The 68,199-nt window shown below is 41.0% G+C and overlaps 8 protein-coding genes, 1 long non-coding RNA gene and 1 pseudogene across 14 annotated transcripts; 5 read left to right on the plus strand and 5 right to left on the minus strand.

The window, feature by feature from the left end:
- The first annotated feature begins 1,825 nt into the window (after window positions 1-1,825).
- Window positions 1,826-6,303, plus strand: LOC115680808 (uncharacterized). 2 transcript variants are annotated; one of them, XM_030604682.2, is made up of 7 exons: window positions 1,826-2,013; window positions 2,168-2,221; window positions 3,122-3,196; window positions 3,339-3,392; window positions 3,934-4,050; window positions 5,179-5,310; window positions 6,009-6,303. In XM_030604682.2, the coding sequence occupies exons 1-6, from the start codon at window positions 1,906-1,908 to the stop codon at window positions 5,308-5,310; spliced, it is 540 nt and encodes a 179-aa protein (XP_030460542.1). In that variant the 5' UTR covers window positions 1,826-1,905; the 3' UTR covers window positions 6,009-6,303. The 2 variants fall into 2 exon arrangements, with proteins under 2 accessions (XP_030460542.1, XP_056168853.1); XM_056312878.1 differs by lacking the exons at window positions 2,168-2,221; window positions 6,009-6,303 and having other exon boundaries at window positions 5,179-5,687.
- Window positions 6,304-7,214: 911 nt separating this feature from the next.
- On the plus strand, window positions 7,215-10,768 carry LOC115667859 (uncharacterized). Its single transcript, XM_030589398.2, has 6 exons — window positions 7,215-7,752; window positions 7,899-7,994; window positions 8,745-8,922; window positions 9,163-9,260; window positions 9,632-9,693; window positions 10,224-10,768. Exons 1-6 carry the CDS (start codon window positions 7,234-7,236, stop codon window positions 10,354-10,356), a joined length of 1,086 nt encoding a protein of 361 aa, XP_030445258.2. The 5' UTR covers window positions 7,215-7,233; the 3' UTR covers window positions 10,357-10,768.
- A 923-nt stretch (window positions 10,769-11,691) lies between these two features.
- LOC115680558 (lipoyl synthase, chloroplastic) lies at window positions 11,692-15,898 on the plus strand. Its single transcript, XM_030604408.2, has 7 exons — window positions 11,692-11,942; window positions 12,115-12,278; window positions 13,060-13,150; window positions 13,260-13,417; window positions 14,635-14,806; window positions 15,036-15,146; window positions 15,431-15,898. The coding sequence occupies exons 1-7, from the start codon at window positions 11,727-11,729 to the stop codon at window positions 15,500-15,502; spliced, it is 984 nt and encodes a 327-aa protein (XP_030460268.1). The 5' UTR covers window positions 11,692-11,726; the 3' UTR covers window positions 15,503-15,898.
- Window positions 15,899-17,950: 2,052 nt separating this feature from the next.
- On the minus strand, window positions 17,951-19,065 carry LOC130138569 (uncharacterized). Its single transcript, XR_008816935.1, has 3 exons — window positions 18,954-19,065; window positions 18,377-18,751; window positions 17,951-18,151 (listed from the first exon to the last, which is right to left on the minus strand). It is a non-coding gene; the product is annotated as an uncharacterized LOC130138569 (long non-coding RNA).
- Window positions 18,408-22,271, plus strand: LOC115680053 (pyruvate kinase, cytosolic isozyme). The gene is made up of 3 exons (XM_030603893.2): window positions 18,408-18,665; window positions 20,672-21,133; window positions 21,215-22,271. The coding sequence occupies exons 1-3, from the start codon at window positions 18,408-18,410 to the stop codon at window positions 22,025-22,027; spliced, it is 1,533 nt and encodes a 510-aa protein (XP_030459753.1). The 3' UTR covers window positions 22,028-22,271.
- Window positions 22,272-26,167: 3,896 nt separating this feature from the next.
- On the plus strand, window positions 26,168-30,552 carry LOC115680472 (alpha-galactosidase 1-like). The gene is made up of 15 exons (XM_030604313.2): window positions 26,168-26,716; window positions 27,446-27,504; window positions 27,934-27,990; window positions 28,080-28,114; window positions 28,217-28,320; window positions 28,425-28,500; window positions 28,628-28,686; window positions 28,813-28,878; window positions 28,959-29,042; window positions 29,246-29,310; window positions 29,416-29,498; window positions 29,580-29,670; window positions 29,759-29,808; window positions 29,920-30,060; window positions 30,225-30,552. Exons 1-15 carry the CDS (start codon window positions 26,517-26,519, stop codon window positions 30,315-30,317), a joined length of 1,263 nt encoding a protein of 420 aa, XP_030460173.1. The 5' UTR covers window positions 26,168-26,516; the 3' UTR covers window positions 30,318-30,552.
- Window positions 30,553-30,777: 225 nt separating this feature from the next.
- LOC115680259 (protein FAF-like, chloroplastic) lies at window positions 30,778-34,021 on the minus strand. Of its 4 annotated transcripts, none has more exons than XM_030604215.2 (3): window positions 33,767-34,021; window positions 33,586-33,663; window positions 30,778-32,651 (listed from the first exon to the last, which is right to left on the minus strand). In XM_030604215.2, the coding sequence occupies exon 3, from the start codon at window positions 32,618-32,620 to the stop codon at window positions 31,091-31,093; it is 1,530 nt and encodes a 509-aa protein (XP_030460075.1). In that variant the 5' UTR covers window positions 32,621-32,651; window positions 33,586-33,663; window positions 33,767-34,021; the 3' UTR covers window positions 30,778-31,090. The 4 variants fall into 4 exon arrangements, with proteins under 4 accessions (XP_030460075.1, XP_056168899.1, XP_030460015.1 ...); XM_056312924.1 differs by having other exon boundaries at window positions 33,582-33,663; XM_030604155.2 differs by having other exon boundaries at window positions 33,586-33,666.
- A 15,965-nt stretch (window positions 34,022-49,986) lies between these two features.
- LOC115670802 (ferredoxin-thioredoxin reductase, variable chain-like) lies at window positions 49,987-50,892 on the minus strand. Its single transcript, XM_030592167.2, has one exon. It carries the CDS (start codon window positions 50,498-50,500, stop codon window positions 50,102-50,104), a length of 399 nt encoding a protein of 132 aa, XP_030448027.1. The 5' UTR covers window positions 50,501-50,892; the 3' UTR covers window positions 49,987-50,101.
- A 611-nt stretch (window positions 50,893-51,503) lies between these two features.
- On the minus strand, window positions 51,504-58,970 carry LOC115684644 (sphingoid long-chain bases kinase 1). Of its 2 annotated transcripts, XM_056312922.1 has the most exons (9): window positions 58,744-58,970; window positions 57,966-58,633; window positions 57,441-57,815; window positions 56,480-56,573; window positions 56,336-56,373; window positions 55,015-55,161; window positions 53,862-53,961; window positions 52,626-53,557; window positions 51,504-51,971 (listed from the first exon to the last, which is right to left on the minus strand). In XM_056312922.1, the coding sequence occupies exons 2-9, from the start codon at window positions 58,425-58,427 to the stop codon at window positions 51,822-51,824; spliced, it is 2,298 nt and encodes a 765-aa protein (XP_056168897.1). In that variant the 5' UTR covers window positions 58,428-58,633; window positions 58,744-58,970; the 3' UTR covers window positions 51,504-51,821. The 2 variants fall into 2 exon arrangements, with proteins under 2 accessions (XP_056168897.1, XP_030465371.1); XM_030609511.2 differs by having other exon boundaries at window positions 57,966-58,970.
- A 6,030-nt stretch (window positions 58,971-65,000) lies between these two features.
- LOC115672770 (uncharacterized) overlaps window positions 65,001-68,199 on the minus strand; it is a 3,804-nt pseudogene continuing 605 nt past the window's right edge.

Below are 68,199 nucleotides of genomic sequence, written 5' to 3' on the forward strand. Positions count from 1 at the left end.
TTTAGAAAAATGAGTCAATGAAAAACTTAATGCTTATTCTCAATGTCCAGGACTGGGCTCAAGCCCCATGTCCATCGAGGCCGTGCTCAGCTTCTTGATGCCCGAGACCGAGTCCATTGATGTAGAAGCCGGGCACTCAGCGCCCAAGTCCATTGAGGTGGGCTCGAGGCCTCGGTGCCGGTGCCCAAATGCCTTGACACCTAGGCCCTGGTCTACAAAGGTCAAGCCAGGACCTGACATCCGTGCCCATATCCATAAAGGTCGTGCTTGGTTCCCTAGCGCACAAGCCTGGGTCCCTAGTGGCTGTGCCAAGAACCCTCACGGCCTAACCCTAGGTCCATCGAGGCCGAAGCTAGGACTCCTGATGCTCATGCTCAAGTCCATCGAGGCAGGGCCCAGGACTCTAATATCGGTGGGTCCCCTGCGCCCAAGCTCGTGTCCATTGATGCTAGGCCCGGGTCCTGGCGACCAGGCTTGATCGTTGGCGTCCCAAGCTCTGGCGCTAGGGACCTAAGCTCAAGTGCGAGGATCCAAGCATGGGCGCTAGGGTCCCAAGCTCAGCCTACAAGGACCCAGAAGTGAGTACCATGGACTTAAGAATAGGTAAGTGGAGCCCGACACGAGGGGGCTTGGCCTCGATGGACCAAGGCTCGAGTGTGAGGGACCTGAGCCCTAGCAGCAGGGGCCTAGGTGGCTAGGGTTCCCAGCTCGGCCTGTGTGGACCCAAGTAGAGGCCTAGCCTCCGAGGTCTATGCTCGGCCTTTATGGACCCGGTGCCAAGGATTTGGGCAAGGGCATCGAACCCTTGTGCCTAGCTTATGTGGATCAAAGCCGAGGTGCTAGGAAACTGTCCACGAATACTGAGTCCTCAATTCCAACTTTCGTGGACCCACGACCGATGCCCGTGCTCTTGCTCAAGACACAAGTTATTATGTTTATGTCTAGTCTCCAACTATCTATGCCTAAGTCACTAGTGTCCAAATAGTATAAATGTATTTAGAAAAATCAAATCAGATTTTCTTTTCCAAATGATGGAAAATATATTTTGGTTCTTTTCTAGATTTAAGCCGAACAATGGAAATTTTTTTTCAGAAATGTAACATATTCCGTGAAAGCAATGAATCTTAAAAATAATTGTTTGTATTGCTTGAAATAAATAGTTAGTGGAAAATATTTTCATTATCAACAACGATTTATATCGAAACATTTTCGGGGGCTACGAAAATATTTTTCGTCTAGTTATTTTTGTTACAAGTGATCGTTTTTAAGAAAATATTTTCAAAACTATTAATTTTCCGTGGAACAAATGAAGGCTTAAAAAAATCTCTTAATTTGTTGAGATGGGAGGGTAAAAATTGGGAGAACAGAAGTTTGCAAGATGTAATTGATAAAATAAAACTTTTCAAACTTAAATCTAATGATCAAGAATAAATTCCGAAATTACAAGCGAGCGAAAAGAGCACACGGTACAAAAAAATCACGTGAAGCGTGTACGGCTCTACTCGCGACCTTATTTATTCGCATTGAAATGTCACGAACTCGATCAACTTTATTCAATTTCGGTAGTTAATTTCGACAAAAAGGAAGTTTAGGAAAAAAAAATCGGATTTTAGTTAATTGGCATAAGAACCCTATCGGATTGAATTTAATAAATGGAAGCTTGGATTTGATGAAAACCCTTTTGGATTCCCTCTCAATAGAAATAAATAATTTATTTAGGTTTATTCAATTAAGATAGAGTGGTGATCTGTATTTTATTTGATTAAAAGAGGAAAAATCGAATACCATTTTAAAAAAGGACAAAACTCCAATATTTCGTACCGAATAAACAAGGAGAAAAACTCTCTCTCATTCTTGGAAAGAAAATTACAGAGGAACGAAGAAACACGACGGAGGTCGGGAACGATGGACGAGGATTCGCTGATGGCGAGGCCTTCTTCTTCTTCTTCTTCTTCTTCTTCTAGAAGTGGGGCGATCAGTTCAGCCATGGGGTTGTCCAGCTTTGATTTTCAGGTGGGTTTCGTCTCTCTCTCTCTCTCTCTCTCTCTGTCTACTCTTCCCCCTTGAATTTCTCGGAATTGGGTCGTCGTCAATGGTCGTTACCGCAACGAACTGGTGCTGTTTATTTGCAATTCCGTGCGCTGAGCGAGCGGTGCTTACCCCGCAGCTTTTGAACGAGCGAGGTTGGAGGGACGGAGCCGGTCTCGGTGCTTCTGAGCAGGCAAGACTTAAATCTTCTTGATTCCTGCTTTTGTTATTGATGTGCTTTCATGGGATTTTGGGGTTAAATTGAAATTATGGGCTGTTATTGGTTTTCTGGGATTGGAAAGGTTGGATTGGATATCCGTCGGTTGTGTCGTGTTTCCGGCATTCTTCCGTTTGTTTGAGCTCTTTGGACAGGGGTTGGAGACTTGAGTTGCTTTGGTGAAGCAGTTTGACATCGATTGTAGCTTCTGGGTGGAAGCTTCCAGTGGTTGCCTTCATTGCTACAAGGAAGGACTATATGCAGTTAAAAGAGATTTGAATCTCGAACATTTGTAGGCGTTCGTGTTTTCAAGGAAAGAATTATGGCAGTGTGTGAATGGATAGGAAGTTCTGAAGTTAGAGTAAAGCAACTGAGGTTTTATTCATTGTGAATTTGTTCGTGTTAAGTTTTTCTTCCTCTGCTGCTGTGGTCTCTCCTTGTAGCAGCCATGCAGTGGGAATTGGGTCTTTGGTTGTTTCGAGCGTCAGTGATCGAAATGAGGTTATCTATCTCTCAGTTTCATGGGTGACTGTGGTGCATGAGACCGCTAGTGATGCTGCGCAATTTTGAGAAGCAAGTGTGAAATGATAAAAAGAAATGATCAATTAAAAGCATCATTACAAAACTTGCCTATCTTTTTTGCTTATAGTGTCAATGGCTGTGAGGTACTCAATATGCCATAGCGTCGCATATGGTGTAGTTATGGTTTTTTAGCACATTACATAGATGAGAAAAAAATAAAGCTTTTGAGTGGAACACATTGCCCACTAATGAGAAAATTAAACGAGAATAAGAACTTATTACTGTGAAATAGCTGCATTTTTTTTTGCTTTTGTCTTTATGATAATTTCTGTGTGGATTTTCCTTCTTAAGCAGGCATCCATAGGTAGGGAGTCAAACTCATTGGCCAGGTCTGCAGAAGCCATCGACTCGTCGAATAGAGGATTTCAGGTAGTCTCTATTCCTCTCTCCCTTTCCAGGCCCCTAGCTGCACCCAGCATCCCCAGACCTATATATTCTTTTCAACTTTTCTGCTTCTGACTATCATATTTACGTTTTGATCTTGTACTTAAGCGCTTCCCCTTTGTGGCAGCTTCTCAAGAAACATGGTTGGAAAGAAGGTACTGGTCTCGGTGTGTTTGAACAGGTTGGTATCCTTTATTTTCAAGATTGATAGTTTTCTTAATAGAATTTTTTTTTGTGTTGAGTGAGATCAATGCAGCACGGATCTGGTTGGCCTGTTCTTTGTTTTCCCTGCTGGGTTGGTATATTGAAAGGGTTCTGATTATGTTAATGTTGTCGATTTTTCAGTATATCACTTTATGGGCAATTGAGTCGAGCTTCTTTGGAATCTCTTCATTTTAATCTCGAAAGGTTGACTTGCTTTATCATGTGCATAATGAGTTTGTTGGTTGCCACATGATCTGACTTGAGGAGACCATGTTGTACGAAATAGGGCAATTTGGGTATTCGTGATTAAAAGTCCACAGTTTAGTTCAACAAATATCAGTGCTTAGTAAAAAACAACAGGTGGTTCCTCTATTGCGATCTCCTATTTTTCATCTCATTCTTGCAGTTGGGGATATTTTCATTCCTTAGCTGAGTCTTTTTTTGAGTCAATATCTGGTGCATTTTTTTATTTCAACTGATTTTAGTGGAAATAGACTAACTTTCCATGCTGCTATCAGGGTCGATTGGAACCTGTTGAGGCACATTTGAAGAATAATAAGCGTGGCCTTGGAGCAGATAGAGGGAAGAAGAAAGTCCACTCTCGTACTGGTCGCTCAGACCAAAACGATGAAAATGTAAGTAGTCAAATTCTGGTAGGTTTGTCACTTATTTGAAGAAAAAATCCATTAGAATGGAACTGTCAAGTACTTATTCTTTTGGTAAAAGTCAGGCCAGAAGAAAAAGGATTGCTCTCGACTGTTAGACAGGACATGATAGATAGTAAATTTTAGCAGGTTTCTTGGACAACACGCAAGTAGCCAGTAGATAAACAACATTGTTTTGACCCTAAACAAATAAACAACAATGTGAAAGTTGTTGAGCTGTAGACAGATGAGGTGGAAGCCATAATGGATACGTGTGCCAACATGAGTGTGTTCTGCCATTTTGCATTCTCCTATCTATATCTAGACTCTTCTTCTGTTAAAAAGGACAACCTATGTGCATGGTTTAGAGAGTTCCCAAAAGTTGATTGGGATCGCCGTGGAGCTCAGTTTTTGAAGTGTAAAACAAGCTTAAGCCAATCTGTTCCCAAGCACCTGGCCACACTGGGTCAGAAAGAACCAGAGGACCGTTAGTAGTGAGGAATTTTTACTGAAATAGGCAGATCATACTCCACAATTTGCATTACCAATCCCATGAGCCTAAGGATCTGCTAGTATTTTCTGTATGGAGATTATCAGAGCCAGCATATTCATCACTTACACCACCGTATCTTTCGAAGTTGCTAAATAGCTGTTTTTTTGTTCTAGAGGACCACTATAACCTACTTTGTATCTCTAATGATGTCATACCAGTAAGCACATCACTGTAGCCTCGAGTGACGGCCTCTTATCTACCTCAATAGTTAAAGCAGAGAATTACCTAATGCTTAAATCTCTTTTGGCTCCGATGATTTGTATCTATACTCAATTGTTATGGTCGAAGTAGTTTGTTTCTATACTTTCTTTGTTCAAATATAAGTCATATCAGTAACAGGCAGGCCTTACTTGATAAGCACGAGTTTGTCCTTGTCCAAGCCTACACAGACGAGTTTTATTAGAAAGGTTTACCGCGTCATATCATCACATGTAGTGGGTTTCCTGTGGCTTCCACATGCTGCACTTGTGAATAGAAAGATCACTCCCACTGAAGATTAGCCCTTGAATTATTCAATGGGTCTCATGCTTGCCAATTGCTTATCAGAACATTCAATTTGTGGTCAGGAACAAAAACCACCGAAGAAGACCAAGGCACTCTCAAAAAAGATGAGAAAATTGCAGGAGCAAGAGCAGAGGTTGCAAGAGAAGGAATTTGAGCGGGCTTTCTTCAGGGAGTTTTGGCCAGACAATGTGTGATAGTGAAATCGCAGGTCCTTATTTTTTTTTAATTCTGCCATCCCCAAAGGCGACGTACATAATTGTTCTCACTCTTTAGGCATTTGTCATAATTGCATAGCCTTTATTTAGCAGTTGCTAGCCATGAGCGACGAACCATCCTGAGAGAGGCATGTCATGATGAGTCCACATCTTCGGTTACCACATAATTTTTCACGTGATACAGCACTGGGATTTTCTTTTCTTTTTTTGGGTAACGGGTGGGTCAATCATCATCAAGGTTGTTTCTGTACCCTGCCATTGTTGTAATTTTATTGTTACCTTCACTTTACAGTTGCGATGACGAGTTACCCTCTTCTTGCGTTCGAGCTTGTAAAGCCTTGTCCTTTGAACTTGTATCTCTTCTTGGGTTTGTCATACAGTGTGGGAGTTTGAAGCCAAACATCCCGAGGGCTTGATCTTTGGGGTCGCATGAGAAATGTCTGTCTGTATCATTTATGCCTTAGCACGTTAGCCCGTTTATGCTTTTGGAGGTATGCAGCAGGTCGAGGGTTCGCACTTACCAGATTATTTATTAGTGGATCAAATCTTCTGGGGTTGGCTCAAGGGTCATCTTTCTTTTATCAGAGGCATTGCTGCATGTTAATATCGGCATATTTGAACGTGTGATAAGACATACTCTGCTTTCGACATTGATTTATGACTCTCTCTGCTTGCCTTGGTCGCATGATCTTTCGGCGAGGTGCGGCGACCCTCGTCGGATCTCTCTATGGAGATTATGAGGCGACAGACAAAGTCCCTCCTTACGGTAGCGAGTCTACTAACTATTCAACTCCCTTTCTCTTTCTCGCCTTTTTTGGGGGATCCGTGCATGGTCGATGAATATTTGCAATTGGAGTTATAAGGAATATGTTATTAGAAACATCGCGGAACGAGAGGCTATGGAAAGAGAGAAGAATTCACCACAAATGGAAGTGCTGCACCCGGTGGTTCTTTCTTGTTGTAAGTGAAAAAGATCCAGAACTAATGAATAGTGAAAACGATTCATATATCTACATTTCATGCCCACTCGTTCTAAAAGGAAGATCATTCAAATTTTAATGAAAGTTTAACTCCAATTAGATCCATTCGACTGATTTAGACTGCACTTAGGGCTACATTCGGACTCCCACTCAACAAATCCGTCCATATACTAATAAAAAAGGACCAACATATATAATAAAGCCCACACAACTCAATTGAATAAAAAAAAATTCCAAGGACTTTATCATACATATACATATATTTGACATTTAATTAATAATGGGTTTCGTAATCTTGAAATGTAGGAAATAACCTTTTCGTTTTCACTTTCTTGTTAAAGTTAACGCATTATGTAAATTGTTTAAAATTACATGCAAATTTACAAGTCGTGAAGCGTTTTGGACTCGAAAAAAATAAAATTCCTATAGTTGCAAAAAATAAAAAATAAAAATATGAAAAGATATATATTTTTTCACTTAATATGATTATACAAATGGTTCCTGGACTTTGGTAAGATGTGTAATATGCTTCCTCAACTTTTGGTAAATATTCAATATGGTCCTTATACCCAATGTTATTCTTTAATTAATTGAAGTTTAGGAACACATTGAATATTTTCATATAGTCCAAAGACTAAATTGAAAATAAATCAAAAGTTCAGGTACCACATTAGACAAATTAAAAGTTTATATTGCACATTAAATTAAAATTTTAAAAATATATTGAATAAATTAAAAATTCGCGAATCACATTTCACATTTTATCAAAGTTCGGGATCATGTGTGTCATTTTTCGAAAAACGACCGTACACTCCGGCGGAATTAAGTGTCAAAATCGCTCTTTAATAAAAGAACCCGTTAAACCCTCCTCACCTTGCACTTTTTTTTGCTAAACAGAGATAGGCTCTCCCGCTCACCTCCGATGGCGCTCTGCACATCTTCCATCTCTCCCTGTTCGACCCTCCGACGGCAACCCACCCAATTCCCCTTCCTCCACCCTCCGCCCTCCTCGCCGCCGCCGACCTCGCTCCCCCGAATCGCCCGCTCCAATCCCCTCCCGTTCGCGCCGCTGTCCGCGAGAGCCTCGGCCCGCCGATCGGCGGCGCCCGTGCCGGCCGCTTCCAAGGGCGGCGGCGGCCCGGCCCGAGGCGGCGACGGGAAGAGCCCCGCCGCGAAGGAGCAGGCCAAGGCGGGAGGAGATGAGGAGGAGGGAGAGATGGTGGAGGTGGAGGAGGACCTGCCGTGGATACAGGAGAAGGCGCTCGACCTCGTGGAGTTCACCGGCTCCGTCACGCAGGCGATTCCCGGCCCTAGGGTCGGCTCCAGCTCCCTGCCGTGGATGCTCGCCGTCCCTCTGGCGTACGTCGGGATCAGCTTCGTGATTGCCTTCGTCAAGACGGTGAGGAAGTTGGGCTCTCCCAGAGAGAAGCGCCGGAGATTGGTGAGTTTCCCTCGGCTTTTTACCTGCTCGAGCTCGTCCCGACTCGTTCCGGGACTCAACTTGGTCGGTGTTAGGATACTAGCAGGGAATTGTAATTTGAGGATGTGGCGATTTTTTGTTGATCTCGTGCCAGATTATTTCTTCAGGTGAACAAAAATGCTATGCTGTGTAAATCAATTGATGAGCTATTTCAGAAGGGGACTGAAGTGCAGCCCTCTGATCTCGAGGGAATTGTGAAGAAGGTGAGACCTGTAATTCATTATTGAACATTGTCTGGCATCCAGTGCTGATCTTTAGTTCGAGAGGATGAATAGCCAGTTTGTTGGTGGTTGGAGTTTTGCAGAAGCTGCATTCCAGAAAAAGAGGAAAAGGAAAACCACTTCACTTGCATCTTTTTTTACTGCAAATACCTGAGTTTTTGTTGGTGCTGGAAAGATTAAAAATTTTCAATGTGAAGTTGTATAAAAGGATAGAATGGATTGGAAACATACAAGCCACCTGCTGATACGCTGACAAAGGATGGTTGGCAGGTTATTTTGCACATCGCCTTCTCTTCTTGCCACTAGACATTTTTGTTATTGTATAGGGATGTGTCGCCATAATAGACAAATCACGATTTATGGCATGACGGTAAGTACTTAGATACTTGGATCTTCTCCACACTCTAATTGCAGGCCAATTAATCCTTCTTCCCGATTTCGTGTGAACTTGTCGTTCTGAATTGCCCTTTGAGGAAGGGTAATATCAATTTGTTATTGTCATTTTAAACGTTGAAGAATCTTTTCTAAGTGGATGTATTTTGCTTCATGCCATCAATATATGTCTTTTGCTTTATACCATCAATTTGTCGATCCTTTCTGGTAGATCTTTGCCCTTTTATACTTATATTTTCCACAAGCATACCGTCCTGAAGAACTGGACAGTCCCTCGTGCGTCCTTTCATGTGCTGCAGTCCTGGTTCGATATGATAACAACTTCCGTTCTATGTCCAGACAGGTTTTGGCATGGAGGACGTGTTGCGAAAGTATATCAGATATGCGCTGAATGAGAAGCAATTTAACCCAGAAGTAATTGCCAACTTGATACAGCTTAGAAAAGCTTCTATGTTGGAAGATTCTCAGGTTGCGGAGACTATCAATGACATCTCTCACCGCATTGTTCGTGACAAGGGTAAGATGATAGCATCATCCTGTCACACTTTTTGTTCAGCATAACTAAATCTTAGTTGCCCATATTTCTGCTCAAATCATATGCATCTTCACTTTATATTCTCTTCAGAATAGCACAACATAGGGACAAAACCACTATGTCGATTAAAATCAAGTTTTTCTTTCTAATCAGATATATTACACTGATTATATCTTGTTTTTGCTTTTCCAATAAGTTACACTGATGACATCTTGGTTTCAGGCCCAGTGGTCATGAACATGGCAGGGTATTCTGAGAAGGGTTTCAAGAGGAAACTTGCTGTGCAAGCTCTTTTTGGGAAGGTCTTCTATTTGTCTGAGGTAAGCTGCCAAGTAACAGTTCTTACATATATTCCTCCACATTGGTCAAACTTCTTTGATGCTACTAGGAGTCTTCGTATGGTTAATCTGTTAAGATTGTTTGGATGGATCTTTCATGAAAAGTTTGGATAGATTTATGACTTCACTGCTCTGAAATTTCATTGAGTAGAGGGGTTGCTTCTTTGGCATGAGATTGTGCTGGGTGAATGGAAGTTTACTTTGTGGGGCCCGAATAGAAGTTCATCAACTTTTTTATAGTAATGAGCATCTTTACCTACCTATATAAAATGTTATTTATAAAACAGCTGTGGTTGAGATCTTTTTGCGTTTAGTTTTTGAATTGATCCCAACTTTTTCACCTTTTTGAACAGTTGCCAGAGTTTTGTTCACAGGATAGCTCCTTGATAGTCAAGGAAATTTTTGGGGTCGCAGAGTAAGTTCTTTGTCTTATAATCTTCCTTTTTCAAGTTAAAATCTTTGAAGCAGCCATCATTATAATCATAACTTGTCTTATGGTAATCGAAACTTAGTGGAACTATGTGTTAATCTGGGATCACAAAAAAAAGGGAATATGGCACAAATGGTCACTAAACTTTGGTGCAATGTGCAGCGTTATTCCTGAACTTTTAATTTGTTCCATTTGGTCCTTGAACTTTGGTCCAATGTGCAATGGCATCCCTTAACTTTTAATTTGTTCGTTGTGGTCCTTGAACTTTTAAACATTTTCATATTGTCTAGGGACTACATTGAACATTGGACCAAAAATTAGGGACCACATTTAACAAATTAGAAGCCTAGGGACGACATTGCACATTTGATAAAAGTTCAGGGACTACGCTGCACGTAGTGAAAGCTCACGGATCACATTAAGGACTATTTATGTTATTATTTCCAAAAAAAAAAAAATCAGCGGTATGAGAATGAGGTTTGACTCGTTTCTTTTTTTTTTTTTCTATCAATCAGCGAAGATGCCGACAAGCTTCGATTGCACACCCTCTCTGAAGCTGGGGATTTGGATTCGCTGGAGAAGATGGTCGACGATTCTGATTCAGAAGATTCAGAGGAAAGTCCATCCGGTTCTCCTCAACCAACTTGATTTTATAGCAGCTGGACTTGATATGTAACTCTTGACTCAGTTTCGGGGTCGGTCCTTGCCTGTGGGAATCCTTGGTTCAGCACACCCTTCCACCTCCTGAATTGTCTGAAGAAAAAACACGGAAGGAGGATGAAGGGATTTTCTTCATGTGGCAGAAATTGCAAAGGTTTCATTCTAGATCTCCTTTTGGAGCTTTTCCTGTCCAGAAATTTTGGGGAGTTCAGAGTTGTTTGTTTTCCTTTTGTTTTTTCTCGTAGTGTTTTTTTAATGTGATACAGGTTCAGCGTTCGATTTTGGGTTGTGACTGCTTGTTGTACCAAGATAGTAACACATGGAATCTTTAACAAATAAAGAGATTTCATTTGACTGACAGCAGAAAATTTCGAAATTCTGCGGTTGTTCTCTTCTGTCCGTGAGCGAGTACTTGTTAATGGTCGCCCACCGGGCTGATGCCTCGGTCAAGACACATCGGTTCAGGCCATGGCGAAGTGCCATTGCTATGGCTCTAGTAAAGCTTCGTCCGGAATCGACATAATCTTTGTTGTTAACGAGACTTTCCATAGCAAAACAAGATCGATACGATACAAATTAGGTAAAAGTTAAGAGTTTTGCAGTACACCGTTTCTCGAGCGAGGTGTTGTGTACTTTTTAAATTGATTGTTTCCGAATTGAAACAATTCATCGTTATTTTCACCTTTTCCTTCGTTAGACTCGTCGTTTGATTTGTGTACCATTTTCCTGAAAACTACGTAAAATGAGGCATCCGGTGCGAGCCTCTATAATCTCGATAAGCGCTGAACTCGAGCTCGCCTCGACTCGCACGTTCCGTATTTGAAATTTGACCCGAGCTCGATCAAATAATAATTTAACCAATCAAATTCGAGTTATAGGAAACTTTTTTTTTTTGGGTTGCCCCTTTTTGGGGACAAGGCCGTGAGTTGGGGATGCAGCAAACAACAATAAAACGTGCATCGTCATGCCAGTGGATCACCAAAACCCATTTGAAAGTGGCCAACGACTTCCATCCTCCCGGCGGAGTCCTCCATGCAAATGCAACGTCCCTCTCTCTCTCTGCCGCTTAGCTAATCTCTCTCTCTCTCTCTCTCTCTCTCTCTAGCTCTGCGCATTTCATCCCGTACTCCGCCGATCCAATTCTTCTCCGATCGCCATTCCAATCCCAAATGCTCCGCCAATCTCTCTCAAAACCTCCCGCCTCCGTCGTCCCTCTCCCGCCATGCCCCCCCTCCCGTTCCCGCAACCGCCGCCTCCCCTTCGGAGCCCGGTGCGGCGCCGAGCCCGCGGCCCCCCGGCCTCGCCTCGGTGCCGGGCCGCCGCCCTTGGCTGATCCGCCGCCGCCGCTGTCGTCGGCGATGAAGCTGATGGAGCCGGCGGCGTCCGCGACGGCCGGGCCGTATCCGGGGGGCAAGATGGGGTCGTACACGGGGAGGGATCCCGGCGTGAAGAAGCCCGGGTGGCTGCGGCAGAGGGCTCCCCAGGGGGAGAGGTTCGACGAGGTGAAGGACTCGCTGTCCCGGCTCAATCTGAATACCGTTTGCGAGGAGGCTCAGTGCCCTAACATTGGGGAGGTATTGTTTCTTTCTTCCTGTTTTGTTCTCACGGTCATGTATAGTGTGTCATTAGCACGATTTCGCGGTTAGTGTAGACCGAAATTGATGAGTACATAGTGCAGTAACGGCTTCACGAATGCATCACAGTATCATAAGCTGGAAATGATGATGTGTGGAATGTATGTGGCAGTGTTGGAATGGCGGAGGAGATGGTATTGCCACTGCCACGATCATGCTTCTCGGGGATACCTGCACCCGTGGCTGTCGGTTTTGTGCCGTCAAGACTAGCCGGAACCCTGCGCCGCCTGATCCAATGGAACCGGAAAATACTGCGCAGGCTATAGCAAGTTGGGGGTAGGTGTCCAGCACTGCATTTGGACTTACCTGTTCTGTAGAAGTTGGTTATTTATGGCTAGATGTATGTTCTGCATTGAGCTCTATCATAGTGTACACTTCAGTAATAGTAGGAAAAAGTAGCATTCTAGGTCCTTGAGATCTTTTCTGTACTATCATGCTTCCTTGCAAGGCAGTCGCTCTGACTGCTAATTACAGAACTCTGTTGTTGTTTATGTTGTATTGCTCGAATTACTAATTGCCCAGGCTGGCAGTAGATCCTTTTGCACTACTACTGAATTTTGGCTTGGGGTGCGGTTCGGTTAGTGTCAAATGGCTTTGCCAATGACAACTATGAAATATCATCCTAAAAAATCTGTCACAGCCTGTATCAGTGATCCACAGAGGAGGCAGTACGAGAGAGAAGAAGCACAAGGAAAAGGAATGCAATGTTTTAGGGACTTTCATTGCTTCTATGGGAACAGAAAAGGAAGAAGAGGCACAAGGAAAAGGAACGCAATTTTTTTAGGGACTTTCATTGCTTTTCTGGGAACTAGTGTCTGGCACTGCATTTTCACGATCTGTGTTACCCCTTATCTTTTTATGTCTCTTAATATCTACACATTCTATGCTGCATATTTTTTTTAATTCAGTTGTTAACAAGCTGATGCCAATGTGTCTTTTTTTGCTTCTTTTGGAGAGTTTTAGCTGACTGGTTAGTTGACAAATTTTACCTTTTTTGGTTATGTGATTTTTTCCTCTTGCGTTTGTTTTAACTCATCTTGTGTTCCTATTCTTGCAGAGTGGATTACATAGTCCTAACAAGTGTTGATCGTGATGATATACCTGATGGTGGAAGTGGTCATTTTGCTCAGACTGTCAAGGCCATGAAGGTGCAATTGTCTTAAGAAGGCTCTTTTAGGTTTTTTTAGCTCTCTGATTTACTAGACCCATGCCGAAATTGAAATAAATCATATTGATGAGTGGTGACCTCTTCTGCAGAAGCTCAAGCCAGAGATCATGGTCGAGTGTTTGACATCTGATTTTCGGGGTGACTTAACTGCCGTAGAGACTCTTGCTCACTCTGGATTGGATGTTTTTGCTCACAATATTGAAACTGTGAAGCGGCTTCAGCGCATTGTCAGAGACCCTCGTGCTGGGTAGGTTCCCAAGTTTAAATGAATAATAATATGGGTCAATCTTCAAGGAAAGTTCTATCGTTGTGCCAAATTTACCATACACATGATTCATATCATGAAGCATTTAAAAATTAAGTCAGCAGATAAATGTACAGGTTCGGACAAAGGTACTGGCTCATTCATTTGTTGTCGAAATTGCATCTTGAAGAATCTATACCCTCTTTTAATTCTAGTTACATTATTTCCGCATTTGACTCCCCATTATTTAAAAGGCGAGATCCTTCACCCAAGTTAATCCGCAGATCTTTTATTGCCGCTTTCTGAGATGTAGAAAAAAAAATCAGCGCTTTGATTTTTAGAGATGATGTTCTCTGCTTTCATGTTCATAGATCTTTTGCTTGTTGAGGTCTGTCCTAAACAATCGATGCATTAACACGCGAAAAAACAATTGCTTGCGTATTTTCCATTATCTACTCAGTGACTTAGCAGTGTGGATCACTGACTTCCAATCAGAGCTTCCTTCGTTGGCAATTCGTATCTGTGTTGTTTTGTGCCCTCTTTCTCCCATCTATCCAACTTCTGATAGTCTGACTTATGTGCAGAAGAATCCTTGTCTAATCGTTTTATTCTTGATCTTACAAAGAGCCTCCAATGGGCCCTAAAAAAGTCTACTTACAAATAGATATCGTCTTTAACCCTGAAAAAAGTACCTAATGTATATTCATGCGAAGGACACTTTCTTGAGCTCGTTTGTCACTTGTTAGTGAGAATCGCTGATAATGTTAGTCAGGACCAAGTTTTCAGGAACAGAGTAGAAGCACTTATAATTGTTGGAGAACAAATGACATCATTACTTTTTATTTTATATTCAACCTATTAGAAAAGGTTTAGAGATTTGAGTGGACAAATTAAAAGGTCAGTACCAAAGTCTATATCAAACTAAAGTTTATGAACTGTTCATGTCATCATACAGAGTATTTGTTAATTATCCATGAGTAGAATTGAGTGGATGATGGTCTCAGAGTTGCTGCTTTATAATGTCCATGCCATCTTGCTTGTTCTGAAGTGCTTTACTAAAGATCATTTTTGGGGTGGGCATTGGTTAACTTATCATTCCATCCAAGTAAGGTTTCTCTGAAAAAGGAAAAACGAAATAAAAAAAGAAACAAAAATTTAAAGAAAAAGGAAAGATTGCCTTCTGTGTTTTTCATAACTTGGGGTGTGTTTCTGCGGCGCAGGTATGAGCAAAGCCTATCAGTCCTAAACCATGCAAAGTTGAGCAAGGAAGGAATGATAACAAAATCTTCTATAATGTTGGGCCTTGGAGAATCTGATGATGAGTTGAAGGAAGCCATGGCTGACTTGAGGGCAATAGACGTTGATATCTTGACGCTTGGACAATATTTGCAGGTATGCCCAAGCTGCTCTGCCATGTGCCCGACCTTTTCTCTTGAGAGGGTGATGCGTATTAGATAGTCATCTCCAGGAAGCGCAGACGAGTCTACCTAAAATGCCTTTTGGTTATAATATAGACTGCTTATGGATTTTGTTCACTTATTAATTTGTCAGACCTTCTGTTTATTCCGATCTTTTTTATGACCGAGGCCTTCTGGTAATTTCAGTAATCCAATTCTTGCAGCCTACTCCACTCCACCTGACAGTAAAAGAGTATGTAACCCCAGAGAAGTTTGCTTTCTGGAAGGAATATGGGGAGTCCCTAGGATTCCGATATGTAGCCAGTGGTCCACTGGTAAGTACTCTTTGCCATTCGGGAGGACATTGGGCTCCTTAAAATGTATCTTGTGGTTTCTAACTATATTTGCAGAGAGTTAAGAAAATGACACCCTACACTCTATTCTCTCAAATTTTTTTTTTTGTTAGAATTTTGTATTCTCTCCGTTTTTCTGTTCTTATGGTGGTAATGGGCCAAAGAAAGGTGTGACCTTATTGATCAGTATTCAATGTGGCCAGCCAAAGTTTATCGATCAGGATTTTACTACTGATGTTTATTCTCTTTCTCAATATCTGTTTCAGGTCCGATCCTCCTATAGGGCTGGGGAGCTCTTTGTGAAGACAATGGTGAGAGAAAGGTCCAAGGCTAATTAATGACAGTGCTGGATTTTCTCAGTAAAATCATCGCCCTTATTGGTAGACTTAGATACTGAATTACTGAAGCAAAGAGCAACTACTGAAGGAACAGATATCAGTTTCAAGAAGTTCCATGAATCAGGGATATTGATTGAAGACCTGGTAGGACCGCCTGCAGACTTATTTTCGCAGTTCCTGTGAATATTAAGGTTATGAGGATTTCAAAGTCAGTACCTGGTTTATTTCAGTGAGGTTCTTTATTTGTTGTTTTCATGAATTATACTTGCATTTAAAAGGGGAAGCTGAAAAATTCTTGACAATGAATCGATTTTCTCTCTATTTGATTTTATGTATGGATTCTGGTTTGAAATTCAAAGATATTGAAGGCAACAGAAGTTTAGTTCCTTTCTTTCATCACTGTGTTCTCTTTAGGGTCTGATGTTTCCATCTTGTTCTATGTTCCCTACTCCATCTCTTGTAACTGGTGATTGAACAAATTTAACAATTTTGATTTTGTTTTCTTCTACTCTCACTCTGTTTAGATTTAAGAAGTTAATAGTTAGATAGTCACGTAGGGAGATCGGTACAAAAGCTAATGCTAGTAGCAGCAGAAGCATCATTTCTCATGGTTGATCTGCGGCGGGATCTGCATGTGCTCATCGCGAAATAACAAATTTATTCTGCGGTAGTCGTTGATGGATCTATACTGCAAATACCGTAGGTTGCTATTGAGAAATCTCCACACAAGTGGCTTACGTCGCCCCATGATTTCATTGATAAAAAGAGCATCTCCCCGACACATCGAGGACGATGAAGGTCACTTGCGGAGACTTTTCTTTTTCACTGTTCTCTTCTTTTTCACCGGTGGTGGTGTCATGTAACCGACCCACAGGAAAATGAGCGAAGAAGACCTTTGTCCCTTTGGTTTTGGTCAGTGAAAGTTCGCACGACTTGGGGAAAGTTGCAGACAACCCACTGGAAAAGGACGATCCGCACCCAGGAACGAAAACCAGCTATACCACCTATGAATCTATCATCACCTCCACCTCGGGGTTGCTACATGGAATTCCTTCCCTGTTTTTGCGCTAAAAGCTAAGCTTATAGGACAGTCTATATGTATATATCCCATGTTACTTGAGAAAATAGATGTGTGTAGTGTTCGTAACAGCGATGAACTTATTGCAGACCGTTGATCTTTTCACCACTAGACCAATCACCTCGGCCATCCTCCGACATTGAACTTAAAGTCAACAGTTGGGCTATTGGTACGTATATTTTGTTGTGGGGATGATGATGACATAAATAGTCATGAACTTTGATCCAATGTGTAAATTTTAATTCCATGTACAATAGCGTCCCCGACTTTTTAATTTGTTCAATGCGATCCTTAAATTTTTGGCGAATGTTTTAATTTAGCCCATGGATTGTATGGAAATATTTAATGTTGTTCTTTGATAGGAGGGACAATATTAAATAATTTCATATAATCTAAGGATTAATTGGACATCTACTAAAAGTTTATGGATCATATTAAATAAATTTAAAGTTTGGGAATCACATTAAATATCGAGCTAAAAAGTTTGGGGGCCATTCAAGGTTAACAGAACACGTTACACATCGGTATCAGACCATTCAAAACAAAAAGAAAGAGCGGAGAGAGAGAGAGATGTGTCTACTTTAGTCGGTCAAAGAAATATGCCGCTGCATATTCCCTCCGCCGCTTGATTCCCTTTCGCGAAGGCGGTCTCCTGTGTTTCAAAAGTAAAACCAGGACTCCAACCTGCGACCCACCAAGTGCTGTCTCCACCAACCAGCCACGTGCTCTTAAATCTTTCGCGTTTTGCCCCTCTCTCTCTCTATCACTCTTCTTTTCCTTTTCTTGTGAACCGAAAACCTTTTCCTCTCGCGAACGAATTAAGGTAAATCTATCTTGTTTGCGAATTGTTCTGAGCAAATTTCATATCGGGTGTCCAAATGTATGTTTCCAAGATCCTCATGCCACGCTTGAAAAGAAAATGCCTTCTCGTTGCTTAAAAAAGACCAACTTGGCGAAGGCTCGACATTGATAGCGAGACAGCGACGTCCCACAAAATCAGTCATTCCCCACCCCATCTCATAATCCCTCTCCGCACATCTCACGTTGTACAACTTTTACTTTTGAGACCCCAGAGAGAGAGAGAGAGGTAGGTTTGTGAGATATATTTAGCTTCGGTTTGGTAGCAGCGTGCGAGAAGGCGACAGCTTCTTGCTCGCGTGTGGGGTCCTACTTGCATCGAGGAAGGTGAGTCTGAGAAAAACAAGAGAAAGTTTTTCCGTCGCTTGAAGCCTTAAAAATTCAAGCTTTTCTCATTTCCAGCCTCTGCTTCTTGATCTGAAACCTCCGCGACTTGTTTTGACTGTGTAAGCAGTGAACTGTCTTGTGGGGTCGATGCTGTTGATTTCTTGCGTCTGCTGGTGGTGCTGAGCTTTTGGTTCTCTGATTGATCGTTGTCTTTCTTTTTCTCCTTCCGGGACGTTTGTTTCTTTCTCTTTGAGGCTGGATCTGTCCGAAATATTTGTTCTTTTGGTTGGAAATTGTGTTGGTGGATGCTAAAGTTTGAATCTTTGGACATCTTGGGTTGTTCTGTTTTGCCTCGAGAGAAGAGCAAGAATCCGCAAAAATACGATCTTGAGATTGCTGATTTGTTTCCTTGCCAAGCTGTGAGAGAATGAGGATATGGGACTTTTTCTGTCAAAATGATGCATTTTTCTTCTGTCTTCCAAATTGATTTGTTACCAAGCAAATTTGCAACACTTTCTTGATCAGATATACTCAATCGAAAAGATGCCAGATACTTTTTGAGGCTTCCCATTTGAATTAGCTTTCTGTGTTAACTGGTCCAGAAATCTTACTTGCAGATAGAGAAGAATTATTGTCAGTGAAATGGCAAACATTGATATTGAAGGTATATTGAAGGAGCTTCCGAATGATGGACGCATCCCCAAGACTAAGATTGTTTGCACTCTGGGTCCGGCTTCTCGAACGGTGCCAATGCTGGAGAAGCTTCTTAGGGCGGGGATGAATGTTGCTCGGTTCAATTTCTCTCACGGTACTCACGAGTATCATCAGGAGACCTTGAACAACCTCAGGATCGCAATGCATAACACCCAGATCCTCTGTGCCGTCATGCTTGACACCAAGGTCTGTCACCTCTGACATGATGTTTGCCTTCGGCTATTAAGTTGACTAAGCTCATGATCTTTACATGCCTGGCTGCGATATCGTCACTGCTTCGTGGTTGGGTCTGTGGTATGCTTTGGTTTTTGCCATCACTCGGTGTTGTTGATTTGACTTGGCATTCTTTAATGTTGTGTTATTTGCATGTCCAGTAATATATGGCCACGATTGTTCCCATGCGAATCTTGTTCTCCAAGTTGAGATCTATGTTTAATTTTTTCATAGCGTTTGAATAGAGAACTCCTATAGCACCATCTGTGTGGCATAATGAGACCGTTGTCATGTATCAGGCATAGCTTCGTGCATGCTTGTTGCACTCTTTTGCATACTCTGAGCCATTCTCTTCTTAGACAAAACAAGACTATCCTGTGGGAGCTAAATTAGTCTTTTTTGAAGGATTAATAATCCTTTAACATTGACTTACAGTCTACTTGGCACAAATTTTATCCAGTAAAGTGATCGTTGTTGTGGTTTTTTAAACAGTTTGGACTATGACTGAAAATATTCTACATAAAAGGTAATCCTTGGTATTATCTCTACTTCTTTAACCTTTGACCTCTCAGCTCTCTCAATCTATTAGAGATTCAGTTTTTATTGCTTTCTAGATAGTTGTCTTTGTCCTGAATGAAATTGCTATTATGGGACAGATGATTCGTCACATGAGATTAATACTCTTATAGTGAATTGGAAATGTTGAATGGCAAGATATCTCGTGATAACACTTTGCTGGGTTGGTAGTGATAAATATATCGTGATATATTCATTTCTGCTCAATATATGTTAGTGTTTTTCCTTTGTCTAACCTGTCCGTATGAGACAGCCTACAAGATATTCTGTCGTTGGAGTTGGAGTTGATGGAATCTGGTCCAAGCTCTCCTGCATGCACCAAGAGTCTTTTCTGGCTGATATAGTTGGCATATGCAAGATGAAGCTGCTTGTATTTGTTCTTGTAATTTGAACTCTGATAATATGCTGCTTGCAAATTGATCTGCTTGAGACCTCGTCCTGATCTATTGTGGACTTAATGTGTTTGATGGATGTTTGTTGACATTTTATTTTACTTTGAAAAGAAAAAAATACATCTTGTAAATTGAACTGGAAGGGCCTTCCATCTGAATCGACAATTTCTTAATTGTTGTCTTCACGTGTGTTACGAGTAATCGTAGTTTCTTCCTAATTGGGTAATCAACACTGCATGAAGATGGAGTTCAGGACCCATTGTCATGTACTGTTGAAGATTGTCTGAGTTTGTTGATGACTAGTGTGTGGCGAGATATTCTTTGCTATTTCTGCTTAATATTGAATGCATGAAGAAAGCATAATCATTATGCGTGGTACCATTTTACTGGTGTGCATATAATCTTTCTTTTTCTTAATTTTGGTGCAGAAGTCTTTGAGTATTGTGTCACCTGGAATGACTACTTTTGACTGCATTTGGTTATGTTCTGCTTATGAGCAATTGTGGTCCAGATAAGTGGGATACGAACTTCAGAATGTTGTTGGGATTTTTTTTTTTATAATAGCAAAGCAATTACATAGATCATAGACACCACATAATTCTCATTTTATACGGTTAATGATTGTGCCACTAGAGCTTGGGGGAGGGTGTTATTTTGAACTTTGAGCTGGAGAAAACATGTGATCTGTATATCTAGCTCTCTCAGCCACACTAGGGTTGTTGGAGGCATTCCTTACTATATCTAGCTCCTCTCAGTTGACATGGGAAGCATTTGCTTCTAATTGCGCTCACTTTGAAGGACTAGTTTTTTCAAGACCATGATTTCATCAAAACACTGTAAGAGAGAGGGAAAACTACAGTACCAATTACAATTCTTGGTCTTGTCTATGAAGTCATCGCTACTGATTCATGATCCTTGGCGTTCTAGGCTTTCACATTTGAGGGTCGTTTCTTGTTCTACTTCTTCCAAATCATTGCTCTTGAATCAATGCTAACCAGACATATGTTGCAGGGTCCCGAGATTCGAACAGGTTTCCTCAAGGATGGAAAGCCTATTCAACTGAAGGAAGGCCAAGAAATTACCGTGACTACTGATTATACCATCAAGGGGGATGAGAATATGATCTGTATGAGCTACAAAAAGCTGGCTGTGGACTTGAAGCCCGGAAACACCATTCTTTGTGCTGATGGAACGATTACCCTCACTGTCCTGTCTTGTGATCCGGCCTCCGGAACTGTCAGGTGCCGCTGTGAGAACACCGCTATGCTCGGAGAGAGGAAAAATGTCAACCTCCCTGGTGTTGTGGTGGATCTTCCCACATTGACTGAAAAGGACAAGGAGGACATCCTGGAATGGGGCGTTCCAAACAAGATCGACATGATCGCTCTCTCTTTTGTCCGCAAGGGTTCTGATCTCGTTAATGTTCGGAAAGTTCTTGGCCCTCATGCTAAGCATATACAGTTGATGTCAAAGGTATGTACTGGCTAAAATAGTCTCTCAAGTGAAGCTTCTAGTACTTGAGTGCAGCCTTCCATGCGTTGTTGATTGTCTCAGGTCGAGAACCAGGAAGGAGTGATCAATTTTGATGAGATCCTTCGCGAGACGGACTCATTCATGGTTGCCCGAGGTGACCTTGGGATGGAGATCCCGGTCGAGAAGATCTTTTTGGCGCAGAAGATGATGATATACAAATGCAATATCGCGGGCAAGCCTGTGGTCACTGCCACTCAGATGCTCGAGTCGATGATCAAGTCTCCCCGGCCTACCCGTGCCGAAGCAACTGACGTGGCAAACGCTGTCCTTGATGGGACGGATTGCGTCATGCTCAGTGGTGAGAGCGCTGCCGGGGCCTACCCGGAAATTGCCGTGAAGATCATGGCCCGCATATGCATCGAGGCAGAATCCTCTCTCGACTATGGGGCCATCTTCAAGGAAATGATAAAGTCGACGCCGCTTCCAATGAGCCCGTTGGAGAGTCTGGCCTCCTCAGCCGTGCGAACAGCTAACAAGGCAAAAGCGAAGCTCATCGTCGTGCTGACTCGCGGCGGGACAACAGCGAAGCTGGTAGCCAAGTACAGGCCAGCCGTTCCCATCCTGTCAGTGGTGGTCCCGGTTCTGACCACGGACTCGTTCGACTGGCTTTGCAGCGACGAGACCCCCGCGAGGCACAGCCTTATATACCGTGGGTTGGTTCCTTTGCTGGCCGAGGGATCTGCCAAGGCAACCGATGCCGAATCCACAGAGGTGATACTGGAGGCAGCTCTCAAGTCGGCTACGTCGAAAGGGTTGTGCAAGCCGGGTGATGCCGTCGTGGCGCTCCACCGTATCGGGGCCGCGTCGGTCATCAAGATCTGCATCGTGAAGTGAAGGCGGAATGCGGCGAAAGAGGTCTGAAGCGGGAAAGATCAGCAGGTGAAGTGGGTTTGCATTTTGGTCCATGTCTTTTTTGATTGTTATTTTGTTTGAAGCCTTCTCTGCTCCTGCAAATGCCCTATTTGGAAGAAAATAGGCAAGAGTTACCTAAGTGGCCATTTAGTCTGCTCTTGCTCTTACTTTAGTTCGGCCCATATCGTGGATATTCACTTTGAATGAAAATAATTTAGCTTGATGATGATCATAGTGACATTATGGTCGATTTATAGTTCGGATAATAAAACAATGATCGATGAGCCGAATCGAGTTGAGTCGATACGTCCTCTGAATTGAGAGTGTCAATTTTGATGTTTGCTGCTCGGAGCTTCTTCGCCATTGTTGTAACGTGATGCGTGATTCGGCACAGCATGTCATCTCTATTGATTCGGGCACAACGATAAGTCGGTCCACATATAGTAGAACAATGATAAATTTGAAGTTTCGAGCGCATGTCTTTTTCTAGGACAATTATAAAAAAAAAAAGTCAAATTTATTATGTTCGTGTAAATCCAATTTTAAACATTTCAATTGGGTCAATGAAGTTTTAAACATTTTCACATTTTGCTAATTCAGTTCATTTGGTTAGTTTTGGTCTGAAATCGGTAACGTGAACGGGGGGCGCTGAGGCCTGTCGGACCCTCGCTGTGGTTGGCATGGGTGTCGCATCCCTCGCCTATGGCTGGCGAGGTTGGTCGGCAACTCTTGCCAGCCCTCAGTCCCAAAAGAAAATAAAAGAAAAAATAAAATCGAAAAATTTAAAAAATTATTGAGATACCGTAAGAAATGTCTACATCAACGTTGATTATCAATTGGCGTCTATGTCAGGAGATTTTGGCAAAAATTGATCGGATAGACTCAATTGGCAAAACGTGAAAATAACCGGAAATAAATTGACACAATTAAAATATTTAAGACTGAATTTGCACAAATATAATAGGTTTATGAATTTTTTGGTAATTCCCCCCTTTTTCCCTCATTTGCATGTCATGGATCTCCATAATCTTCCATTTAAATGTATTCGTTTGCAAGTTCAAGGCTTTTTTTATTTATTTATGCATAGTTATTTACGTGAGGAAATTGAAGATATCAATATATGTTGTGTCGACTGTATCAATTTACTATCTTTGATTTCATTAATAAGATGGTAACTTTACCTTGATTTTGAATGTTTATTTCTTTGTAAAACTTATGTAGGATTTATAGCGCAATATCTTCGCCATCAAACAAGGTAGCCCAGTGTTAAAAGGATCACACTATCTTTTATAAAGTCACCATTTCGAGCTATTTCATGAGTGAACTTTTGGCAAGCTTGTGCCTTGACCCGATGGTACCTCGTGTGAAGAGATTTTTTGACTTTCGGCATAGTAATGGGTTTGTACACTTATCACGGATGAATTAAATCTTAAATATCTTTGCAATGAAAGAAGGGATCATATTATACAAGATCCTTTAAAGGGGAAAGAATGAGATACTCCATATATTCACTAATTTGGAAGAAAAAGAAGGAAATTTAAGATTCTCGAACATGTGACGGACCGATTGATTTGGGCAAATGGAGATTTCGAATACACAAAAGGTTTTCACGGCGAGCAAAAGAACTTTTCTTTTCGATGCGAGGGGTTCGATTGTAAAAACTTTGTATATATGGATGGTGTTGCAAATAAGTTGGTATGTTGGGGGGCCTCATTTGCAATTAATCCCAAGAATTGCAGGTACAATTTTCCGTCTTGCATGTCATGACTCGTGATAGAGGACTTTAGAGGTCCCTTCAACTTTTAGTGGTAGGCGACCGCCATTCTCCATCGATCCGGGCATATTCGTTTTTTCGACTATTTATTCCGTGCACGGATAGTGAATCGAATAATACTTATGTCGGCAAAACAAGCGAATTTTTCTTAATATTTGCGCGTAAGAAAATTAATTTTATCGACGGTAAACGTAATGAAAATAAGATAATTTTCGAAATGAAATAGTACAATGTTCAATAGTCAAGCGCACCAAAATGTGGACTGGACTCTTTGGGACTCCTCACGTGTCTTGGACTTTTATATGCATGCAGAAGCAGATGCTGTGGACCAAAGTTTGCTTCAATTTGTTTAAGTGTTTGATCATTATAGAAAATGCCAAAAGATTGAGGACCACTTTTCAATGATTAATTCAAAGCATCTTTTTTTATTTTTATTTTTAATTTTCGGGACATAAAAGTGTGCGTGGGACAATCTCGAGTCGAGTTTTTTATTTTTTTTATTTTTTAATTTCTTGATATTTATTTGTAGGACACGTGGGAGCAACCCATCTCTTTCACGAGTGGTAAAGAGAAGCACGTTCGTGTTGTGGTCTTTTGTTCAAATTCAAAATGGGTACTGCTTTGTGTTGAAGGGTCAAATTATTTTTTGATTCTTTTCTTATGGGTCCGAGCTATTCTATTATCCAATCGATTGGCTTGATCCAAGGTCTCTCTATTAATTTCTGGCGAAAAAATAAACAGCGTCATTTTTCACAATTGGTATGTTTAGGGAGCGGGACTCCCTATCTCTACATCTGCCTACTCATTCATGCTTCTATGTGTGCAATTTTATTTAATTAGCTAGTAAATCATTGTGCTACACATTTGAGATCTTTGAGGATCAACCCCACAAGTTCATGGGCAATTTAATGATAAAGCGTCACTTCACTTTGGTGATCAATTCTTCTTCTTTTTTTTGGTGGTCAAAGTACTTTGGTGGTCACTTTGACTCACATCAACCTCTTTGGGCTTTTGTGGTCCTCCGTGAAAAAGGCACTATCATCATTCAACAAGCTTTGGAGTTATCTAATATGGTTGTGTGCTTCTTTTCCTTCTTTTTTTTTTTTTTTATCCATTAGCCACAGAAAAATTATCCAATCTATCGTACGGATGTCAATTTCTAATTTTGCCAATTTGATCTTTAATCTTTGCGCGAAATTTCAGTATAGTCATTCCGACCAATTTCCGTCAAAATAATTGGACAATTTCCTTTGGTGACCGCCATAGCTTTGAAGTAGAAGGCTTTTTGTGTTGGGAATACGAGAGAGAGAGAGAGATCTACTCAAGATTTCAACTTTTTGGTCTTCTCCTCAGTATTGTCATCACTCACTCATGCATCCAAATGTTCAAGGAGGAAAAAAAGGAAAGAATTTTCAGAAAGACGCCTGTTTTTTTAGGGACATCTCTTATAAATGATATGGATAATGATTACTAAATGCAGGGTACAGAGGGGATGATATAGTATCGCTATTCATCAATGACCAAACTTTAATTCCCAAAAATATAAAAAAGGCAAGATGGGATTATGCCGTATACACGATCTCTTATCCACTTTCCATCTTCACTCATCCTTCCTTATGCCTATTATCTTAAAAAAAAATTGAATTCAATTTTTCAAATTTCAAACTGAATTTCCTCAATGCTTTCCCTAGAAAACTAGGACTCTTTAATGTTCCACGTTAGTGTCTGCTTCTATATATGGTTGGACGTTATCATCTCACAATCATATATATTCAAATTGCACGTGGAAGGAAAATAAGCTTTTTCTCGCGTCGTGCACGCCATGTCGATTTGATTTGACCCGAGTCTGTCCTACAAAAGCAAAGCTCTTTTATTTCAACGGATAAAATAGAATTTCGGACATTAGCTTGATCTTTCTATTTACTCGGAATTATATTGGAATAGTAGTCATTAAGGGAAAAAGACATAAATTGTCCATAAATTATAGCCTAATGTGCACTGCAGTCCCTGAACTTTTAATTGGTACAGTGTGGTCTATGAACTTTAGCTCAATATGCAATTTCGCCCTTGAACGTTCAATTTGTTCAATGCAATTTTCGAACTTTTGACACATGTCCAATCCCAGTCCCCAAACCATATGGAAAATGTTTAACGTTGTCCCCAAACTTAAATTCACGAAAGGGTAAGACCGAGCATTTTCGTATAGTCCGAGGACTAACTTGAACGCGTACCTAGAAGTTTATGGACCACATTGAAATAAATGGGACGACGTTGCACATTAAACTGAAGCTTAAGTCTGCATTACATATCGAATCAAAGTTTAGGTGACCGTTTGCATCGCTCCGGTGGATCCGAACAATTAAGGAAAGTGTGTCGAATTCAATGCAAGTACAATGATGTCCCTCGTGGATCACGTCTTGCGGGCTTATCCGTTTCGGAGTAACCCGCAATATCATGCTTGCAGATCGCGCAGAGCAGAGCAGAGCAATCCTCGTCGGTGTTATTTCCGTAAATTGTCTACCCCTCTCAGCGAGAGAGATTGCAGCCTATAAATAGTCGACGCTAGTCCTTATCACGTTTCAACGCTGGTTCCCTTATCCCCTGTTTCGAAGGGAACAGAATTATACTCCTGCAGAAACAGAGAGAGAGAGAGAGAAACAGAGGATCGTGGTGGTGGTACTGCTGGTGGTGACGACGATGGCGAGGGGGAAGTGGAGCGATGTCCTGCTTCTGGCGGTGCTGTTCGCGTGCCTGTGGCGGCCGCTGGCGGCCGGCGGAGCTCCGGGAGGCGGGTCGAAGGCGAGGGTGCACTTGAGGTCGTCCAAGTACGTGCACTACCAGCAAGAGTACCGCAGGAACCTCCTCGCCAATGGCCTCGGCCTCACTCCTCCCATGGGGTACTCTCTCTCTCTCGCTCTCGTGAGGATGATCGATTCCGCGATCTGCTTTACGACGTAATCTTTGTGTTGAATGTCTGTTCCCGAGATATTTTGGGTGAATCGGTGCGAGTGCGATTGGGACTGTGCAGAGTGTCTGCTCTGTTTGTCCTTTTGTGGGGGTGTCATTCACATTATTTGATGATCGATGCTGTGATGGCCGACCGCACCACTCAGCTTTACTCTCCGTGATCCTCGAGCTGTCATCAAATTGTCTGCTTCTCGATCTATGATTGTAAACATTATCCCGTTCTTCGTCGGAAACGGTGAATCCCCCTGCTCATCTGCCTCGGCAAAAGGACATTTGTATACTCCATCCCGGAACGGATCTTCGCGTCGTAACACAAGAACAGCTCGCTAGATATATTGACATATGCTTGATATTCTTGAGTTTTAATATTTTCAAATTTATCATTTTAAACTTTGTTGGAAAAAAGTTGATGGGTATTTTTGCTTAAAAAAGTCATTTTTTTTTTTGGGTGAACGCTTGTTCATTTCGGAACATTGCTAAGTGCGCTGCGGCAGATCGGATTCGAACGACGTCGGATGGAGCATATTTATCCTTTTGTCCTTTTTCAATTATGTGTGCTTCTTTTTTTTTTAAAATTATCTTTCTTGTAATATTTTCCTGTTTCTTTCCCTCAGATGATAAACACATTCTCATGATGTTTTCGTTTCTCGTGTATGCAGGTGGAACAGTTGGAATCACTTCTCGTGTACGGTTAATGAAACGATCATCAGAGAGACTGGTTCGTGTTAAACATTAGTTTCTGCTAAAGATGGCTCATCTCTTTTCTTATGGGTTCATGATCAAACTGTGTAAATTACTTCCCATGCTTGTTGAGTTCTTCAGCAATGGCTCTTCTCTATCATGCGGACTTCAAATTATATTTCTCGATACAGTTGGAAACTAGTCTTCTTCTTCATAACGATATCGATTAGCTCGCAATAGTATAAACCATTGTTTTTTTCCGTTTTTACACGCAAGTGACTAATGTATACTATTATTACTTTACTTCTTTTAGTTTTTCCAGCCTATGTTGCTTGGGCATGAATAAGTAGTCCACAGTTCGGATTCTGAAAACTAAATTAATGTATTATGAGGTTAAAACGCTATTAAGGATGAACATAGCTTCTTGAGCTTAAGCATTTTGACATATCCGGGTTTGTTTTTCCAGCTGATGCTCTGGTTTCTACTGGTCTTTCAAAGCTGGGCTATGAGTATGTCAACATAGGTATGCTCCAAGAACTTACTTCCTCTATGTTTTCTAATGGCCCGTTCATTGTCAATTGCTCTATGGCCCTAATTGGTTTTTCTTTTCAGATGATTGCTGGGCTGAGATAGCACGTGATTACGATGTAAATCTTTTTTTATCCTTTTAGGGCTTTGAACACTGTAATCAGGAATGTTTCAGAACTTGCATTCTAATTGTGCTCGACTCCATGACATAACAATGGCAGGGCAATTTAGTAGCCAAGAATACAACGTTTCCGTCTGGCGTCAAAGCTCTTGCCGACTATGTTCACAGCAAGGGTTTGAAGCTAGGAATTTATTCGGATGCCGGGTACGACACCCTGCCGTGATTGCTACGGGAATTACTGATATATTTGATCGTCAATCGATTGTTCTATTGATACTTAAGTTGACGGATTTGTTTCCTCGATTCAGCTATTTTACCTGTAGCAAGACCATGCCTGGATCACTTGGTCGTGAGGAGCAAGATGCCAAAACGTTTGCAGCTTGGGTTTGTCTCCTTGCCTACCTAAGCATTCTTTATTTTAACTTCAATTAAGATGTTGTAGATGCAATTTTTGACAGGAGTTATCCTTTCGATCACAAAACATAATGAAGGATTTGCATGATTTCTCCAGGGAATTGATTATTTGAAGTATGATAACTGCAACAACGGTGGCACGAAGCCAACGGTCAGGTAACAGATAGACTAAGAGTAGTATTATTCTTAATATTCTCAAAGAAAGTTATATTTGAGTGCTGATTTAATTGTGTTTGATCAAGTTAAATTTGAGTGCTGATTCAATTGTGTTTGATCATGTAGATACCCTGTAATGACCCGAGCTCTGATGAAGGCCGGCCGCCCTATTTTCTTCTCAGTTTGCGAATGGTAAACTACTTGGAAGTGAGCTGTATCATTTTTGTTCTTGTTCGCATTTTTACTTCATTACTTAATTTTTCGGCTATTAGGGGGGATTTGCACCCAGCTCTATGGGGCGCCAAGATAGGGAACAGCTGGAGAACAACACAGGATATTTCTGATACGTGGGACAGGTTTTTGCTTTCAACTCGCTAGTGTTTTTTTGCTGTTTTTTCGTATGATTACTGTAAAGAAGTTTACCCGTGGATATTAAAGTCTCAGCGTAACATCCTCTGTTTGGCTTCTGTCCTCCAACGTGTGCATTCAGGATTTAATAAATTATCTTGGAATTCAATCTCATTTACAGAGGATGATTAATCCTTTGCTGTCCTTGCAGTATGGTGAGTAGAGCTGACTTGAATGAACCCTACGCGGAGCTTGCCAGGCCCGGTGGCTGGAATGGTAGTACCCTAAAAATCATAATCGACAAGAACACCTAGAGGCTGATACCGATGTTTCGTGTTAGATTCCGAATCTTCGATCTCTTACAAATTTGTCAATTTGCAGATCCTGACATGCTTGAAATTGGGAACGGAGGAATGACAATGAACGAGTACGTAGTTCACTTCAGTATATGGGCTATATCCAAGGTATCGCGGGTAGTTGTAGTTACCGAATGACTGGTATATATAACACTGGGTCATCTTTTGATTAGTTAGAATGCAATGTAGGCACCTCTTCTTCTTGGTTGCGATATCCGCAATATGACCAAGGATACTATGGAAATAATTTCCAACAAGGAGGTCATTGCAGTGAACCAAGGTCAAAACATTTCCCTGCCCTCAGTTGATGGAATAGTCTAAAACTAATGACTTCTTATTATTGAATTCAATTTGGTCATCTCTGGTAGATCCGCTCGGAATCCAAGCCAAGAAGGTTCGGAGTGAAGGTGACCAAGAGGTATAATTTGCAGTACACAGACATGTTTTTCTGGAGTCTGTAGTATATGCGATTTTGCTTGTATAGAGCTCAGCATTTACTGAGAAAATGCTCCCAATCTCTTTCCTCAAGGTTTGGGCCGGGCCTCTCACTGGTTATCGGCACGCCGTGCTTCTGTTAAACCGAGGCACATATCGTTATACTGTGATAGCCCACTGGGACGACATTGGACTTCCGCTCAACACTGTTGTCGAAGCCAGAGATATCTGGGAGGTATCAATTTAGAAGATCTATGCTGTTTTATGTTGCTAACGTTGTTCTTTCTCCCTCTTTCATTTTTCCAATGAATTTCCTACTTGCGGTTATGACATTGGCCTTATCAAGCGCATACCTTCGATTTCTCTCCTTAACATGTGGCCGTCTTTCTCCTATTGCAGCACAAGACGTTGGAGAAAACATTTGTTCAGAACATCACGGCAACCATTGACGGTCACTCTTGCAAGATGTACATTCTGAAGCCGGTTTCCTAGAGCACTTCAAATTTCTGGTGGCCATGCCCTTTCCAGCTGAACTGATTCTTTTGGGATCTCTTTGGATTTTCTTTCTTTTGCAGTTTTGGTCATCTGATATCACTCTCTCAATTCTCTTAGATCAAACTAATAAGAGAGGGTAAGGTATTAGGGTCTACCCTGTGAATCGCTTGTGCCAGACTCTGGACAAAAACGAGCTTATTCACTTTAACCTGTTTGTGCGTTGCCAGGCTAAGATCTTTTCCATTTGGGTTCTGTCCTCGTTAAAACTTGGTGCCGACGTCGTTAAAGTCCACTTGATATTCGGGTAAAAATAATACGTCTCGGATTGTACTTCGGGACATTAGCATTAGGACTTGGGAAATTCGAGAACTCAATTTCTTCGATGGAAGAGGGTCGAACACTGCATTTGATTAAGAAGTGATCCATTGCATCCGAAACATCTGACTCATGTAAGAAGAGCAAAAGGCAAGAAGCATGGCTCTACAATTTTACCATATATTAAGCAGTTGAGCCCGAAATAGTACATGATCCTCTACCGGATTGCATACACTATAAGTAGCACTTTTATCTGTTAAACTTTCCAAAGGGCAAATATAAATTATATACCACACTGTTAAGAGCTCTCTTTCCATTAGTATCCTGAGTCCAAGTACTGTCTGCCTCTTCTCATCCTTTTATTGCCTAAGCAAACCTTGAAAGAGTAAAAGGCTATAATAACTGGTGGACTCGCTCGCTCGAGCTCGCACACCCCCTTGGTATGGCGGGATTTATCAGGATGTGGCAATGCACTTGGGCTCCCGAAGAAATAGAGTGCTCCTAGGCTTGTTGCAGCTCTTCAACAAAGGGTCCAAGTAATAAGCCTCATTCCCTTTCACAAGCACCGCTTCCCGTGGCTCATTCAGCATCGAGTTCTTATTCTTCTGTAACAGAAACTGCAGTTCTGGGCTACTGATGGCAGCGCTCGTGGGCTTGGAACGCCAAAAGTACTCGTACGCATTGAAGGAAGCCACCGCTGGCGCCGATTGGGGCGACAGCGATTGCGTCGATAGCATCCTAGCCATTGGAGCCCGCAAGGGGAGTGATTCCTCAAGTGGGAGTGCCTCATCTTCCTCCTCATCGTAGTTCGCCACTTTGTTAGGTGGACCGATGGGCTTGTTCATCAGGAGTGCAAGCTTATGGACATTTATCACTCCACTTGACATATTGGGTGTTTGGTCCATGACAAACTCCATCTCCCTAGCGCCACGACCGTTACCAACTCTTGCAAAGTCAAGTTCGTCTGCCTCCCCTTGCTTCTCCTTCTCTTCATCCTCCTCTTCACTTTCTTCCTCTTCTCCGTCGCTATTTCCATCGAAACTCTCAACATCTTCATCCGACTCCATCAATATGTTCTCAGTCTCTTCATCATCTACTTCCTCTCCATCATAGATTTCTTCACCAGAGGAAACACTGTTCACAAATGTAAGAATGAGTCTGCCATCTTCGCGTTGGGCTTGAAATTTTTTCTCGGACGAAATGGAGACAGCTTCGAGCACTAGCCGTCCATTGTCACGGCGAGAGTGCACCGAGAGGGACGCCCCATCTTGTCGAGACAGGGAAGGTAGAGGGGGAGGGAAAGATCGAGGTCGGATCTTCCTACTAGCGGTGTAACTGTACTTGACTACACCGAAGTCTTCCATGTCAAAACCCTGTGATGGCATCACCTCTTGTTGAAGTGGCTCGTGCTCTTCTGCCTTTCCATCTTCCATGTCTCCGACTTCTGATGGCGGGTACGAGGAGAACCCATCGGAGCCAGTCTCGGATCCAAGGCTCTCGGTGCAAATCTGGAGGCTCTGCTCGTTCAAAGAGCTCGTGGATCTCTTCACCAGAGGGTGAACATAAGGCGGGGGGAGGGACTTCGAATCCTCAGGCTTGTGAGACAGAATTAAGCCCCAAGTGCACTTCTCGCCTTCCTGTTTCTTCGCTTCCTGGATGGAGTTCCAAATGTCAAGCTGGCCTCTCCCTTCACCATCCTTCTGCGTATCGTCGTCTTCTTCTTTTGAGGAAGAAGATGAATCGGCGATCGAGGCCAGAAGCTCTGCAGAGGAGGCAATCTTCTTTATTGGAGAGAAACCATTTTGGGCAAGCCACTTCTTGGACGACATATCAGCAGAGAGCGTCCTGCGAAGGGAAGCATTCTTGGGTCTCTCGCAGTCTGACCCGAGAATAAAGACAATTCCCTGCTTCTCGGCAGCTCTGACCTCATCGTCGATTCTGAAGGCGGGAGGCAGAGGTATGCTCTTGCTAAGAGAAGGTGACATCTCTTGGATATAAGATAAGAGGAAGATTTATCTGCGCAAACAATGAATGAATGAATGAATGAGAAGAACAGTTCAACAACAATAACATCAAGAAGCCAATGGATAATAATCAATCATGCCATCACTGGTCAGTTAGGGATTGCTACTTTTATGTTCAAGTCCAAAATTTCATCCACAAAAGTTGGTTCAGCGCCGATCCAGGCCCGTGCAGATACATGAGAAGTGGGTGCAGTACAAGGGTAGACAGTTTGTGCACACTCAAACTGCTATACTATTTCCTTTTGCTAGAATATTCTTTATAACAACGAGAAAAACCACCCAAGGTAGGTAGAATCTCATGTCAATATCCCCATCGGCTCACGGACCGTGTAAGACGCAATTTCCAAGATATGAGGACAAACAAGTGCAGTTATCATTGTTTTACGTCTCGTATTATCCCCGTCTTTTCTGACCAAAGATAACCAAAGACATGACTCTGTGTTGGCCAAACAATGTTGCAAGCAAGAACAGAACAGAGGTTTTACCGAGCTCGACACGCACGACTCGGAAAATCTCGATTAACAAAACTTAAAAAATCGGTATAATTCGCGTACAATCTCCAGAAAAAGTTCAAAGAAAGATATGTTCAATCGCGTATGCGTTCCAAATTCATCAGAGATCCATCACAAAATAGACAGCAAACATCTCTGTGTTTTTTTCTCTGCACCAGCATGACGGGCAGCACTGCTAAATAAATTTGTTCATCTTTTTTTTAAACTTTTTATGGCAACTCAAATTGGGGAATGCTTGATTAGCCAAGTAAATTAATCAGAATGGTGGTGGGCCAGGAGGGACATTAAGACCGTCAACATGTCTAAATACAACCTCTCTTCAGTTCACTTAAAAATGATAACTTTATAATCTGATTCAATCAAAGAAAAGGAAATGAACAGAGGTGGCACTGGCGCCAAGTGAGGGGGACTCACCGGTTCCCGCGCAGACTCAGCGAGCGAGCTCGAACTCCTTGCCACGCAGAGACTCTTGGAAATCTCCCTCTTGCCCACCTTCTGAATTCAAGCGAACCCGGGTCAGCTCCAAACTTCTTCTTTAGCAGAAATTATACCAGAAACGGAAGATAAAAGAGCAATTAAAGCAGTGATGATGTACCTCTTGACCAACCCTTTCAGGTCACTCGAAGAAGCAGGTGGCTTCTCTCCCTGCTGAAGAAGATGAAGAAGAAGAAGAAGAGGAGGTGGCAACAACAGCAACCCACAGAGGCCTGCGAGATAGGCCACTGGGTGCTTGTTGCACGGCCCGCCGATCGGAGAACTGCTCAAAGATTTGATCTTTTCTTTAACGTTCTTCCCTCTGTGGCGATAAAGGGTGGAGTCTATAACTCGAGTGTTCGAGTGGTGGTGGGTTGGCAGTGATGAGGGGTATTTGTAGGTGCCAAAAAAGCCTTCGGAACCGGCTCCGGCGGGCCACCACCCCCCTTACGCCACCATAGAAGAAAAGAAAAAGAAAAGAATACCGCGTCCCCGTTACTATCGTTCACGCCACATGACAGGTCGATACATGATATCGCCCGTCTAATTCATATTGGGACGTGGTTCATACTCCTCGTCGATGGAAAAGCATAAGAGAGTCCGGGGGATGCCTCGCAAGGGGCAGCGCACCGTGATGCCAATGGGTATTTATAATTTGAGCTCGTATTTTATTGGTAATTTGAGCTTGAATCCATAAATAGCTATTGAGTATATATAATTCATTTTTCTTGTAATCGAAAGTTGTAACAGAAAAGTGGATAGTGCTAATTAGAGTGGGATTCCTTGCTAGATAGTTCAAGGGTGAATCAGGATAAACCTCGTGTCCTGATTTTTGTTTCTCGCCATTACTGTCTATTTCGTTGTGTTTGTACGCCTAATCCTAACTATTCAATCATATGTTTCGCCTCATTAATAAGATCACGTTAGACCATTTTACCACAGGCTTTTGATACCAACTTAGAGCAACGGGTGCACGACTGTTTACTTCAAAGTTTAAGCTGTTAGAATGCGACGACGAGTACGTTTTATATCTCAAACGAATGAGTGTCTTCTGTTCTATTTACTAAATGTTTGTAATTGATGTACCTAATTAGCAATTGTGTAGAACCACGGATACCCTCTATTCAGCTTGAATTTTCGGTTCATTTATTATTAATTCTCAAATTTAATACGATAAATATTTGTCCCTTCTAAGTCAACAGCTTTGCCAACCAAGGGGAATGTTTGGAAAATGAGAGAGTGAGAGGAATGGAAGTTTGAGTGGGAAGTTGAAAATATTTTGAAATTTTTGTAAAAGGAAGTGTAGGGATATATAACTTTTTTTTGGCAATCTTCAATTTTTTTTTTCTTTGCCTCTAATCATCCAAACAGAACATCATTAGAGTTTTGAGGAAATTAAAAGGAAGTTTAGTAGCTCATGGTATAATTTGGGTACTTTAGTAGCAAGTTGCATGCATGCGTGCATAAGAACCAAAAGGGCTCAAAAAAGGTAGGGAGGGATTGAGATTGAGCTTGAGTAGCTCATGGTATAATTTGGTTACTTTAGTAGCAAGTTACATGCATGCATAAGGAACAAAAGGGCTCCAAAAAGGCAGGGAGGGATTGAGATTGAGCTTTCAATGTGCAAGTGGTGATAATACAGATCGATTTTGACTCCCTCCCTAATCCCACGAAGATCTCGCATTAGTTCGTGCATGTGTCAAGGGGACAGAACGATTATTTTCTGTCACAATTCCTGCGAGGAATAACACTGACTCTGGCCACGTTCAACGATCAATCTCCTCGCCCTTGGTCCAAATTTTAGGACTCTTAAAGCATTTAAAAAGAGTACTATCTATGTGCTCCACTTGAGCATTTCTTGAAAACATTGAAACCCCAATTACTTTCCATTGATAATCATCTTAAACTAGATTAGAATGATAAAACCAAAGTCATTTTGACAATTTTTTTTTTTGGTCAGAAAATTTGACAAGTTAAATTATCATAAACAACTTATCAAAATGCATTTCCATAGTAGAAGTAAGTACGTGTGTGTGTATATATTGTGATAAGGAGGGGTAAATACAAATTGTTACTTCTACTAGTACTCACACATAAGCTACGGACCATATTTTTGAGAAAATATTTTCCAAGCAAGCAATTCTTTTATGTGGTGCCGCAAATTGGGGAATAATCTTTTCTTTTTTCGGTGGGGGGAGAGAAAAGAAAAAAGCTACCAAATATTATAATAATAATTTCCAATTAAGCGAGACAAAATATTTGATATTGATTGATCGAAAATGGCTTAAGGTAGAAGCAAAGGAGCATCGCTTTCAGAGCTCCACCTGATTGGGCAGCCGTGAGACGATAATCACAGAGCCCCCAAAAAAATAATATTTATTTACCATCATTTAATTATTCTATATAGGAGGAATATATAATTTACGTAATTTATATATTTATATGTTTATTCTCATAATGATGCTGTAAAAGTTACCCAATTTGCACAACTTTAATTCGCCGACCAGGGCTATCCAAACATTATTAATTATTTAACTGCATGCGTTTCACAAAATGCGGCTTCGTCAGCTCACTATAAAAAGCGAGTTGACTCATGTCAATTATATACTAATCTCCTATTTAAATAATCTCTATGCTTTTCTTAAATAAAAAAAAATAAAGGGTCCAACACTAATTGCTATGCACATAGATAATAAATCGAAGCACATCGGAACCTTGACTAATTAATTCAATTTCGCACCATTAATTAAACGAGTCCCAATTAGATCGACAGTTGACGAGCTGAAAAATATAGTAATTAAAAAAAAAGCTTACAAGAATCCGAATTTTTCAGCTTTGGAAATTAATGATTAGTATAAACTCACTTTTATTAGCGAGGTGATAAATACAATTGCTTTAGTAAGCATTATGATTCTCCTTTGCACCTTATATTCAATTTCGATTTAATCAATCCACACTTTTCTATACGCGAGGACTCAACATCAATCTGATGGCTAATTAAAAGTTTATACTAACTTTTTTTTATTTTTATGAAGAGGAAGAGTCAAAGCCCGGGTGGGCGGTCCGAGAATATGAAATGTTCATACTCAACGGCGCGAGAAACCGATCGAATCTGTGTCATGTGCTTAAGGCTCATAAAAAACGTTCGTCCCTTGACCATTGGACCGTCCTTGTGGGGTTCGTGATGCTATCCAGCTTATGCTTGATCGCGACGAAATACGATATTAAATACGTGCAAAAAAGGGGTTATTCCTTCCAAATTAATTTAATTATATTCTGTCAATATGGGTTAGTATTTAATTAGGAAGCAAACCACAAGTGCGTGCTTAGGCAAGAATTTAAAGGTGAAGAAAAGTATGAGCACAAAACCCTTTTTTTGTTATTAAATTTTGATATTAATTTTTGCTTTCTGAAGTGACAAAGTGGGACGGTGTTGACCTGTGGAATTTAATTTAATTAATTAATTAAAAGTGGATTTAATTCGAGGAGTTTGATTGGTCATCGAAAAAGAATTTTAGTGATTAAAAAAATTAGGGAGGTAGCTTTGCTTATAATGAAATTAGGAATCTTGCACGCACCATGATTGTACTTGAAGCTGTGTCTCCCCCTTTACGTAGTTCTCAAACCCTAACCCTTGTTTTGTCGGAAGAGCGACAAAAGACGAAGATGTCATTATCATACCTAATCACTCGATGAGAGGTAAAGAGAAGCCGCCCTAATCCTTAGTATACCTAGGCTGCGCATGACAATAATTCTGGATTCAGAATCTGATTTTGGGCAAAAATGATTCTTTTTTATTCTGTGCCCGAAAACAATTTCTAAGCATTTGAAGGCGTTTGATAACTGTCCAAAATTTTTGTTCTTAGAATAGAAAAAGAACATAAATGCGTTTGGTAACTACACAAATTTTTTTTTATTAATAATTTTTTAAAATTTTTTCTCTTTTTTTTTTCTTTCTTTCCCCTTCCTTTCTTGGCCATGGCCAACCGCCAGCACCGGCAACCGGCCACAGGCCAGGGCCAGCAAGGGCATCGCGGCCCTCGCCGCCGCCCTCGCCCTCGCCGTTGCCACCTAGGTCCGTCGCCTGGGTGGCGACGGCAAAGCTGGCCTCGCCTTGGCTGGGCGAGGCTCGACTTCGCCGTCGCCAACCCTAGCGACGGTGAGGTAGGCCTCGCCTTGGTTGGGCGAGGCTGCGAGCCGCCCTCGCCGGCCATGGCCTGTGGCTGGTGGCTGGCGGCCGGTGGCCGGCGGGTGGCGGGGCCGAAAAACAACAACAACTAAGGCTCCGTTCGTTTGGCGGAAAATATTCTCCTTTTGGAAAATATTTTTCCGGAAGTCATTTTCCTGGAAAATGTTTTCCCGGAACATAATTTTCCGGTGTTTGACGACCAATATGAAAAAGTTTCGGAAAATATTTTTCGCCAGCGACCGGCGGCGGAGGGCGACCGGCGGGCGGCCGGCGACCGGGCGGCGGCGGGCGGGCAGCCGACGACAGACAGACAGTGACCGGCGATCAACTTCCTCTCCCGCGGAAAACATTTTCCCTCCCATGGGCAATTTTGCCTTCAATTTGGGGGAAAATGATTTCCTCTTTGTGAAAAGAGGAAATCATTTTCCTCAAAACAATGAAGGATTTGGGGGTGGGGAAGGAAAATGTTTTCCCACGGAAAACATTTTCCGCCCCCGAACACCGGAAAACACGGAAAATGTTTTCCGGAAAAATATTTTTCCGCAAACGAACACAGCCTAAAAAAAAGAAAAAAAACCAAGAAGAATCGGTTCTGTAAAAATTATTCCAGAATCAAGAAACTACTTTTTTTTTATTCTGTTCCAAAACTGATTCTGGGCACAATTTTAATTGTGCCCGGGCACAAAAAATTTAACAAACGGATTTCTGTTTCTAAACTGATTCTGGAAACAAAAGAGCAGAATCAATCACTATTTGGCAAGTTACCAAACAGGCCCCTACTCGACAACCTTTTTGAAAAATAATAGCAGAGAAAGGACTAAGTGGAACTTATATGTGGAGAGAATATTGTAAATTTGTAATTGTAACCAAAGCAATAAGTGGTATTTCTTGATTTTCTTGAAGGGTATTTATTTTGCGGATAATATGTACAAGCGTTTGATTTTGTTTACGATCCGTGATGCCAAAAAGTGTAAAAAAAATCGTTTCGATTTTTGAATGGGCAGCGAAAAAGTATATTTTTCGAAATCATCTCGCTGTGATTGCCATTTGCGAACGTTAATTATCTATGACATTGGGATGAATTTTTTGCATTTGGTTAGTTCACTCACTTTCCCCCTCATAAGTTCATGAGACTTGTCCTCTCAAAATGGTTTTGTTTGTAAATGAGATGCATATTTTGCAGAATAATATCCTTGAGTTAAATTAACTACATTTATAATCTTAAACTTGTGACGTGAGCAGATATGAGATGTTATAAATAATCTTTTTTTTCTTGGGATAGTAAATCTACCTCGGCGCATCGAACATAAGACGGTGCGAAATCTGGCTCTGATATCATGTTAGAAAGTCCAATTCGAAAGCTTCATTTTTCAGGTGGAGGGAGACCCCAAAAGCATATAAACTCCGTAGATGGGAGAATTATCAAAAAAGGCCTAAATTTATTACAATTATACCGATTTAGTCATAAACAATTTTTTTGACCAATTGAGTTATAAACCTTTAGTATTTGTGTTAATTCAGCCCATCCGGCTAATTTTGGCCAGCTGGCACCAATGTGGCACGATCGGCACTGACGCTCACGATTTTTAATAACACATTTTCGAATTTTTTAATTTTCTTTTTCTTTTTCCTTTTTTTTTCCTTTCTCTTTCTTTTTATTTCTTCCTTCTTCCTCTGCCGATCGCCGAACCGAGGCGACCGGCCAGAGGCAAGGGCCGATAACGTCAACCCGGTCGTCTCTGGCCGAGGGTGAGGTCGACCTCACCCAACTATTGGCGAGGTAAGCTCTGGCCGGATTTGGCGAGGGCAAGCCTCACCAATGGTTGGGTGAGGTCGACCTCGCCCAGTGACCGCGAGGCACACCCTCGACCACTGTAGCCTCGCCCGTCCTCACCTCATGCTGGTCATCTTGGTCCGGCAACCGACTAGAAGAAGAAGGAAGAAAAAAGAAAAAAAAATAAAAATGTAAAAATATTTGAAAAATATTAAAAAATGTCTATGTGAGCGCCGGTTGTGCCACGTCAGCACCGGTTGTGTCATGTCAGTGCCGACGGCCAAAATTGGCCGGATGGACTGAATTGGCATAAATTCAAAAAGTTCAGAATTCAATTAATAAAAAAAAAATTTAGGACTGAATTAGAGCAACTGCAATAAATTTAAGATTTTTTTTGGTAATTTTTCCCCTCCGTAGACAGCCAATATCTGGTACGTACCTCAAGACAGACAAGTAGCTAAGCAAAACAAGATTCTCTTAGCTGGATCGTGGAAAGTTTGTTCTCGTTCTTAATTTATCCGACTGCGAAACGCGTCAACATTCTCGCTTCACGACTAACAATTCATCTACGAAAGCAGCAGGCAAAAAAAAAAAATTTTAAGTAATGAAAAGGAAAAACCAAGAAGTGGGATGCAATGCCACAAAGTGACATTTGCTGTTTGGCATCCCCGGGCCGGCGAAATACATTGTACGAACGAATGGCGAGGCGCCACGTGGCCGGCCGTAGGGAAAGCTCTTTTCTCCAAAGTGGAAGTCAAATTTAGACATGATCATTTGTCTCAATAAACTAATGTCATGAAAAGGGAGACCGAGCAATATGGGAAAGGCAAAGCATAAGATTCTGTCCTCCATGCCCTTTGCTTTAACACTGGCAGCAAATGGTTTTTTTTATAGCTGCATCATCTTTTTTTTTTTTTGCTGTTGTCTATGATTTGACTCCTACTTCCACCCCATTTAGATAGAAGTGGGAGTCCGGTAATGGGAGATTACCTCCAACAGAAAATATATTCCCGTTGGATGATTCCGGGGGCATGAACGTAAAGATCCGGTTACTTGAAGGTCCATAAAAATATCGTGGAATAATATTTTGAAAAGCCTTGTTTTTCATGCTTTTTTCTAGAAACGGGTGTTGAGCACATGGGACTGCGACCGAAAATTGCGCATGACTCGCCCCGGGCCAGACAACGCTCTGCCCGAGCCGGACAATGCTCTGCCCGGCTTTAGCCTAAGCCGGTAATCTCTTGCCCGGGTCACCCTAAGCCGGATGAGCTCACAATCCCACTCAAAGGGAGCCGGAGCGCTGGCCTCATGTCGTGTTATTGGTTGTTTGGAATTATTTGTGTGTTTTTTTTTTCTAAAGTTTTGTACTTTCTCATGCGATGCCTGGTCTATGTGATTCTCATGCTATTTGGAAAATAAACTCGCGATGCCTGGTTTCCAAATATGTATCGGAATCATGGTTTTCATATCGAGATCTCAAACACCGGCTCGGTCGTCTTTTGACGACTCGGGCGACTGAATCACAATCTGTTATCTAAAAATTTAGAACGAAGTCGAGAATAAATTTTCCACGGACGTCGCCACAATCGGACTGTCCAGAACAAAGAACGCGACATCAAATGACCTGAGGGTCAGATCGGGCATTTTGGGTATCGTCGAAAAGCCCTCTATGAAAGCTACCCAATTACATCCCATTAGGCTTTTCAACGAAGCTCGATCTTGGGTCGAAAGGTCATGTAACTTTAGCCAAAGCTCCTGAAACTCTTATGCGCATCTACAGCAGTGAAGCAAACAAATCGGGTTTCCTAAATGGATCGAGACTATTCACCATAGCAACCGAAGGAAGAATCTCATGTTTTCCCACTGGAAACCCTAATCCGAACACGAGTTGCACTTCATGAACAGTGACCATGCACTTTGTGGGCATGGCATGGCGTCCATGCTTGTTCAAATGGACAAAAGAAAGTGTCCCTTCTTATCTCGACCCGGCAGGTGGCACAAAAGCCTTATAATTTGAGGCTGCGTTTGGTCGACCGGATAAAAGCCAGGATAGGATATGTTTTATCCTATCCTGTGTTTGGTGGTGGTCCAGGATAGGATAAGGTCGGATATAGACCGGATATAGCCCAGATAAAAAAAAATCCGAGGGGGGTGGGATAGACCTGGATAGGATTTCTAATGCCTATTTTTCCAGAAACCCTACGCTCCACTCGCCGTCATCTTCATCCCCACACCTTATGCGCTTTCACCAAAAAAATTTCTCGACTTTTTTTCCTTCACCGACTCCTCCGGACCCGTGAATAGTAAAAAAAAAAATTATCCTATCCGACTTTAAATCCGTAGTCCACCAAACAGTGGATAGGATATGAAGAAATCACAGGATTTCTTATCCTATCCTATCCAGTCATATCTTGTTTACAAATCCGGACAACCAAACGCAGCCTGAAGGGTTAATACTATAAAAGCCCCCAAACTGGTATACCCGTCCTTACTTTCCCTGGACAGAAATCTACCCCTCCTTACTTTCCCTGGACAGAAATCTAAGGAAAGAGACTGCGTCAGGGAAAAGAGTATGCAGAGAGAGAGAGAGATTCCAGTCCAACGAGCGTTGCTGCTTTAAAGGGAGCTTTGCGAGGAGGCCGATAGGCCTTACCCAATTCAGGAATATATTCTCCTTGTGCAAACATCAAGATCTCTTCCCCCCCATTATTGCAGTGACACATGACATGATCTCTCGTAGTGGCACAGAAAGAGAGAACGAGAGAGAGAGAAAAAGCCCATCATTGCAGTGACACATGACATGATCTCTCGTAGTGGCACTGAAAGAGAGAGAGAGAGAAAAAGATGGGAAAGAGACTGTGAGAAAGGGCAATGGGAGAATATGTTGGGAAGAATCCCTTCCCTCCCCTCTCCATCTCCCTCTCTCCCTTTCATGTTCGTCCTCATGCGCCACCCCCTGCTGGCCGTGGAAGCCGTGCCGCGAATGAGGACGTGCCAAGTGGTCGCGCCACCGGGGAGCCTTGCCACTCACTTATGCCACCACACACTTTTGGAGGGTGAGAGTGAGTACATAACCCCTCTTGTGCGTGAAGAAGTATCTGAGTGTCGCGTGTCGCTCATTAGGGTCGAAATCCTTTCTGAAATGCAAAAGTAAGTATAGTGTCTCGTTAATTCATTTTTATACATATAGGAACAATCGGCGGAACCGGTCCAGAGTATGTATATATGTAATAGTAGAAACCATGAAGACAAAGTATTGTTAGTTTGTTCATATTCTATCGAAAGAAAAAACTTCGAAAGCTGCTTTTGATTTGCCGCGTAATGAAGTAAATTTATGTAATTTGCAATCTAATGAATTGACAATGACATTATATACGACTAAGTTAATCGGTTTGTTTACACTAAGCATGTGACACTTGGTAATGATGACATTACAGTCTGTATTGAGGACGGACCCACGGTTCCTTGTTACTCTGTTTCGATTTTTTATTCTTCGTTTATAGCATAAATCATTAAAAAAAAAAAGAAGATAAATAACACCACGTCTTCTAGGGACAATTCGAGAACTGAAGCAAGGTAGATTCCCGATTCCACGGACTGGAAACTGACCATGTTCGGTTCGGTTCCTAGTTCCAAGGTGAAAATACCGATCACCTCTAACTGGTGTTCATTGATTGATCGGCAATCCCTTGCATGAATTACAATCTTAATGTTTATAGTTATTACCGACAATTAATAACAAAAGAAACAACTACATCTTACGTGACTCCTACAATTCAACAGTTTGTATTTACAAAGGATTGATCGACTCCCACTACCCGATGATCATGTTGGTTTAACATCCTCGTAGCTATATCGATGTACCACAAGAATCGTGTCCGAGATTATCGGCCCCATCACCGAGATAACTGTTTTGTATCCAACTCATCATGAGTCGTGTTAGTTGAAGCCCTTTGTTGATTAAACCAAACTTCATTTACCGATGCATACACTTCAGGACTTAGTTATTTCCTGCTATATCTTTCGCTAGTTAATACTGCTCGTTTTTTGTCGATTAACTATCTTAGCCGACTAAAGTCCTTCAACACTCAACAAATTTTGCCCCTATTGCATCTCGTCCGGCCTTTTTCAGCCCGAGTCAACAACCACAGACCCGACCAATTTTTGGCGCCAACACTTATACACGCCGACTTGTTTCGCTTAGGCGATAGCCTCTTAAGCGCGGATATCTCTCGTACGATCTCAAACAAACTGTCTAGACTTTTACTTTACGTAATTTTGTGCAAACCGTTTCGGATCTCATATGCCTATATGGACCAGAGAGGCCTGTTCGTAACCGGTTCACGGGACGCACAGGATTTCCATGGACCTCCAGGTAACCAACCGGGCCCCTGCACCCGGGACCTCCACAAACGAGGCATGTACAAGTGGTGGTCGGTTCTAATGTTGCCACTTTTCATCACGCAATGCTGGGGTGTGAACCGCCATCCAATCCATCCCTCACTTGGTGCCATCCAGCCTAGGTATATTCTCATTCTTCGTGACGTGTGCATTGGCTTAGACGTGTGCCGTCCTTAATCATCCCCACCTCCCCTCATAGAAGTGGATTGATTCTTCCTTACCCTAGCCAGCTGAAAGTGATTTCACTATTTACATTGCCTTTTTTTTTTTCTTACTTTTGTGGGAATTTTTTGTGGGTAAGTTACAGCTAGGTGCGAAATTAATATCTTAATAAAGAATAATAATGTTCTATTGCATATCCCATATACCGGATGGAGATGAATTGCTAACACGAGAATGTTTGAGAGCCAGCTGTTAATGACATGTATGACGCATCCGACTTGCTCCGGTTCATCTCAGAATTCCCCAATTGTTTGACTGCTGTTGAACAGTTTTTGGATATAAAATGGATCTCTTCACAGAATGATTATAACGAGGCCGATTTCCCTTTTTGGAGCAATATTTAAGGGTTGGAAAGTCATGGAAACTCCATCTTATTAAACTCTCGAATGACTCGATATTTTTGTTGATTGATGCTTCGTGTTCCCTGATTGGAGAGTGGAATATAATTTGTGCACGATCCACTTTTTACACTATCTAAAAGTTTTTTTTTTTAAGGGAAACCCTTTTTATAAGGTAAATACCACAAAAAAAACTCCAAACTATGCCCACTGTGATAAAAAAAAATTCTAAATTTTTTGTCACTAAAAATCCTAAACTTGCCCACTATGATACAAATATCCCTAAATTTTTGAGTCACAGAAAAACCCAAATTTATACAAGTGTGGCATTCACACCCTCTATTTAAGTTTAGGGAAAGTTTCGAGTATTTATGTCATAATGAGCAAGTTTAGGATTTTTAGTGACTCAAAAAAAGGTTCGGGATATTTGTGTCACAATGGGTATAATTTAGGATTTTTTGTGATATTAACCCTTCTTTATATAATATTTTTTTTGAAACAATTGACTGAAAAATTTGTAAATGTTTATATTCCGGCCTTCATATTTTTGTTAACGAAATGCGGAATGTAGGGTACCAATCAAAAGATCTAGAACTCGTTTACATTCTCTTCTATAAATTTCAGGGTTTTCGACGACCGTTCACCTCTAGACAAGTATGCTAAGACAATCGCAGCTCGACCTCATTAAGTAATCTCTTGGGAGTATCGAAAAGAGGAAAAGAGAATTGATCAAGTGACGGTCCTTAATCTATTATGAGATTAACGACATGTTCTAGATTACAAAAAATAAATAATAAATTATTATGTGATCCATTTTTTCAAGAATTAGTGACTCGCAATATGCTGTTACCCTTAAAGTGACTTAAAAATTATTATGCTAGTAAAGCCCACAGAAAAAACTATTGCGGCACCACCGCATACACCACTTATGGTAATACTAAAGCTCATGTATGTTTTTTTTGTTTAAAATTTGCACATTAATTCCACGTCATTAATACGAAAAATTTCAAAAGCGAAATAACTTATGGCCGACAACCCGAATACCATCCGAAAGAAACGTGCGGTTATGGTCTGATTTGTCGGCTGACCCCCAATTGAATTATCCTTACGGGATCCAATCCGAACAGTATCGAAGTCACCCCCATCACCTTTTGCCCTGTCTGCGGTGTGCAAAAAACCAATGATGAGCACCAAAGATGCTTTGTGATGCAACCCATGGAGAAATGGAATCCCATTCAACAATAATATCCTTTCGGAATATTAAGCCCTAATACCTAGAGAGATTCTAATTCTGGGTAATAGCTCTAGCTCACCCCCGTGGAATCTCTCTCGTCTCAGAGGCCCCTTTGTCCTGTAATGTGATTCATATTAGTTTGGACCGGAAAATTGTCCGATCGGTGCTCAACCTGCTGCACATATGTTAATTTAGTCCATAAAATTTTTCAATTTCGTCGATTGAGTCCTAAACATTTACGAGAAGTTCCAATATAGTCATTCCAGTCAATTTTAATCGAAAATCGATGACGTGGCGGGATGCACCGCAGGACGGCCGGCGATGACCAAACCGCCACGTCGATGATTTCCGGCGAGAATTGGCCGAAAGGATTGTATCGGAATCTCGAGCAAAGGTTCAGAACTAAATTGGTAAAGTTAGAAGTCTAAAATCGATAGAATAATTTCCCTCTTTCAGGCCATTACATATTCGGGTAGAAAAAGTTTAAAAGGAAAGGAAAGAAGAGGGAGTAATGGTAATAATAACATTAATGATGAGTAGTGCGCCCCCGCTGTGGAATGTCACTCATTGTGAGGTTTGACTCTTGAATGGGGCAAAAAGGAGAGAGAGACACGGCTAAAGTTTCGGAGGGGTTGGTGGCGATGGCGATAGACAACAAAGAGATGAGGGAGCATATAATATCAAGAATCAAATTGTTCCAAAAATAAATAAATTTAAGAGGAAATAATTTTTTTTAAAAAAAAAAGCAGAAAAAAGAGCAAAAATAGCAATTTGGCAAAATTAAAGTTATGGAGTGACGTGGTCGGATCCTGTCCACCCGCGGACCACCAATCGGTACACCTAATTTTGTTTGGGGAATATTCCTTTTTTCTCTCTCTCTCTATTTTGCTTTTTGGATGAGACATCACTCTTTATTGGGGTTGTCATTTCTTGCGTATGGGTTATGTCCCCCATGTTTCCCCTTTTTCATGTAATTTCTCGTAATTTTCATTAATATTGCCCGAAATTCAATTTCCTAGATGTTCAATTTCATGGAAAAGAGGATTTGAGCTCGATTGATTTTCTCTTTGGTGGGTGTTAAATTGTTAGCTGTGTCTAATTAAACAAAATGTAAATCACACAATTGAGCTTGACTTGCAATAATGAGATTCCACTCATTGTGCTGCATCTTGATAATTGGGAAAATGTTGTGGGGGGGAGTTACGTTTGAAATTGGTGGTTTCAAAAGTGGAGTTATTATAGTTATGGCAAAGAAATTTCACGAATTATTTTAAATTTCTAGGACGTGGTTGAAGATGGGAATCATTGCAAGTCCTGGGTCCTTCTGTGCTATTTTCATTGAGGGTTCGTTCGTTTTGCGAAAAATATAACGTTCTGGAAAATGTTTTTCAAGAAAATGATTATATTTTTTGGTGTTCGGCTGAAACCTGAAAATGAACTAAAAAATATTTTCCGCCGTTTGGTGTCTTATTTGATTTTTTTGGGAAAATTACCAAAAGAGTAAAAGTTTTCATTATTTTTTATTTTGCAATTATTGTTCTTTTTCTTTTTTTTTTGCCTTTACTTTACTTTTCTTTTTGCTTCTTAGCGACCGGCTACATCCGAGCTCGAGCCTCGCCACAACCGATGAGGGTCGAGCTAGCCCAATTCCGGCAAGCTTGGCAAGGCTCACCAAAGGTCGACGAGGCTCTACCTCTGGTAAGGCCTGAGCTCGCCCAAGGCCAATCGGGCCAGCTCGAGCCTCGCTAGACCCAGTGAGCTAGGCAAGGCTTTGGCGAACACTGGCCTCAAGCTTTGCCAGCCTGTGGCGAGGCTCAAGCTCGCTTGTAGCCAATCACCGGCCACCGCCACCGGCTACTAAAGAAGCAAAAAGAAAAGGAAAGAAAAGGAAAAAGAAAAAAAAATTAAAAAATCAATTTTTTTTAAAAAAAAAATAAAAGGAAAAGGTATTTAGTGAAAGAAAGTGCTGGGTCTAGAGGTGAAAGAAAGAGGATGGATAAAAGCGAAAAACAGTTTCCCCACTTTTGAATATGTTTTTTCCATTAGCGGAAAATGTTTTTTTTTACTAGTTTATTTTTCATGAACCGTACGCCGAAAAATTCGAAAAATATTTTCTTAGAAATTGTTTTCCGTAAAACTAATGGAGCCTAAATTAAAAGATGGAACATCACCTGATTAAAGATGGAGCTCCTCGTACCAAATGAAGTTTTCTTGGAAGACAAATGAGTATGGGTAAGTTTTGGGACTACTTTCTCGATGGGCTTTGGACTATAAAAGTCCCTTGGGCAAATATATTTTTTAAAGAGATTTGGAAAAATGCAATTGCATTTCAAGATACCTTTAACCTAAGGCAGATCCGGAAGCACTATGGATTATGAGCATTTCCGAAATGTTAATATTTTTTTTTCTTCCAACTTTACCCGTGTTAAACTTTCATCCGAAAATGTCTTCACCTTGCGCGACTTTAGCCGCCAATGAGTAGCCGACGAGGGTAGATCTGGAGTAGAGAGGCCAGTTGGCAAGATGACTTTCAGAAAATGTATAAGTGTGATGATTCAAAAATAAATACCAAGGGAGACAAACAATAGGGACATAAGGGTCCGTTCGTTTCGTGGAAAATGTTTTCTAGGAAAATATTTTCCAGGTTTTCCTATGTTTGGAGGGCAGAAAATAAACTAACCGTGGAAAATATTTTCCTTCAGTGGACAAAACACCTTCAAAAGTGATGAAAATGTTTTCCACTTTTTGAAAAGAGGAAATCATTTTCCTCCCCTCCTTCTTTCATCGTTCATTATAATTATTTTTATTTTCTTTTTTAAAAAATTATATTTATTTTTTCTTTTTTTCTTTTTTTCTTTTTCCTTTTCTTTTTTCTTCTTTCTCCTTTCTATCATCTTCTCCGGTCGGTCGCCAGCCACAAGCGAGCTCGAGCCTCACCACAGGCCGGCGAGGCTCGAGCTCGCCCTAGGCCAGCGTGCTTGGGCCTCGCCTACGTCTGGTGACCTCGGTGAGGGCTTGAGCCTCGCCCACCTTGCCAAATGTGGCGAGGCTCAACCTCGTCGGAATCTGGCGAGCTCGAGCTCACCTATGGCCGATCACCGGCCGCCGCCGGGGGTGGCCGAAGAAGAAGAAGAAGGAAAAAGAAGAAAAAGAAAATTAAAAATATTTTAAAAAAATTATTACAAGTATTGTAAGGAGGAAAATCTTTTCCATACTAAACAACGGAAAATATTTTTCGAGACTTTTTGAGATTTCAGTCGAACACCTGAAAAATATGCCATATTCTAGGAAAATGCTGTCTTTCTGGAAAAAATTTTCCAAAAACGTAATATTTTTCACAAAACGAAAAGAGCCTAAGAAACCCTTCGTTAAGGATAAACTTTTCTTTTATGCCATTGTTCTAAGTTATAACGTGAGATAACATGTGTGCATAATCTCCTTCCACCAAAAGACAGATTATCAAGTGCAAGATAAGGGAGACTTCCGAGGAGATACCTTCCTATACTTAGGCTTCCCGAGACATAAATCCAAATTTCATCAACTCAGATGACTGAGTCTCGGCCCTCGGGTGGTCGGTCCGGTGGTCACAGACGGGATGGGGTTCGAGACAGTTTAGCCCGCAGTTCGATCCCAGATTCGAAAAGCAATCCATTTTAGTGTACTTACCATGATTCGAAAAGCAAGATGGGGATACCATTTATATCTCGTGTCATGTTGATACAAGTAATAGGGCTATGTACTTTCACAGTGCCACAGAAGAATACTGCATGCCTTCTATCGTGCGTCATCACAATTCATGATCTCTCTAGAGGGGTCTCTTCAAAGATTAACGAGTGTCTTGGATATAGAACCGTAGCGTTCATCTTAGGGCAGTGAACATAGTAACATTCTCTTTCGTTTCTCCTAATCCCGCAAGCACATCGATGTCATCTCGCGTTTGCATTGTGAAGAGAAATAAATTACACCCCTCCGTCTCGAAAATCGGAGATCTGAATAGGCGACCTCCGTCCGGTTCTTGAACCCCAATCGATTCAGCCAACCTCGGGAAGACGACACTAAACTATATTCAAACTCTCTACCGGCACTTTTTTTGTTTTTTGCAAAATCACAAATAACACGCATATATTTATGTTGAATTATTCGATATGAGTGTGTGTGAAAGAGAGAAGACAACTGCTATCCATTTTGGTACACCAAAGCAACGTAAATTATGTAGTCTTATGCAATAGAATAAGCTTCAAGCAATAGTTTATTGTTTTTTACAGCAGTTGCAATCGGCAACTTTTAGCACGAATCAATCAAACAAACTCGAATTCATCCTCCTCGAGGTGCGCCACGAACTTGACGAGCCCCCGGCCCTCCACATCCCTCACAAACTCCACCTTGAAGGGACGATTTGCGGTCAGGCTCTTGCCCCTCCAGAACATCAGGTTCTGCTTCACCTCACCTTCCATTCCGCTCAGCTCCAGCTCCGCTACCCGCGGCACGTGGTACACCCTCACCGGCGCCTTCACCCTGACCCTCGACCCGATCCTCGCAGGGTCCGGCGACGGGGCGACATCGTTCTTGAAGGAGACCGAGGACGGCTTGTGCTCTGATTTGAGCGCGACCTCGCAGGATATCGTCGACCTCCTCCGCCCCGAGCAGATCCTCGGGAGCGGAGAGGCAGAGGCCGGGGACAGCCGGAGAGTGAGCATGCGTGCCGAGAAGATGAAAAGGGGGCAAGGAGAAGGTGATGGAGAAGAAAGAGGATTGAGAGTTGAATTCAAAAGGAAATGTGTTGTGGTTTATTTCAAGCAATGAGAATTGGTATGTGACCAAGATTGTATAGAACAGAAGTTGATACTTTTAGCTGTGAACTAACAATCTTTTGGGGTTGAATCTAACCAACAATCCTCGCCTCATAGAGTTAGATGGTTCTCCTTCTGACTTTCCGAAATCAAAGATAACACCATGCATTGCCTCCTACAATTTGTAAGTCGGCTTCACATTGTGCCCCTTTCAAAGTCAGAATTGTAGTCAACCTATTCATCTCCTAAAGATGATGCAATTGTTTCAATTTTGCGCCAATTTCCTAAAACCTACTACTTGCTAATGATCGCAGCCGGTAAGCCCATCGGTCCACACAGTTGTACGTGTACCGTGGAAGATTCAGTGGCCATGAACGGTCTGTCATGTCCTTTGAAATAGAAATTTGTTTGTCGCGCTCTTTTGACCGTCGCACGGTGAAAAGGGGCAATTCATCTCCATCAAGTATTTGGAGGAGAGTCATTCAACCAAAAACTCGAAAATAGAAAACGAGAGTGATTCTTCAAGCAATATCCTCACACATTTCTGGCACAAGTTAATCCTCCTTTAACAAGAAACAAAGGGAGATGAGAGAAGGAACAATTGTCATTTTAACAAAGCTCATACTAACAAGCAACGCCTTAGAACCCGACAGTGACATGGCTAAATAACCAGTCAGACCTTGCTTCGCCACAGCCACCTCAATACAGATTACAGGAGCAAGGTCATAAGCAATTCGCAGTTTTTCTTGGTCACTCCCTTGGAATTTCAGATGAACTTTGAATGACAGCTTCCACCGGACATAGATCACAGAAAGGACAACTTCGGAGAAAAACTAGAAGTACCACAGAAGTACTATAGGGGATGATTATATCGTAGGAGATAAAACAACCAAAAGCTTTACAATCCATGTTTAGCGGAGCAAACTGAATCGCAGCAGAAAGTAACATATATTTCTCACACGTTCACGTTAACCAGCTCGCACCCATATGAAAAACATGGGACATCCGTACACATCGAGAGAAGAGGTGGAGTGTCAAACCAAAATGGGCAGCTGTTTACATTACACAGAATTTACAGGGACTTGACTGGGAGAAACAAATTGGGAAGCGGAAGAGAAGATTGTCCCTGATATGTATAGAGGAAATGGCACATGCTTTTGACAAAATTTTGAGATCATAAGTCCCTGGTATCATAGCAAAAGAATACGAAAGGAGCCTTCGGCTATTATTATATGTGATGGCTCGGGAAGCGACCGATTAGTCTGCATTGTTCTGGAAACAAAGAAGATTTGACCTGTCCATTGAGAGGAAAGAGCTCTCCATCAATGCCACAGCCACTGTGCGTGTGCTTCCCGGCTTTAATCTTCACCGACTTTACCTGCATTCATTGAAAGCTTAGGTAAATTTAATATATTCTAAATTAGAGGAGAAACCACTAGAGGACGAAAACTTCGCTTGTCAACTACTCAGAACACGTATGTGGACAAAAGAAGTCCTATATCAGATGTGTAAACGTGTGTAGTCACCAGCTCATTTTCCTAAGATGGGATTTGCAGCACTTTTGGTTCCCCTAATGATTTATTTCGTCCTTTTTATACTTTTGCGATAACACATTATGAAGATTCGCCAACAGACTGCATAGACTGCAAACGTTTACCCAATATGAATATTCAGAGTACCAAACTTTTAATTGCCAATGCACCATGCACTACAACAATATCCTGGATCATCCCAATGCTTTCAAATTGCAGCCTGTCTCAATTTGCGTGCAGAAGGGTACAGACAGATTTTACATTAATGAAAAACCCTCAATTTTGAACTAAATATACGCAGGCATTTTCATTCAACTTTTTCCCATTATTCCACCTGACTCTCCCAGCCCCTGCTGTCAAAACCGGATTGGAAAAAAGACAAGTCAAAAGAAACCAACGAATACAAATATGAAGGTAAAAAAATAGAAGAGATTCACACAACCTAGTGCTGACAGCAGAAATGTTTAGTCCAGAAGAAAAGATGATTAGTGTGCATGTACCTTTATGTAATCAACATACGGTAGATCAAGGTGTCCACCCATCTGAAGACGCATGAAAAATCTCAAGAGTCTCCACCTCCCACTTCCACGAACCAGAAGCATATCTAAGGTGTTGTCATCAGGCTCCGCTTTTGGTGCCACCACCTGAGAGCTCTGAACAGTTCGGCAGGCATGGTTACACACCAATATGCCAAGAAACTGTCCCTTAGAAACTACCCACTTCTCTTCACATCTAGGTACGAGTTCTTTCTTAACTCCAGTTTCTATATCATCTGGAGGCCCAGGCAGTTCTATTGGGTTTTCTACATCCCATTTAGGCTCAGAGGCCCACCTTGGTTCAGCATCCCAAATTGGACCAGGATCAGACATTGTTGATGAAATATCCTCCTTATCATTTGTCACAGCATTTCCCCATGTCCGATCATGTGTAGCGTGCAGCCCAGACCATCCTCTATCTGTCCTTGACTTTGACCTTGTCCTCGGCCAGTTTGGAGTTGTTGACAGGGGGTTTTGGGGATGAATAACTTCTGGTTCAGCCGTAACATTGTTTCTTCCGGATGACAGGCGTTTGGATTTCGGATCTATGCCACGAACATAGTCGGATGGTTCAGTACTAGCATGAGTGCTACTGCAGGTTGTATCCGGATCTCCACCAGACATCCGGCTTGGGGTCATTATTGAGTCAATGCTTGATAAGCTGGATGCTCTAGGCATGCCTTCTTTGCTCGACCTTCTCATAATGTCATTGTACAGGTCTGACATGTCAAATGCTTCATGTTCAGTCGAGAGCTTTCCTTCCTGATCTTCTTTCAATGCTGGAAGATATTCCACTTCATAGTTGTATTTTGGCAAACAAAGGAACTTCAGGAAACCAGCCACAAAGTAACGCAGAGGACCAAAGCGCTTCTGATATTTCTCGGACAGCTCCAACACTGAAAAGAAGAATACCATTTGTTAGTGACAAGTTTTGAGTTAAATGAGCGAAATTGTAATTACATGAGAGAGAGAGGAGGTATTGTGAACTAGAGATGTAGGTAGGTGATTTGAAATACGTGCCTATTTTGGCCATATCCATTGGGCATCAAGGAAAAAACATAACGGAGGAGGAGGACATACAAGCATTTGAAGGATATAATTTCTCTGCTTTTTAGTTTGAACCATCCCAAGCAGTTAAGAATTAATGACAGTAGTGGAACAGAAAAGTTGGAGACTGTAGACCCGAGTGACATGAATTACCATCACTGACGAAACCATAGTACGCACAAGTCATGCCAAAGTGAATGGCACCATTTTGAAGCCATTCGACAGCAAAAACATCTGTAGCAGTTAAACCACCCTGAAACAATAAAAAAAATATATCTTATTCAAGAGCAAGAGAAAGCCGCACAATAATTTGAACGAATACCCAAAAACTACATTGCAAAAACCGAACAGATACTTGAATAAATAATTCCAAATTTCTAAGCCAGAAAGAAATTGAAGTTCCTAATATAGTTCACTCAAGAGCACTGCAGGGGAAAAAACATTAATAAACATCACTTTGTACAAAGCTGGTTCACTCATTCAAACAACCCGGCACTATTAAATACTCTTGTAGGTATTACTATTGACATTAAAATATGCTCCTGCGTGCTTAAAAAATTCATGCTTCCAGAACTTAAAAAGTCTATTTGCTAATAGCTATTTTTTGAGTTTGCTCAATAGATATATCACATTTTAGCTCCAAAAATCTCAATTGGTCATAATCAGTGGATATTATAACCATTACAACTCACTAAAGTAAAGCACTTCATATGTTTCGCAGGAAATTTTATTATGATAGAACACCTTCAGAAGCCTACAAGAAGTAAAGCCAGTTCAAGTGATCCAAGGTTTGGGAAATAATGCTCTCGATTAAAGCACATAGTGCTCTAGTGATACATCAAGTAAAAAAATCTCATTCCTTGAAATCATTTCAGGTGGTCAACGCAGCATGTTGAAATGTGGATTTCATTTTCTTTTGCTAAAAACATGATGACAAGTATTTACATGAAAAGAGAGGTGGGGAAGAACATAAATGTTAAGCGTGCGAGTCACTTTGAAGCTGACATGAGAGAAGAAAAATGGCTTTGTGAAAGTGGATTGAGCATTATCACAAACATTAAACGGTCAACTCTTGACATAAATAAGAAAGGGGAATAAAGCAGCAATATGGAGATCTAGACAGAGACTGGAGAGCACAGATCATACCAAAATGAACACACGTACAAACTCACAAATGGTTAGAGATATGGGAATATATACATACACTGAGTCGATCATGTCAATGCCACCAATCAGTGCATAAGTAAATTTCATGACAATATGAGTTGTGTTTGGAAATAATATCATAGGGAAAAGAAAGCGATACCTTCACAATAGCTAAAGCTGCAGAAATTGGATCCCTGACTCCCAAAACAGTCCAAACAAGTGAATTATCAGAACCAGCAGGTATTATTCCCATAGGTATGGAAATTCCTTCTTTCTGATTATCCCTACGAAGCAATCCATTCAGAACCTGTAGAGCACACAAAAGGTTGCGACTTACTCATCTAAGGAGGACGAAGAAAAGAAGGTGGAAAGGTAAAGAGGTCATTACTTTAAACTACTTCAAACCTTACGAGTCAGTAGCATAGAAGGTATGGCTATCCAAGGCAGATATATACTAAGATAGAAGTGGGTATGAAGCAAAGTTGCACCATGTCTTGCATAATCACAACACCTCATACACAATAATCGTTCCTGCTATATAACCCATTCCACAGAATAAAAATATGAATAGCCATCTACTACAGCTGGCCAAAACAGCAAAGCAAATGAAACTATCAGTTGCATTGCAGAAAACATGTTCCTCGTCATTAATACGTTTGCTCGCCAATTTCATTATTTAACAGATAATGCCGAACTAAATTTGACTAATTACCAACATTCCTCGTATTAATTTATAAACTATTTGAGTCACTTACCAACTTTTCATCTTGCTTAGTTTTGAAAAGTACCAATATTTATTAATTCCTCCAAAATCACCAACTATTATAATAATTACCAACATTGACTCTAAAATTCTGATTATTCCATTTTGTCTTTTGTGTTCAGGAACCAGCATGCTACAAGTGCAACAACGCTAGTTTAATAGAAGAAAAAAGCGAAACGTAAATGCTATTGGTCCAACTACCAATTCTAAGATGGAACTGCATATTACAACCCTAGAGTCCCAGCTTTCGCAACATCGCAACATCATACCTCTTCCAACCTTTTTTTCTTTTTCACTTAAATGTGTAGAATATCATAATTTTCACTACCGACCACAACTCTCACTAGTTATTCCCAACAAGTATCTACAAATCCTTCCTCCCAATCAACAAGCACCACTGACCACAGTTACTGCTAACAACTAGCATCAAGTGAAATTACGTACGCCATCAAACATTAGAGAAAAAGGTCCACAATCAAAACATTTAGGAAAGTGCTGAACTCTCTCAACACAGATACAACCTAACATATTGCCTAAAATCATCAGTTCCACTGATTGTTAGTTTATTCAGTATCAGACCAGAACCTTAAAACTAGCCCTTATTCAACATGCTATTATGGAAGGGTTTGACAGTCCATGGAGACACAAAATGCCATAGTCAGATATATATATTTGGTAAAATAAAGAGTAGGAACAAATATGGTGGCAAATGACAAACCTCATTGACAATTCCATCCCCTCCAACACATATTATTCCTGGAGAGCATTGAGCAATGCAGATAAATAAAAGCAGCAATCAGACCGCGATAATCAAAGTACAAGAAAACTGTCAAGCAGTGAGAGCTCGATTTAGCAGTCCTACCATCAGGACAGGTGCTGAAGTCAACACTAGAAGCTAGACTTTTAGCATGACCAGCATGAGTAGTCTTAACTACCTCCAGCTGGAATCCTGCAAGCTGTTAGAATGCATCATCAATAAGAGATGGATTTCTGAATGTATGGAAGTATGCAGATGAGAATGGTAGAGGAGTATTGCAAACCACCTAGAGCAACATGCATGAAACATAAGATGCAAAAGTACTCTTTTAGCTGCAGAAAAGATAACTAGAATATTACCTTACCAAAAAAAAAAAAGATATCTAGAATACACCAAAAGCGGACTCTCTTTCACTGATAGTCGAGAATTACATAATCTAGTTCTTGACATTTATATCCACACTTCATTCTTCTAAGCATGACCATACACAAACTTCGGTTGCAAGTGAAAGCAAGGGCCACATTGGAAACAGTCCACCCACATGTGACAGTAGAATGATAGTCTTCAGCCAATATAAAAGACTTCCAAAACAGATATGCGACTAGCAATAAGAAAACGACCTATACCATTGAAGCTGATTTGGCTTGACAAAATAATTAAAATCAAGTGGAACTGGAAGGTAGAAGGAGCATTCGGTATTAAAAGCAGTGTGCTTATGGAAGTTTTTCACTTGACCTATCATAGGAAAAGAAGTCAATTGCAAGGATGCGCAATTGGCAAGACGAAGTAGCCTTAAGTTTCCTTCCAGTTCTCAGTGAGATGTGAAAAAAAAAGACAGCTTAGCAAATAGAAAAATTTAGATAAGGGCAGCAATATACGAATGCTTCCTGGTGGCTAGATTATAAGGCTTTATGGCATAAAAAATTACTCAGGAGGGCACAATTCTATCTTTTCTTCTTTTGTGCACCTGAGCTGATCAGAGCATGAAAATGAGCAGCCAACGGAACCGAAGAGCATGGACAAACAACTAGCTTTGTACAAAAGAGATGGTAATCTATGACACTACCTTAAATATTGGCTCAGCCATTCTGTAGAAGACTTTACTCGATCTACCCCGACCAGACCGTGGGTTTAATATGACAAGCATTCTGGGAGGATTCTTGCATCTGAAAATTAATTCAGGCGGAGGGTCAATGGGAAGCAATTCTGAAGAAGCTTGCTTCTTTGATGAAACCAGCGGGTGTGGCAAACAATTGACATAGCATTGCTGGTCAGCAAAGCCACCCACCCATTGAATTGCCTCTTCTTTGCTAGAAGCCACAAAACGGAAGTCCTTGCGACTTCTCTTTTGACCTTTCATGAAACAAAAGAAGCCACACGATCCATTCCTTTCGGGGTACGCATGCACTGTGAAATGTCTAAGTCCAGCATTATAGGACACCTGCCAGAGTTATGTCATGAAAGAAAAGTTTTGTTAAGTTAACAGCCCCTTCTCATTCAAGCAGTACTAATCTATCTATGCATCTATATCCAACTATCATCCCACGGTCAATTTTTCCTATCTTATTCTGCTTGAATGAAACGGACATACCGAGACAACGTGATCGAGTGGCAAGACATTGGAGCCCCAGACTAAAGCCCTGCTGGTAAGTTTAGCATCGACAGCGCCTTCTTTAGTACTTATCTCAGCTGAATTTTGTTTCCCATCCTTGCCATCTACATTCTTTCTCTTATCTAAAACAAGCTTCCCCGTATAAACAACGTAACCCAACAAATCGGACTTCTCATCTCCGCCTCCGTCTCCCCCGATTATATCGATCCTATGCTCGTCCGCCTTCTTCGCTGTGAAAGGATCATCGACCACGACGCTGGTCGGATTTATATTCTGCCTCGACGCCGGGGTCCTAACCTTGTTCCGCTTCTCGGGGAACACGACGGGCGACGCGGCGTGCCCTCCGCCGGGCGAGCACAGCCCCATTCTCCTCAACGACTGCTGAGGCACCGAAACCCTAAGGCTGCTATTGCTCTTCGAGAGGCTCCCGCTCTTTTGCATCTCGGCCGATATCCGCCTCCTCCTCCTCCTCCTCCGCCACCTAAATTCCAAGCAACCCCCGGAATCACACAACGCCCATGGGAACCGGCATCGCGTCGGCCCGAGCCGTCGATCAAATCGACACCACACCAAATTCCCCGACGGGCGACGCCGATTCGAGCAACGATCCGACGGGGACAACGCCCGGCCTCGCAGATCAGATCGGCCTGCGAAAGAATTCCGCCCCCTCGATCAGCTTCCGCGAACCCCGATCCGACACAAAGAACGCCGGGAAACAATCCAAATCGGGAGAAATCGAGCCGAAACGGAGAATCACCAGCTGAGAGAATCCGACCGACGGCCCCCCCCCACCCCGCCCGGCGGCGAGAGCTCCGCCGCCTCCGTCGGCGATCGAATTGGCCGGAGGAGAAATGCGCAGGGAAGGCGAGAGACAGAGAGAGAGAGAGGAAAATTGCTCCGGAAAATTCAAAAATGAAAAGAAGGAGAAGAAGGAGAGGATAAGAAATCCCTCGCTGCCCCTTCGAAAAGTAGCGGAATCGAAATGGAAAAATATGGCGAGTACGAGAAATTGGAAACTCGAGGGGGGTAGACGAGCGAGGAAGGGAGGGCGGAGGGTCTGGTTTTGTATCCTCTGCTTCGCCACCCATCTCCAGCCCCCGCGAGCGCGGGCTCCTGATTGGTCCACGTCAGCGCGCGGGCCCCCCCGCGGTGCTCCCGCTCCGGCGTATGATTCCAGGAGTTAGCTGTGGGACACGGAACTCTCTACCTAACAATTTAGCGTTGTTAATTAATAATTGAGCCCCATTAACTTTAATTAGAATTAATTAAAATAGATTATACGGTAATGATTGTGCGACTTTTAAAAAAGAAATGTGAGTATATTCGAAAATATACGAAGAATAGCGACGGTCGGGAGGAACAGTCGAGGAAAATTACAAAAGAGGAGTCTCTTTTTATTATTTTTTTTTTGGGGGGTTTTAAAAAAATAATAATATTTGGAAAATAGATAATGGGGAAGTGCTCCTTTTTCTTTTCTTTTCTTTTCTTTTTATTTTTTATTTTTTTGGTCGGGTGGGAGTGTGCCCTTATGATTGGAAGGCGTTTCACTGCTCGTGTCGGCTTCTTCTTATTTTTTATTTTTTATTTTTATTTTATTTCTTATTTTTATTTTATTTCGGTTGGGATATTTTTTTTAAATAAAAAAATCATGTCGTTTTCGATTTTATCTTGTGGGATTTGAGCTCTTTTTTTTTTTTTTGGAGACGACGGTGGAGTGGGAGCAGGTGGAATCGAGAGTGAATATTTTCTCGGGTACGCGTGGGAGTTGTACTTGAAGGTTCTTGGAAATAGCTAGCGTGTACGTAATTTCATAATGTGATTTTAAATAATGGCGTATTATCCCGATTCAAAAAAAGAATATTCGATCGAAATATAACATCTATAAATTTGAACCGATGATGTTCGTATATATGCTGATCGAGTCGAGAAAAGGATAAAAAGATACCGTGTATCTGCGGACATCGTCCCAAATCGTCAGGAGATTTTCTTTGTTGATTTACCCGACGTGGTATATGTGATTTTAGAGGTAAATAATTTTGTCATTTCAATTACATATATCGAGCAAAATGATATCAATATTAGCACGCTCGATTTTCTAGCTTGGTTAGGTTTAGAAAAATATCATATCGGTCCTGAACAAATGATCTGGAATTTTATTTAATTGTATTGATTAGTGATTTCTCGATTTTTCTTGAATACCCTTAATTTTTTTCACCGAAAAAATGGGATCTTTGATGGTCTCCCTCTTTTTTCCATTCCAAAAACAATATAAATAAGGCATCTTTCGTTTTTCCTTCTTAATTTATATTTGGTTGCATTTCATGTGTCGAGAATTCTCTTTAGTTTGAATTGCAACGTAACATTTGAGAAAATCTTTAGCACAATCTCCTGATTTGTTGTTCTTATCCGAGACTGTGAAGAATATAGGGAAAATGACACGAGTAGTCCCTGAACTTTGGCCCAACGTGCAATGCGGTCCCTGAACTTTTAATTTATTCGATGTGATCCATGAACTTTAACCCAATGTGCAATGCGGTCTTTGAACTTTTAATTTGTTCAATATCGTCTCCGAACTTTTGATACATGCTCAATTTAGTCCATGAATTATATGAAAATGTTCAATGTAGTCCCTAAACTTGAATTAATTGAATGACTGCATTGAACATTTTTATATAATTCATGGACTAAATTGAATATGTACCAAAATGTTTAGGGACAACATTGAACAAATTAAAAGTTTAAGGACTATATCGAACATTAGGCTAAAGTTCATGGATTACACTGAAAAAATTAAAAGTTTAAGGGCCAAATTACATATTGAGCCAAAGTCCAGACACCGTTTGTGTCATTATCCCTGAAAATATATTATCTACAATTATGCTTAGAAGAAAAGATTAACCTTTAAAAAAGAATTACTCAATGTTCAAATTGGAAAAGAGAGAAGTAGTAGTGCTTTGTTTTTTCGAATTTTTGAAAAATATTTTTATACAGGGATATTTAGGAATTTATTCATAAATTCACCCAATAATGCTAGTAGATCAATTAGAGGACCTTGACCAAAAATAAAAAATAAAAAATTAGAGGACATTTAGTGGTTGCCAACCATCTAACTACCATGTGCTTAATACATGCAAATTCAACGGAGTACTATTATAATGTCCTCCAATTTTATTTTTTTATCTCTTGATTTAGTATTGCCTCCCTTAATTAGAACACAAAAAAAATGCTTTTGTGAAAATTAATAACACGAAATGACATTTTAGCGTATTAACAGTAGTACAGTAGTCCGCTTTCAAAAATTCCTTAAAACTAAAATTCATGACCAGTCGAATCGAGTCGAGTCGAGCTTTAAGCTCATCGAGGTCTTCACCAAATCTGAGTACCGAGCCTTCCATATTAGTTTTACACTATACATGAAAGTATGTTCACCTTGTATATTCAGATCGTGGCGATTAACTCGGCAAAAGCAGGATATTGAGAATGCGAAGCGTCCAACAAAACCACGAGCTTCCGCTTGCGGGACATCATGTAATAACCTATATGCACCGCAATGCCCATCGTATCAACCATCGGGCGAGTACCTCATTGTGGGAATGTCGTTGAAGCCCTAAGGTCCGTTACTTTGAAAGAAAATTGTTTCCGATGTTTAGATCGCAGAAAACTAATCGATTTACGGAAAATATTTTATATGGATTGAAAATAATAAGTTTTGATCGGGGAAAAATGACTTTCCCTTCTGACAAGAAGAAAATCACATTCCCTAAAATTACAAAATAAATGAAAATTAACTATTTTCCTTGGAAAATATTTTCCATTATCATGAAATTTATAATTCAGCAAACGCACCCTAATATAAATTTATTAACGTAGATCAATATAAAATTTATTTAACTCGAGAATCCATCTCATTAACATTGTACGCGGGCCAATTAACATAATTTATAAATTAAAAAAAACACTTTCTAGGAATTAGCGAAACTCTTTCAATTCAAAGTACATCGTCGAAACCTCTCTCGACCTAAAGAATACGAACATGAATGTCCTTCTCACGTTCCATTACTTGCTCTTCTATTCTAAAGGGGTTTGAGTGAAATCTTAACCTACGTAATTTCGAAGTGCGCATATGATGACAGGATCATATAAAGTTATACGTAAATACCTTGCTTACCATCGAGCGTGGTAGCCTAGTGATAAAATGGTCAAACCATATTTCCTAAGATCACGAATTCTTCACGACACGAGCAAATCTTTGATACGCTTGTATCTGAGCATTTGCTACTCGATATGGAGATATTCTCGACTTCTAGATATTGTCGGAGGTCGACCGAATAGTTATGGCTCAAATCGAGTATTCCATAGCTTGTACGTCGGACTCTTATAGGGACAATGACTCGAGCTAGAAAATCAATCAAATTAGTGCGGTGGAAGATCGAGAGAAAGATTAATTTATAAGATGAAATCGACTCTTGCAATAAATTAGGCATGTCAATTACATAAATACCCCGCTCCGTACTTATCCAGAAGAGGAATTAAGTAAATTGGCAAACGAAGGAAAAAACACAAAAAAAATTGGCAAACGAAGGGTCTCCATCGCTCTCTCCATGGCCTATTTTGTCTTTTCCTTTTTGAATACTCGCCGTGGAGAGATTATACTCTGGACTAGATGACGATTGCTGGTCCACATCAACAACATGTTGGCTCTTGGGTCTTATGAATCTTGAGAACAATAACGCGAATATTCTTGGAACTTTAGTTCGATCCGCAATCTCGTCCTCGGATTTACAATTTGTTCAATGGGATCCCTAAACTTTGGCTCAACGTGCGATGTTGTCCCCGAACTTTTAATTTGTTCAATTTGATCCCCGAACTATTAATAAATATTCAATATAATCCATTCATTCGTGTCATTTTCAGATAGTCATGGGACTATGTTGAATAAATTAAAAGTTTGGGAATGACATTACACGTTAGATAAAGTTTATGAACTATTTATGTTTTTTTTTGTTTCTAGAAGGGTTAAGAAAAGCCCTAGTGGGATCAGCAAAGCTATGTATGATTGGGCTCGATGATCCAAAAAGCTGGGCCTAAACTCCAAAACAGCCCAAAACGAGGAAAGCAGAGACTACGAGCAAACTTGATAGCCCACCCACAACACAGACCCAGTCCACGGGTTAAAAGAAAGTGTTCAGAATAAAAAAATACCATTTACAAGAGATGCAAAACTAAGGAAAATTGCTGGGAAAACGACACAAATGGTCCATCGACTTTGGCCCAACATGCAATACAGTCCCTGAATTATCAGCAATTGTCCATTGTGGTCATTCCGTTCACTCAAACGACAAATCGGACGTTATTTTATGGCGTGGATTATTATATGCTAAGTTGGATTATTAAAAAAAATAAAGAGTTGACATGTCCATCCTTTTTTCCATCTATTTTAGAAAAGGAAAAAATTAGGGTTTTAACACGCCAATTATTATTTGATGCCGTGAATCCTCATATCTCAACTTAAGATGAATATTAACCCAAGTGTAATCTAATTTTCTGTGCACCGTTCAAATGTAAAGGATTGGAGGCTGCATCAACAAATTTCTTTAATTTGGATTAATAGAATGACGATATAAATATTTTCATATAATTTAGCGATTAGATCGAATATCTACCGGTAGTCTAGGGATCACATCGAACAAAACAAAAGTCCAGGACAATATTATACGCTAAACCAAAGTTCATAGACCATCTTAGTCATTTTCCCAACATCGATAAATCTACATGGATAAACCCCTTTCCCTTCCTGATCATTATCTGATGTTGCTTTTAGCTCGGCAGAAATACTTGAAAAGAAAAAGATGCGATAAATATCTCTCGTTCGCTCCATTCTCATTGCCGAATCCAAACAACTGTTGACATAAGGTTCTTTATCTTTTCCTCCAAATTTAGACCCGATTACGGATGCGGAGGCTGATGGACTGATTGCAAAGAGGACTCACGCACATTCGGACAAGGTTATTCATTCTGATAACCCGACCCGGGGTTATAGAATTCTAGCTAAGCGGACTTGATTTGGAGATTGAAACATGTATATTTTTTGGGTGGAGAGTCGACTCGGGTCCGTTGACCCTTAATCCAAATCCACACTTAGGGTGTGTTTGTTTCGGGGAAAACTCCGTGATTAAGGAAAATGGTTTCCAGGAAACCATTTTTCAGGAAAATGGTTTCTTTTCTTTTGTTCGGTGATATGTGACCGAAAACACTTTCTGGTGTTTGGATCACATTTGGAAAATGATTTCAATATCATCAATAACATTTGAACTAACAATTTACACTAGTGTACCTCACTTTCAAATTAATTTATCGAGTCAATGTTACTTAATAAACCGATTTTCTCGATCAATCTAGTAAATCTAGAATTTGAACCTACAAAATGAAAAGGAAACCCGAATTCCTACACGTGTTCTTCTAAGTCCTCGTCGGTCTCCGTCGTCGTCACCACTTGCCATTGCGCCCCATCGGATTGCAGGTGACTCTCTCTCTCTCTCCGTCTCCAGCCCCTCTTATAAGATCTTTCATCATTGGCGTCTCTCCTTTGTTACCTTGCCGTCGTGGGTGTCCCTAATTTTCTATGCGCATTTTGCTCTTTGCGGCACACGACTATCTCTAGCACTCCTCTTTGTGGAATTCTGTGAGCTACTTATGCATTAGAAACTCTGCAATAGGAAATCGAAAATGGACGTGATTTTCCAGTTACAAGAGCAAGTCAACAAGATGCATCGATCGCTTCAATACTTTCGGCACTCTTCAGAGAGATGCGCCTTCCGCATAGCTCTCTGCGAGTTATCCTGAACCGCCAGCAAACGCCGCCGAGGACATTTCCACTTTCGCCGAGCAACCCAAGCTGCCCAGCAGGTCCGTGTCCCTCAGGTTGCTATAACAAGTATAGTTTCGAAAGGCAATCAGATAGAAAACAAGAGGTCTCTATTACAATTTTTTCCTCACAATATCCCATGCAGTACATGAGCTAAATATTTCATAGTTGTGTTTAGTACTAATGTCCCTATCTTCCCAATGAAATATTAGGAAAAAATTGTGCCACAAAGAGCTGCTTGGATAGCTACTACAAGAAGTAATCAAAGAACAAGTATAATGTTCAGATAGTATCCTGAACAAACATCCAAAGTCTGATGCTTGTCAATATCCACTTTCTCTTCTATTGAAAAAATCTTCAAGCCAAAACTTCTTTAGCTTAGCACTCTTGACAATGAATGCTTTTGCAACTCTCCCATTGTCCACTAGAAAATCAAAGGCATATGCAAGAGTAGTCTCATCAAAACCTTCAACCCCCATCACTTCTTTGTAGAGCTCAGCAACATCCAATTGATTTTGATTCAACTTTTTTATTGCATAAGCAACCTCTCCAATTTGCTCCGAGAGCATTGCAAACCTATCATCCTTGTTAGCAGCACGACTTTGCTTTCTATTAAATCTGGAAGGATCTTCTATTCCTTTACTGCTACCATCTAATTCAATTGAGAAGTCCACATCCACAGTAGTAGGGAACTCGATGTCTCCAAATTGTTTTGCAAAGCATCCCATGGCCATGTGTTTTCCAGCCACCAAAGCGAGTTCGCTGTACATGTCGATTTTTTTGTTCAAGTATTTCTCATGGGTAGGATGTGCTTGCGAAAAATCACAAAACCACAAGTATATAAATAGGTAGATTAGCCACTTATGATTACAGTAACTCTTACAATGTGTTCTTAATCTATCATGTCTCGATTTTCTATATGTACAGCGCATATGATGCATAAACAACCAAAACTATAGCAGCCATTAATTTCTGCATATCTCAACATGCTGCAAAATAAACCTCAAGAATCAACGAATTTCTATCTTGAAGATCAAAAGAGAGATATTACCGTTATTTCTTCATCATAAACTTCCTTGCGAAAAACTGTGATCATCTTCAAGTTATGGTCCCATTGAAATCCACTCTTAACCCGCAATTTTTGAATGGTAGCCCAATTACTTTTAATAGTTTTAAGAAGATTTTCCACATGGTTAGGCTCACATTCAGTCCCAAATTTCTCATTTATAGCCTGAGCAACTCGAACAAAGGAAGATGGCTTAAAGGCGGCTGAAGGTTTGTTCCCCTTTGAAGCCTCATCAGCTAGTATCTCTAAAAACATATGCTCCATCGGTCTCAACCATCTACAATGCTTGGTCTTCCCTTCTCTAGTTTTGCCCATTGCTACATTATTGGATATATCCAAGACAACAAATTGGGACAAACAAAGAATAACACAAAAATAGACTGTCATTTTATTAATGAGACGAGGGAAACATCACAATGATGTAGAGTAGTAAATCAAGTTCACATTAACAAGAACTCCTTCAATCACAAAGTAGTAATCTATACTTCATGTCACATTAAAAACAACAGACAACTTCTAAGAAGATACAAGTATTAAACATTCATTCTATGCCTACTATAGTCATCCCACATTGCACGTACGATACCAACTCTTTTTGCTGCCCACTCTTTGTTTTCCTCCCTTTCCTCTCTTTGTGTTTGTTGATGTCTTCTTTCTTGACTTTGATATTCGACCTCTACATTTAGTTCTTGCATAAAATGATCATTAGGGTCAACTCCCATAATGAAGTTATGTAGAATACAACATGCTAAGACCACATCAACTTGAGTATCAAAAGACCAAAAAAGTTCGGCATCCAATACACGAAAACGCCTTTTCAGAACCCCGAATGCCCTTTTTACAGCAGACCGTAAAGATGAATGGCAATGATTGAACAACTCTTTCTCATTCTCAGGTGAGCGGTCACTAAACTCCTTCCTATGATATCGAACTCCACGGTATGGAGAAATAATTCTCGGTTGGATGCCGTATCCGGCATCAACAAGGTAGTATTTACCTACCAAGTTTATGTATAGTTTGAACAACATGTTTCAGGAAAGTAGAGTATAAAGTTTATATAAAATATGGAATAGTCTATACCTTAAGGAATTTTCATTCCTCGATGCCTTGTAAGTGCACTTATAAGAATACGAGAGTCGAGTGATGTGCCTTCCCAACCGGCTAACACATAAACGAATTTTAAATCAAACGTAACAACTGCAAGAACATTTTGCGTTGTTTTCTCTTTTCGACCACGAAATTTTCCTTGAATTTCTAGGAGAACCGACGCACGGACATGAGTACCATCAAGAACTCCAACACCATCCTAATGTACTTAAGTAAATAAGTAAATGTAACAACATACTTTCAAAATGAAGTTTGTGACATTTGTCATATTACATACCTTAAAGTAGGGATAAAATCTTCTATTCTTGGATATTGTCAGGGGTGTAGTGCCATCTGGTGGTCTTATAACATGCTTGTATAATTTTAGAATTGCTTGTAAGACAATTCTAAAGTATCGATGAATAGTCTCAATAGACCTATTGAACCTTGACCTTGTCACTCTCAACCTCACATTATGCCCTAAAATATGGCAAAACACTAGCACTTGCTCTTTGATCGACACATTTACCGTTTCATGTAACAAATTATTTGACACGAGAACTCTACATAATTCAAAGAAAACTTGTGGTCTCATACGTTTTTGATTGACACAATTAGTATCTCCTGAATGAAAAATGTGATTCATGAATAACTGTCTATCAAAATCTCGTTCCCCCCGTGGTACTCTTGGTATATGACTGCTAAAAGATTCATCCTCCATAACTATTATTCTAACTGCCATTATTGACGTAGCTGCACCCATTATTGCTCCATTAACATCATTGTTTTCCATCTACAAGCAACAATAAGAATTTTCATTTCTTAATTTCAGAGCCAGTAAAGACATATTTTTATCTCAAAGGAAAACCCAATAGCAAGCATTCAAGTAAAATAAAAAATATCATCAAAAAGTAAAGACAAGCGTGGCTTAACTAGACATTTTAGCAAACATGTTTCAAAGGCTCAAGAGGGCTAGACTTATCGGGATTCAAAACTTGATTCCGCTGAGTTTCTTGCTCAAGAGGCCTAGACTCAGTGCAGCAGCAGCAGCAGCAGCACATGTGCAATTTGATAGATTCTAAACAACAAGACTTATGAATGATTTCAACGAGGTGTTGCGATAAAATTTACAATCATTGATTTTCTTTACTTCCGGACATTTTAACAAACAAAAGAAAAAAGAACAACCTCACAAT

Source organism: Syzygium oleosum, unplaced genomic scaffold (genome assembly GCF_021117445.2).
Source record: "Syzygium oleosum isolate NSW1041296 unplaced genomic scaffold, Sole_v2.1 Sole_v2.07, whole genome shotgun sequence".
NCBI lineage: Eukaryota > Viridiplantae > Streptophyta > Magnoliopsida > Myrtales > Myrtaceae > Syzygium > Syzygium oleosum.

What these genes read in the sequence shown, in the direction of transcription:
- LOC115680808 (XM_030604682.2), top strand. Translation starts at nt 1,906, where the DNA reads ATGGACGAGGATTCGCTGATGGCGAGGCCTTCTTCTTCTTCTTCTTCT. An exon ending in CGTCGAATAGAGGATTTCAG is followed by an intron (nt 3,197 to 3,338) that starts GTAGTCTCTATT and finishes CCTTTGTGGCAG; the next exon opens with CTTCTCAAGAAACATGGTTG. An exon ending in GTCTCGGTGTGTTTGAACAG is followed by an intron (nt 3,393 to 3,933) that starts GTTGGTATCCTT and finishes TGCTGCTATCAG; the next exon opens with GGTCGATTGGAACCTGTTGA.
- LOC115680053 (XM_030603893.2), top strand. Translation starts at nt 18,408, where the DNA reads ATGGCAAACATTGATATTGAAGGTATATTGAAGGAGCTTCCGAATGAT. An exon ending in CCGTCATGCTTGACACCAAG is followed by an intron (nt 18,666 to 20,671) that starts GTCTGTCACCTC and finishes CATATGTTGCAG; the next exon opens with GGTCCCGAGATTCGAACAGG. An exon ending in ATATACAGTTGATGTCAAAG is followed by an intron (nt 21,134 to 21,214) that starts GTATGTACTGGC and finishes TGATTGTCTCAG; the next exon opens with GTCGAGAACCAGGAAGGAGT.
- LOC115680558 (XM_030604408.2), top strand. Translation starts at nt 11,727, where the DNA reads ATGAAGCTGATGGAGCCGGCGGCGTCCGCGACGGCCGGGCCGTATCCG. An exon ending in CAGGCTATAGCAAGTTGGGG is followed by an intron (nt 12,279 to 13,059) that starts GTAGGTGTCCAG and finishes CTATTCTTGCAG; the next exon opens with AGTGGATTACATAGTCCTAA. An exon ending in ATGTAGCCAGTGGTCCACTG is followed by an intron (nt 15,147 to 15,430) that starts GTAAGTACTCTT and finishes TATCTGTTTCAG; the next exon opens with GTCCGATCCTCCTATAGGGC.
- LOC115680259 (XM_030604215.2), bottom strand. Translation starts at nt 32,620, where the DNA reads ATGTCACCTTCTCTTAGCAAGAGCATACCTCTGCCTCCCGCCTTCAGA.
- LOC115670802 (XM_030592167.2), bottom strand. Translation starts at nt 50,500, where the DNA reads ATGCTCACTCTCCGGCTGTCCCCGGCCTCTGCCTCTCCGCTCCCGAGG.
- LOC115684644 (XM_056312922.1), bottom strand. Translation starts at nt 58,427, where the DNA reads ATGCAAAAGAGCGGGAGCCTCTCGAAGAGCAATAGCAGCCTTAGGGTT. An exon ending in CACTCGATCACGTTGTCTCG is followed by an intron (nt 57,816 to 57,965) that starts GTATGTCCGTTT and finishes TAACTCTGGCAG; the next exon opens with GTGTCCTATAATGCTGGACT. An exon ending in CAGCTTTAGCTATTGTGAAG is followed by an intron (nt 53,962 to 55,014) that starts GTATCGCTTTCT and finishes TTATTGTTTCAG; the next exon opens with GGTGGTTTAACTGCTACAGA.
- LOC115680472 (XM_030604313.2), top strand. Translation starts at nt 26,517, where the DNA reads ATGGCGAGGGGGAAGTGGAGCGATGTCCTGCTTCTGGCGGTGCTGTTC. An exon ending in GGCACGAAGCCAACGGTCAG is followed by an intron (nt 28,687 to 28,812) that starts GTAACAGATAGA and finishes TTGATCATGTAG; the next exon opens with ATACCCTGTAATGACCCGAG. An exon ending in GGAGTGAAGGTGACCAAGAG is followed by an intron (nt 29,809 to 29,919) that starts GTATAATTTGCA and finishes TCTTTCCTCAAG; the next exon opens with GTTTGGGCCGGGCCTCTCAC.
- LOC115667859 (XM_030589398.2), top strand. Translation starts at nt 7,234, where the DNA reads ATGGCGCTCTGCACATCTTCCATCTCTCCCTGTTCGACCCTCCGACGG. An exon ending in CCGCATTGTTCGTGACAAGG is followed by an intron (nt 8,923 to 9,162) that starts GTAAGATGATAG and finishes TCTTGGTTTCAG; the next exon opens with GCCCAGTGGTCATGAACATG. An exon ending in GAAATTTTTGGGGTCGCAGA is followed by an intron (nt 9,694 to 10,223) that starts GTAAGTTCTTTG and finishes TCTATCAATCAG; the next exon opens with CGAAGATGCCGACAAGCTTC.